The sequence below is a fragment of the Mytilus edulis genome, chromosome 2 (genome assembly GCF_963676685.1).
Source record: "Mytilus edulis chromosome 2, xbMytEdul2.2, whole genome shotgun sequence".
In the NCBI taxonomy this organism is placed as follows: domain Eukaryota; kingdom Metazoa; phylum Mollusca; class Bivalvia; order Mytilida; family Mytilidae; genus Mytilus; species Mytilus edulis.
The window spans coordinates 51,415,752-51,487,840 of NC_092345.1; the positions used below are offsets into that span (position 1 = coordinate 51,415,752).

At 31.8% G+C, this 72,089-nt stretch overlaps 4 protein-coding genes across 4 annotated transcripts; all 4 read right to left on the bottom strand.

Moving 5' to 3' along the window:
- Positions 1-18,562: 18,562 nt before the first annotated feature.
- Positions 18,563-22,134, bottom strand: LOC139512394 (neuronal acetylcholine receptor subunit beta-3-like). Its single transcript, XM_071300003.1, has 2 exons — positions 21,809-22,134; positions 18,563-19,945 (listed from the first exon to the last, which is right to left on the bottom strand). The coding sequence occupies exon 2, from the start codon at positions 19,917-19,919 to the stop codon at positions 18,711-18,713; it is 1,209 nt and encodes a 402-aa protein (XP_071156104.1). The 5' UTR covers positions 19,920-19,945; positions 21,809-22,134; the 3' UTR covers positions 18,563-18,710.
- Positions 22,135-30,671: 8,537 nt separating this feature from the next.
- Positions 30,672-34,728, bottom strand: LOC139512395 (neuronal acetylcholine receptor subunit beta-2-like). Its single transcript, XM_071300004.1, has 2 exons — positions 34,616-34,728; positions 30,672-32,054 (listed from the first exon to the last, which is right to left on the bottom strand). The coding sequence occupies exon 2, from the start codon at positions 32,026-32,028 to the stop codon at positions 30,820-30,822; it is 1,209 nt and encodes a 402-aa protein (XP_071156105.1). The 5' UTR covers positions 32,029-32,054; positions 34,616-34,728; the 3' UTR covers positions 30,672-30,819.
- Positions 34,729-39,320: 4,592 nt separating this feature from the next.
- Positions 39,321-43,951, bottom strand: LOC139512396 (uncharacterized). The gene is made up of 5 exons (XM_071300005.1): positions 43,907-43,951; positions 43,577-43,683; positions 41,363-41,509; positions 40,129-40,164; positions 39,321-39,471 (listed from the first exon to the last, which is right to left on the bottom strand). The coding sequence occupies exons 2-5, from the start codon at positions 43,668-43,670 to the stop codon at positions 39,347-39,349; spliced, it is 402 nt and encodes a 133-aa protein (XP_071156106.1). The 5' UTR covers positions 43,671-43,683; positions 43,907-43,951; the 3' UTR covers positions 39,321-39,346.
- Positions 43,952-47,717: 3,766 nt separating this feature from the next.
- Positions 47,718-49,607, bottom strand: LOC139512397 (acetylcholine receptor subunit delta-like). Its single transcript, XM_071300006.1, has one exon. The coding sequence runs from the start codon at positions 49,585-49,587 to the stop codon at positions 48,397-48,399; it is 1,191 nt and encodes a 396-aa protein (XP_071156107.1). The 5' UTR covers positions 49,588-49,607; the 3' UTR covers positions 47,718-48,396.
- Between the last annotated feature and the right edge of the window lie 22,482 nt (positions 49,608-72,089).

The following is a 72,089-nucleotide window of genomic DNA, read 5'->3' on the forward strand; positions in this document are numbered from 1 at the left end:
TCGACTTATGAGTTAGCATATCCTTTTGGTATCTTTTCGCATCTCGGTTGAATACTTTGTGCTTGCTGTAGTAACTGCAACACGGTTTTGTTTGTTATTGCTTTACTTAAACTTTTGTTTTCGCAGTTTACATCCATATCGAAGTTGCAGGTAAATAAAGGCAACAGTAGTATACCACTGTTCGAAATTCATAAATCGATTGAGAGAAAACAAATCCGGATAACAAACTTAACCTGAGGGAAACACATCAAATATGAGGGTAACTACGACACAACAGAAACACAATATTAAAATGGACCACACACAGAAACGATCTATAATATAATAATGGCCCTTTTCCTGACTTGGTATAGGACATTTTAAGAAAAAAAATGGTGTGTTGAACCTGGTTTTGTGGCATGCCAAACCTCCCGCTTTTATGGCAATATTGAATATAACATTAAAATGACAATATAACATGACGAGACTACAATACAAATAAATGGGAGAACATATAAAATTCAACCCAGCAAGATACTCATGTGCCTTTCAACAGTATAATACCCCTATATTCAGTTGTTTAAAGTCAGATCTTAGATGCAAAAGAGCCTTTGAAATTTTGATGAATCCATGTTAAAATCAGATCTGCTGTTATATAGATATATGTATAAAAAAGATGTGATATGGTAGAGTGCCAATGAGACAACTGTTCATCAAAGTCACAATTTGTAAAAGAATACCATAATAGATCAAAGTACGGTCTTCAACACGGAGCCTTGGCTCACACCGAACATTAAGCTAAAAAGGGCCTTCAAAACGGCTAGTGTAAAACCATTTAAACGGGAAAACCAACGGTCTAACCTGTATAAAAAAAAACCGAGAAACTTGATACCCTTATGAACCATATAAACAAATGACAACTTCTGAACATCAGATTCCTGTGTCTTTATTTCCAAAAATCCAGTGGTTGTTAAATTTGCTAAACACCAGCAAGCATTTTACAAATAATGTATAAAAATTGTTTATGATACAGACTGAGTATAAGTTTCTCTTTAAACCAACGTATTCGAGTGTTATGCTCCTTGGTTTTTGAATTTACAGTTGCATTAATTTTGATCCGAGATAACAGGGGAATCAAATACTTACAAATTTAAACGTACCTTCTAGAATGTCCATGTAAAACAAACTGATTTTCGTGTTCGTCTAGAGTTTTGTATTTATGATGAATTTAAATGATCTATTAACAAAACTTTGAATTTTTGAAATACTAAGGCTTTTCAACCTCGCAGTATTTGGCAAAACTTTTTATGAATTTTTAATCCTCAATGCTCTTCAAATTCGTACTTTATTTGGTCTTTTTATAATTTTTTGACTCGAGCGTCACTGATGAATCTTTTGTAGACGAAACGTGCGTCTGGCGTAAATATAAAATGTCAGTCCTGGTATCTATGAGAAGTTTATTTTGAATAGAATTAATTCGTATCTCTCCTAACCTGAATGATTGCTGCTTATCCATTATTGAAGCCTAATTGTGTCCCATAAGATGCTTCTTTATATTATTTTAGTTGCTGATAAATTTGAGTTTGATTGAATTACACATCATGTTTATTTAGAAAGACTTTGAACCTTCCAATCAACAAATACTCATTTTTAAAGCCTTTTTGTTTGTAAAACTGATAGCATCGTTTTTTAATGCCATTAGAATCAATATCAATTATTTCTAAACTTAAGTAAGATAAAATTTCCAATTCCAAAATTATAGACAAATGTTTAGTTATAGTAAATGTAAACACTGCTACACTTTGCATTGATTAAATGATTTTAATCACTTAAGGAAGCATAATGTTTTAATGTGGTAGAAAAAGGTTAATGGATCGCTTTTCAATTAACTCTAGACTTTGTAATTCATCTGCAATTATCATGTTAAATTTTCCAATCGCCCTTTTTAATCCACTTTCGTCGGGACGCAAGGTGAAAAATTGAGACTTTTATTCTGCGAAGCAACTGTCCATTTAGAAAAATATAAGACATAATCATTACTGCTAGACTTTTAGTTCTCATTGTTAGTACTATTTGTTTTCGTTTTACTTATTTTTCCTGGTCATTTTATGTCTTCGAAACAGTATGTTCGTGCTCCTAGTTTGAATCATCTTTCAAAATCTTTCTAATAAAATGTTGGTATAATGGCAATGATATTAATCGTGATACTAGAAACCTTCAGCTGCAAGTTATGTGGTGAAAGAGGCACTATGTCACACATACTTTCAGGCTGTAAGGTTGCTATGACAAGGTAAGATATTGATGTCGACAAGATCCTGAAACACCTGACAGAGATCCTTGATATTGAGAGAAGGAAGAAGAGACGATCAACAACAGAGGCAAAGCAGATCAGATTCGTCAGAGAGGGATATACTGGTCATGCAACAAAGTCATAACAGCACTTCATCTTGGACAAAGGCTTTGAATAAAACACGAGGACTGCCATTGGCAAGAAGCTTGTGTTTCCTTAATGTATTCAAACACCCCAACGGTCATACATTGTAAGTTGGTCACAGCAGTTGTCAAAGAGGATAGCAGCGATAGAACTAACCGTTCATTGGGAATAGAGATATGAAGAGGCATACTAGCGAAAGAAGGAAAGTACTCAGAGCAGATGACAACATGTAGAGATAGAGCATGAAAGCATGGCTGTTCCTAGTAGAAGAAAGCTGCAGAGGTTTTCCTGCACAGTCAGTATGAAGGATGCTACAGGCAATGGGATAGTCGAAAAGGCAAGTAGTAAGCCAGCTAGGGGATGCATCAGAACGTTCATCTTGCTGGTTATGGCATCCCCGAAATTATCTGAGCCGGAAGCCGAGTGCTGATTATGGTTTGGCCACCTCTTCTGACCCGCCAACCAGAAGATGATTGTAATGATACAGGGTCGAAACATCTGAAGACATCAAAGCACCGACAGAAAGCGAAGAAGATTCAGAGATGAAGGATGATGAGCAGTCAAGAGAATATGCCAGCAGAAAGGCAGAATACCACCCGCCATCTTTAAGTAATAAAAAAATCTGTATCACTAGTAAATACACTCAACGTCTCCTCAGCAGTTACAAAGCAATATGTCGAAATGAATTTTATTTTGATCCAGTTGTTCACAGCTTCCACATTGAAGTACATTACCTTTTGATGTTAATGTCACTGATAAATTAAAATGTTTCAACTACAATTTCACGCCAATCTTTATTATAAATGACAGTTGATTGGATAAAAGTCATGGATAGCCACGCCTTTATTAAACTGAGGTCCTATGAATTGACTAGTATTCGAATTTGATATAAAAAATCTTGATATCTCTTATTGTTTCAGTATTGGAAGAATTGAGTAACGTAATTAATTTAAGATTTAAATTGGGAAGTATTGCACATCCCTTTTTCTTAGTTAAAAAAAAAACAGCTGGTTTTGTGATTTTGTAAGAATAGCAAATATCTAACAAATTCAAATTATCATACAGATGTTTTTCTCTAATTTTCTCCCTCAACATTGTCTGCTGAAAGTCACATATGATGGCTAAAATATATCATGAAACAATTACATTATTTCATTTTACTTATATATCGACGTAAGAAATTATTAAACGTGTTCTTTTAAAAAAAAATTATATGTTCTACATTGCATTTAAGAAATCCTATGCAAGAATATTGTATGATAAGAAAGCATTGCCTGCTGTTGGAAGTTCAGTTTCTCCACTTTTCGTGTTTGTCATGAGACGGTATTAGGGGTTTCGATTGTTAAACTCATAAAATAAGATAACGAACATATTCCATCCCAACCTTAGGAAGAGTGACTCATTTTCGTCTTGCGATGTTTATCGTTTCATGCGTTTGTTAGATTTATTTTCAATGCTGTTTATTAACGCAGAGTAAAATTCTAAATGTTCGGTATTAAAAAGTTAAATTATTATACTTCTTTAACAAACTTTTCAGAAGATAATGAGAAATAACGAAGAATCATGATATAAATTTTAAGAAAAGAACAAAACCAAGCACCTTTTTTATTTACTTTGAAGAATCCAACTGTTTAAAAGTCATATTGACCTCTTAAATTCGTTACAAATTAAACAAGTTCTTAGTTTATTAAAATGTCAAAAAAGAGCCCGTTCACAAACGCGCACTGGACATAATTATTATATTTCTATTCAGACTTTTTATGCATTCTATCAGCCGTAAGTGAACTATTTGATGATTACAGGTCAGTGTCTTCATTACACGTTTAACGCAAAATAGAAAATACAGTTTTGTGTATGTAAAACAACTTGGAAGCTTTCTGAAAGTATTTGATATGGCGTACGCCAATTCATGAGGTCGTCACTAAAGTCACTTATGTCCAATCAGCTTTTCTGTTGTACAAAGTTTGAAGTGATGTTTGAACAGTGTAAATGACATTGTCATAATATTATGACATTGTCTTTTAACACGAAAGACTATTTACTATACTAGGGTGACTGTGTTATTCTGATTGAAAACTAAATTGGTTTTGAAAAAGTTCTTTGTAACCGCTGAGGAGACGTTGAGTGTAAGATAGAAATTTTTTGTTTACCACAAATTATTTAATAGTTACCAAAGGTACCAGGATTATAATTTAGTACGCCAGACACGCGTTTCATCTACATAAGACTCATCAGTGAAGTTCATATAAAAATATTTATAAAACCAAACACGTACAAAGTTGAAGAGCATTGAGGATCCAAAATTCCTAAAAGTTGTGCCAAATACGGCTAAAAGCTTCAGTAAATTCTTTCGAAGTTGCAAATATTTGGTTTAAAAACATGTGAATTACGAAAACGGGATATTGCATCTTTATTTTTGTAATATTATTCATTGAGGCCAAAGTTTAGCTAGATACATGTAAACTTGTCAATCAGTTGGCTTATTATGAAACGTTATCAACTTAACGCTGTGATATGATCTGATTTTATAGTTTTATCGGTACATACATTAATTTTGTTATCCCTAAATCGAATCATAGCTAAACATATATTGCGATACAATTATGAACATTTACGGTTCAATATCCAGTCGATGCCAATAATTTGGCATTGGATTAAGTCATCTTTTTCTCAGACTGTTCATGAGGTGTGTACACTAAATTCTTTTGACACGTACTAAATGAAATTGTAGTCAGCTGGGGAGCAGGATTTATTCATTAGCTATAATTAATTAAGCTTGAAGTAACCTTCTATAGCTTTTTGTACTCTAAGATCGACACCTTCTGTTTTAAAATGTTTGTTATTTTTGTTTGTCGATCCAGTGACTACTGTCGCAGCGCGGCGGCGTTAACTAACTTCTCAAAAACTGAATATTTCAGATGGTACATGTACCTGGATCCTTCACTTTGTAAATAGATTTTAAGAAGTTTACGTCTGTCACATGTCCATTTTCCTTGACCTTATTTTCATGGTTAAGTGACTTCTTGAAAAAAGGTTTTGATTTTAGTATAATTGTTTATTTCTCTCTTATTATGAGTAGCATATATTTACATACCTTACATGATTACCATGCCTGTCAGACAGTTTGCACTTGACCTCGACCTCATTTCGTTGATCAGTGAGTAAGGTTAAGTTTTTGTGGTCAAATCCATATCTCAGATACCTTAAGCGATAGGTCTACTTTATTTTGTGTATGGAATTATTTTTTGGTGTACACGTCCAACATGCAGGTGTCATCTGACCTTGACTTCATTATCATAGATCAGCCTTTATAAGTTTAAAAAGTTCTTGTCTTTTTTTCTGTTTTTCTAATACTATATGCAATAGGTCTACTATATTTGGTCTGTGGAAAGATTGTAAGTTGTACATGTCCAACTGGCAGTTGTTATCTGACCTCGATATCATTTTCATGGTTCAATGATAATAGTTAAGTTTTGTGTTTTAGTCTGTTTTTTAATACAGTATTCAATAGGTCAACTATATTTGGTGTATACAAATATTTTACAATGTCATTTTCGTGGTTCATTGTTCAATATTAAATTTTCCTTGTTTAATTTGTTTCTTGGATACTATATGCAAAAGGTCAATTTTATTTCAAGCATGATTGTAATGATTGTAAGGTGAACATGTCTGTCTGGAACGGTTCATCTGACCTTGGCCTCATTTTCACGGCTCGTTGATCAATGTTCAGTTTTCCTGGTTGATATAACAAAGAAGATATGGTATGATTGCCAAATTTCCACAAGAGACCAAATGACTCAGAAATTAAGAACTATAGGTAACCATGCGGCCTGTCACAATGAACAAAGCCCATACTGCATAGTCAGCTATAAAAGGCTCAGAAATGACAAATGTAAAACAATTCAAACACGAAAACTAACGTCCTAATTTATGTAGAAAAAAATGAACGAAAAACAAATATGTACCACATCAACAAACGACAACCACTGAATTACAGGCTCCTGACTTGAGCCATGCACAGAATTTGGCGGGGTTAAACATGTAAGCGGGATCCAAACACTCCTCTTAACCTGGGACAGTGATATAACAGTAAAACATGAGAACGAACTATAAAAATCAGTTGAAAAAGGGTTAACTCATCAGATGGTTACAAATAGAAATGCATCTAATAAAATCACCGAGTGGACGTATTTGTTTCTTAGATGTACTATAAATCAACTATAGCTAAAGCATAATTGGTGAAAGGAATAAACCTGTATTACCGGTTTGGTTTGTCTGACCTTTGATGAAGGCGAAACATTTCAACGTGTGCACTCTTGTTTTTTCGTGTATTGTGTCGATTTGAGTTCAACCTTTATCGACTGATTTTGTCGCTGTGTTCTCCTTGTTAGGGGGGATTGTGCACTATCAAACATGCTTAAAACAATCACATTCTGTACTGTACCCCAAGTGAAAAACGGATATTTCGGTACTTTTTGTTGGTTGCTGTTTGCCCTATTTCAATTGTTCTATTGAGAGTTCTACCCTTTTCATAATGTAAAATATATGATTTTTAATAGACGAAGAATACATTGAAAAGCTTAAAAACACATGCATACATAATCAAGGGGTTAAAGACATATTTTGAACATGTCATGGACCTTTGGATTTGTCTTCGAACAAAATGCTGCATCTTCATGGCCCAAACATTTCCCACTTTTCAAGACTTTTATATGTAAACTAGGTTAGTTCTGGGATATCTCATGACAAGTTGTAAGGTCGAAGATCATAGATTAAGTTCAACATTAAAAATTTAAACGCGTATAAGTCTTTTCAAATAGGGTGAACAACACACAATTTCCTATCCCAGACATGATTTTAACCTGATGGTCTTTGTGAAGCCCTTTGATCCTCGATGTCAATGTTAAATATCGAATTGGAGTAGAATATTTGGGTTTACCAAGAGTCATAGCTAACTTGGTATACACGCACACCATGAACGGGTCACTACTTGATGTGTTTGTTTCACTTGAATTCGAAAAACTAACTCAAAGTTGAATTCAAACGGTAACCCAAACTTTAATTTGAACACTAATTAGATGGATGGCCACACGCATTCAAGGCACATACAACATGAAAATCTATCTAAAAATAGAACAGATTTTACCGAATTGGTGACGTGGTTTTACCTCATCTAGTAATGGGGTAACCACATCAAAGAATGACAGGACCACATAAAAAAATGACAAGACTACATCAAATAATGAAACAAACACATCAAGTAGTGTAAAGTCGTCAAATTTTGAAACATTACGTAATGTTAAAACCATATAAAGAATAGACAAATCATCATTACGAAATAAGAAAACCAACATGTAACGAAAAAAACTACATGACGTTAAGTCACATACACATCAAGTTATGTTAAACCAACATTGACTAATGATACAACAATATTAGAAATGGTGAAACCACATCGACAAAACTATATCAAGTAAGATCACAAAAATATTGAACTTAGAGGAAAATCAATTCCGAAAGTCCATTATCACATGGCAAATCAAATAACAAAACGCATCAAAAACGAATGGACAAGAACTGTCAGATTCCTGACTTGGTACAGGCATTTTTAAATGTAGAAAATGGTTGATTCAACCTGGCTTTATAGCGCTAACCCTCTAACTTTGATGACAGTCTCGTCAATTTCCGTTATATTTACATTGATGCGTAACCTAAACAGACACAATAAAGAAAATAGTAAAAATATGGGTACATCAGTCATCATCGTATAACAATTTTAAAAGGGACAATTTAACAGAACACAAAAACATCTATCTTTTTTTTATATGCACATAAATTTGTCGTTCAATGTGCATGTAAATAGTTATCAAAGGTACCAGGATTATAATTAATTACGCCAGACGCGCGTTTCGTCTACATAAGACTCATCAGTGACGCTCAGATCAAATAGTTGTAAAGCCAAACAAATACAAAGTTGAAGAGCATTGAGGACCCAAAATTCCAAAAAGTTGTGCCAAATACGGCTAAGGTAATCTATTCTTAGGATTAGAAAATCCTTAGTTTTTCAAAAAATTCAAGGTTTTGTAACAGAAAATTTATAAAAATGATCACATAATTGAAATTCATGTCAACACCGAAGTGCTGACTACTGGGCTGGTGATACCCTCGGGGACGAAACGTCCACCAGCACACAAACAATTTTAAAATTTAGGCAATGTTAGTATGTAAGGTTAAGTTAATACGAAACCATATCGTGAAGTATCGAAATATCATTAAGTAATAACTATTCCATATTGAGTTATATTAAAACATCATTACGTTATGTCAAAACCATATTTAGTAAAGACAAAATGTCATTAAGTAATAATAAAACAACATAAAGTAATATCAGAGTTCCACATAAGACAGCTGTGGCGTTTCATATGTATGACGTGCTTCTTTCTCGATTGTACTGTTTTTTATTTTGGCATTTCGGGGCCTTGTATAGCTGACTATGAGGTATGCGTTTTACTTATTGTTGAAACCCTTGCGATGCCTTTAGTTTGTTAATTTCTGTGTCATTATGTCTCTTGTGCAGAGGTTCTCATTGAAAATCATACCACATCAGATTTTTATATTAACCACCGTACAGTCAGTTGATTGCGGACGTTGTTCATTTTCAAAAATAACAAAAGATGGTTTCCAAAGTATATGTTCTTCGAGAGTAATTTCGTCGATTTGATTTTCTGTGCTATCCCAAGATATAGTATCATCTACCCAGCTTATACCAAAGTATCCAGATAAACTTAGTTTTCCTTTAACTTCATTAAATTCCTGGATATATATTAAATGAAAAAAATAAACATATTTATTTTCGATTTGTGGTCAAGGACTGGCCGCAAATTTACGTTTTACCACCGGTAATATTTTTGAAGAACGCGTCAAAATTCGCATATGATACCGAGTAACTTTCTCGGAAAGACGATACCAACCGTATCGGTATAACTAAATATCCACAATTTGTCATCTTCCTGTGTCCAAGTTAGGCTTGGAGTTAATCTGTCAATTATAGACAATTCATTTTGACGGGCTTCTTTCGGTTTGTAAATAAACCCGTGCTCGAAATCAAATAAAATGTGTTTGCACATGCGTATATTAACTACTGCAGAAATTGACTTTGATCAAATTGACATGCATTTAATATATTGCAATACCTTAAAACACTTTCAAACTCTTTAATGATGCACATGTTATTATATTATGACTTCAATGTGTTTCAATTCTCAATTGACATATTGGACATAGATACGACAACGTTCATGCTGTTCAAAACCCCTCCATCTGAAAAAACACATTGTCAGCCGTCTGATTGTTTACTAGCTTAAAAGGTGGATTTATGGCAGAGCCTTCACAAACGCTCTACACTCATATACATCGGACATATAGAAAACCTTAATTGTCCTAATCAGAAACGAAATAATTGATGCAAGCTATACACATTGCAGTTTTAACATGGGTAGGTATTATATTCGTGGTATTTTATCCCTCACTATCGCTTGGGCAAAAATAATAACGAATATAATGCCTTTTTTAAAATTTGCTTCCAATATTATGTTGTAGTATATGATAATTCTTATTAAGATGGCTTTATTTTCGCAAAGTTTACAAGAATATACAGCTGCTACGTGTTCTTCCACAAAAAGCAGCGAGTAAAGGGCTCATGTCTTCAATAAATATAATTTAGCCAAGTTGAACTATTTGTTTTTTATATCTTTGGATTGTTTTATATAAATGTTATTCAAGAAATTACCTAAAATTTGATTTTATAACGTGATATGCAATTTGTAAGAAACAATAAATGTTTCTATCAATATTTAGATCCCAATTGTTTAAAAACAGGTCTAATCTGTTATATTTTGAATAGGTACATGTAGCATATAAAAAACTATTACATTTTTCGTATTATTTTTTTGTATCAGTACATTTAGCATTTTTCAACTCTGTAATACTAGTATATAAACTCATCAAAGATACCGGGATTAAAATTTAATATTCACGCCAAACTTTTTTTCGTCCACAAAAGAATCGTCAGTGACGCTCGAATAAAAAAATGTTATAAAAGGCTAAATAAAGTACGAAGTTGAAGTGCATTGAGGACCAAATTTCCTAAAAGTTTTGCCAGATACAGCTTAGGTAATCTACCCTAAGGTAGAAAAGCCTTAGTTTTTCAAATATATATATATGTCACAATCATATTGTCAATTTACCAAATCGTGAATAAAATTACCATATTTCATACTCCAAAAACAAACAACCGTTGATATACTAAATCATGGCCATGATTTTTCTCGAACACTATCTTTTTCACAAAACAAATATATCAATGATATTTTATGTCAACACTAAAAAAATCCGGACTGATACATGTACAGTGCTGACAAAATTCTCTTTGTGGTTGTGGAAATCGATGAAATCTAGTACATGTTAAGTCAGTGCCGCTCCAACCAAAACAGATGGAAGGCACATTCACTTTAAAATTGAAGAGTATTGAAAAATTAAAAACATGTATGCCAAATACGAGTTATGCTGTAATGCTATATATTTTGTGAACATATTTTCCTTCAGGAAATGAACCTATCAGTTATATTGTAAGTCAACATATGAATGTTGACTACATGGATGGTTAAACTCTATGGGGCTAAACGTTCACCAGAAATGACATCCACCTAGTGTTTGCGAAAACTCACCAAAGACACCAAGCTTTATTCCGGAAGTTGGGTCCCCCTTTTATATGATTAATCAGAATGAATGGTGACATATGCATAGATGGAACCTTATTCCCCCTTTATCCTGTGTTGAACGCTTCTTTTAAGAATATCTGGATCAGCCCCTATTTCAGGAATAGTACGTCAATTATGTTCAATCACTTGCACAAGACGATAAGCGTTATTTGTTGGGTTTCTTTTATCTTGTGGTTCATGTAATTATCAGTTGAAGTGTGGCACATATAATTATCCTTGTACTATGCAAAATCCTGCCATGCTAATTGTGTTTTTGCATAAAGAACTTTACAAAATAAAAAAAAAACATCACAAGGATATATCGACCCTACTTTTTGAAAATCAGGCCATGATACAGCAGTAAACAAACTTTGTAAGGTTCTAGTAAAATATGGTACACTCCATTATCGATGACATGTGTCAATTTACGTGAACACTTTGATTTGTATTTGAATCTTTCGGCCAATTAAATTTGACGTTACAAGTTGTTTGTTTGTGACACGCCAGAATGTTACTAATGAATTACCACACGTTAACCTTGACTACAGTTTAGTGTAGACAGAAGTTCTTCAAAATAAGTCTTTATTTCTGTACCTCTAAAGATCTAATGACGCCCAACCTTTTCTATGGTATTTCAAATTTTTATCACATGTTCTTTTGAATTACAAACGTCTGATATTTTCTCCATTCATCCTCTAATTTTGAAATTTAGTGACCTCCTTCATTTATTTCTTCTTGGTTAATAACCGGACACTGACCCGATATCACATGTCTTTCATTTCTCCATTATCTGTACAGCGTCACCCTTAAAAAAGATTTTCCTGTTTATTACTTGAAGACAAGAATAAGAACCTTTTCTTAGTATGCTACGATAACCATACCAACATAAGATTTATTTTACTTATCTTATATAAAGGTTTAATTTCCTACGTGTCTGGCCAGCTATTATTGTCCTATTTCCCAGTTAAAAACTATAATTTGTACTAAAAGTTTATGAAATACTACATACAAACTGCTTTGTCTATTATCTGAAGAAAACACATTTATTTTCATATAAAAAAAGAAGATGTGGTATGATTACCAATGAGACAACTCGATCAAAATGACACAGAAATTAACAACTATAGGTCACCGTACGGTCTCAACAATGAACATACCGCATAGTCAGCTATAAATGGCCCCAAAATGACACAGTGAAACAATTCAAATGAGAAAACTAACAGCCTAATTTATGTACAAAAAATGAACGAAAACAAATATGTTACACATAAACAAACGACAACCACCGAATAACATGCTCCTGACTTGGGACAGACACATACATACATAATGATGCTGGATTAAACATGTTAGTGGGATCCCAACCCTCCAATAACCTTGGACAGTGGTATAACAGTACAACATAAGAACGAACTATAAAAATCAGTTGAAAAAGGCTTAACTCATCTGATGGATAAAAATACATGTTTATTTACATGTCTTCTTACATCTAACAACAAGCTTTTTGTGAAATGATATCTACACGGGTTTTTGTTTTAGATTTGAACTTATTGTCGATCATTTACACATTTTCTTTATATATAGTATTCAATGTAATTATTTCATTCTATAACATTTCTATAACTAAAATGGAAAATATCTAAACTGTTACACTTACTAATAAATCATAAATGAAGTATTTTTAATGTCACAATAGAAACCCTGTAACTGGACCTGTCAACGACGCCTGTTAGAAAGAAATAGATCAAATTAAGAAAAAATTACTATAAGCAATATGTTACCTAGCTATTTGAAGATTTTATCTGTTTGCATTGAAACTAAATGTTACCATAGTTGAAACATTATGACCATACAACTATATTTGTGAATGAATACAATTGAGAATGGAAATGGGGAATGTGTCAAAGAGACAACAACCCGACCATATAACAGACAACAGCCGAAGCCTATTTAAGAGAAAGAAAAAAATGTCTTAAACATTAGAAGAAAATGTAACCAATGTCGCCAATGTAACCAATCAATTTGCAGATTTGTTTAATTCGAAGTGAAACCTTGAAAAAAGTTACTTGTAATAAAATTCAAAACAGAACGTAACAAAACACTGAGGTAGGAATGCCAAAAAAATTATCCCATACATATACCAGGGTAACCATTGTCGACTATTTGCCACTAAACCTTAAATGTAACGCAGGATTCATATTTAATATATAGATTTATAACAGCGACGAGTATTTGCCTTGATACCTTAAACATCTATACACTATATACTTATTATTAAATATTTCTGCAGTTAACAAAGCTTGACCTTAATGATGAAATGGCTGTGTTAACACTACAAAAATTAACTCTGAAACACTGTGCCAACATTTTTAAAGGAATGGCATGACATAGATATATCAAATTAAAACGTATCTCATGCTTCAGAAAATGTTAATTGCAATGTACTAGCTTTTGCAGTGCACATATTTTCGCTTTACTGATTAAGGTTTATGACCCCTTCGTGGCCTGTCAATTACGAAATTTTCAAACTGAAATAGTATCAAAACAGCAAAGATAATGAATAATAGAGATGGACCATTTTGTACTTATATCAATGGGAAACTTCGTGCAAAGCATTATTATTTATAGTTTAAATGCATTTAGTAGAAAAAGAGAATTTGGTGAAAATAAAACCAAATTGTTGTAGAAAATCCACAGACTTAAATACAGAGATTTTTGTTATAAAATTTTGAATATAGAATACTCACTTTTTTCTAGGATCAACTAGCGTTTGTTGTTTACAAAAAGTAATAAACAAGCTGTAAATTCCAAAACACCTCATGCTGAGTCATTAAAGTCGAGCACACCCTCAAAGGTGTACTTGAATTGGTCCATTTTTTATATTTGTTTTAACCAATATCTAAATTTATAAACTTGTTTTAAGTAAATCATTGCTAGCACTGAATGCAATAATCCTCTTTCAACCAAACATCGAATTGCTAAATATGAGAGTACAAGGGGAAAGGCTACAGATTTTCTATAAAATTTCCATATGTTTAGCATTGAATCAACACAAGGGTACATAATCCTCAAGATGATAAAATGAACAAACACTAGATTCCAGATGCAGATGTTAGTTTGCAATCAGAGTAAATTCAGTTGTGTTAACGCGACTATCTTATCCCGGATGTATATATGACCCTAAAAGGTATATGTATGTTAAATGAACTGCACCACTTAACACAACAATAATATTTATATATTTTTTTTACTTTTAAGAATGATTATACGTACCTTAAATGTGTTAATGCTAAGTTACCAAATGTTAACGTTAAGTTGAAAGTTCTAAGTAAACAATATTGTTCAAAAGCATTTAAACATAAACATAAAATGCTACAGAATTTAAACAATCTTATGTCCATCATATTAAAATCACATCTTATGAGTAAACACGTTTTAAATGGACGTATTGAAAATATATAAAGCGTTAACTTTATTCTCACTAAGGTATAATACACTATCTGTTGTGACAGGCGTATTACACATGAGTGCAGCCATTGTCATGTAAAAGTAAAAAACACGTTTCAAATTTCACGATTAAAATTAATGGAACAACTTTTACAATATCAATGCCATCTACATCCTGATATTTCAGGTTTATGTAAACCATTTGACTAAAATGGCTGTGTGTACACCTCAAATTTTACTTTCAACCCAGATACAACTACCTCTAGCGCAGAAAAGTCCTACCGTCGGAGCTCAGAACTGACATACTTTGCTCAAATTAGCCCTCAATGTATATATAGTGCGAATCCAGATAGGTCATGTAACATTCATATGCGAGAATTAGTATTGTAAAATAAAGGACAATGTGAACAACTGTGTTTGTAAACGTTTTAGAAATACAAAATAATTGATTTGAATGTACTATTTGACACAATTTCATTACAAGAGGGACGAAAGATACCAAAGGGACAGTCAAAACTCATAAATCTAAAACAAACTGACAACGCCATGGCTAAAAATGAAAAAGACAAACAGAAAAACAATAGTACACATGACACAACATAGAAAACTAAAGAATAAACAACACGAACCCCGCCAAAAACTAGGGGTGATCTCAGGTGCTCCGGAAGGGTAAGCAGATCCTGCTCCACATGTGGCACCCGTCGTGTTGCTTATGTGATTACAAATCCGGTAAATAGTCTAATTCGGTAGGTCACATTCATGAAAGGGAAGGGGATTGTAGTCACGACGTAAGGAATGTTGCTACTAAGAAATGGAAAGTTCACAATTGGAAAGCTGAAATCATCTCTTTTGTCGTAAAGTTTTGTTTTCAACCGACCCTCATTGTCAATTTCTAGATGTAAGTCAAGATATGAAGCCGACTTAACTGTATCTGTAGTATCCTTTATCTCCAATTCGATGGGATGGATGCGTTCCACATAGTCACCAAATTTTGAATTGTTTAGTGAAAGAACGTCATCTATATAGCGCAAAGTAGAGTTAAAGGATATTGCTAACTTCTTATCTTTCTTCCTAAGAAGTTCCTGCATGAAGTCAGCCTCATGATAATAAAGAAACAAGTCGGCAAGTAGAGGGGCACAGTTTGTTCCCATTGGTATGCCGACAGTCTGTTAAAAAACACGTCCTCCGAACGTTACAAATATGTGACTTTGCAATGTACAGGTTTATGATTAAAGTCCTAAACAATATTATTAAAGCAACATAATCTAGAATAAAGTTAGTGAAGGGCGATTCATTTGGACCTTAATTATTAATGATTTACCGATTAAAAATCTAAACCTATCGTAAATGCTATATCAGGCTGCTCGTTTTCTCGATTGCATTGGGTTTTTTTTTTGGCATTTCGGGGCCTTGTATTGCTGACTATGAGGTATGCGTTTCACTTATTGTTGAAAACCGTACGGTGACTTAAATTTGTTAATTTCTGTGTCATTATGTCTCTGGTGCAGAGTTTCTCATTGACAATCATACCACATGAGATTTTTATATTAACCACCGTACAGTCAGTTGATTGAAGATATTGTGCACTTTTAAGGCGAAAGCTGAGAGAAGCCAATATATGATATCTATAATATTTATTTATGTACGCAATATTTACACAAAAATAAATCATACACATTGATTGACAAATTCGCATTTCAATTCGCACTGAACTTACTGAATGATAAAAACACGTGTGTCGCAAACACTCGCTAAAACGCTTGACAATACAAACATAAGCCAATTTTAGATAACAACTGATATATATGCAGGTAAGTGGGAATATCTTCCTTCTGAATATATCCACGAACCTAGTTCATTGAAATTATCATAATTTTCTTCTATAAAATCATCAGTTTGTGAAATTGGTAATATTGTACCGTTCGTTGCGCGTTTTTGTTAGAGTACTGTACCATTCGTTGCTAAAAACATATCGAGAAGAACATAGATTACCATTTTTGAAACACCCATCTTATTTTTTGTGTACCGACTTAACTATTTGTCATTTCTAACAATTTTCCTGGATAATTAAAGCACCTACATTTTGTGAAATCAAGCGGAGCGCGCTCATGGGGAGAACATGATTGCAACCCAGTTTCTGAGATATTTTGAAAATATAACTCTTCCAATCAAGAATTGTTATGTTAAGATAGAGGTCACACGAAGGTTATGATGATAAGCAACACATCGTCCTGAGTTTGATATTTCTCTTTACAAGTTGTAGTTCTTGATAAAACAAAAAATAACATACCACAAATACCAACACAAAGTAAAATAAAACTTTGAAAAGTTTTCAAGTAATATTATTATGGTATACCCAGGTGGGCTTCAGCTGGCCCCTATAAAATGTGTACTAGTTCAGTTAGAATAAACGTCGTACCAAATTCCGAATAATACAACTTAAATAAAATTTAAAAAAAAAACATAAAAGAATAATAAATGTCTCAGAATCAGCACTGACCTTAATTCCATAATGTAACGAGTGAAGTCTGATGATACAATTAAAATGGAGCTCAGAAACTGACTGTAATGCGAAAAATATTTCAATAGGCAACTTTTTATTCCTCCAACAGAGAAGTAAAAACATGTTCAGGAATGAGTGTTAAAAATAAACCAATTAACAGAAGAATTTTATCAGCAATCAAAGCCGGGCTTCAAAGTTATTGTGAAACTGCCTATTTTAGAGGTGGAATGAATCAGATGTGGATACTTAAACATTCGAAAGATATTTTAGAGTATATACAATCTAAAACTCTTTCATCTTGCAATAGTATTAAAATATTTGACTTGCCTACACTTTACACAGGTATTCCCAATCCCAAACTAAAAGACAAATTGAAACAGTTGGTATTGCTTTGTAATATAAAAGAGTGGCCATCGTAGATACAGTTATCTTCTCTTAGAGAGTGATAAATCCTACTTTGTAAAGGATCACTCTGATTCAAACAAAAAAATCGGCATTAGCAAGATGCTTGATTTCTTGATTGACAACATATTTGTTATGTCATGTTTGGTTTTTTAACAGACTGTCGACACTCCAATTGGAACCAATTGTGCCCCTCTCCTTGTCGACTTGTTTCTTTATTATTATGAGTCTGAATTCATACAAGAACATCGTAGGAAAAAAAGATAAGAAGTTAGCAATATCCTTTAACTTTACTTTCCGCTATATAGATGATGTTCTCTCACTAAATAATTCAAAATTTGGTGACAATGCTGAACGCATCAATCCCATCGAACTAGAGATAAAGGGTACAACAGATACAGTTAAGTATGCCTCATATCGTGACTTACATCTAGAAATTGACAATGAGGGTCGGTTAAAAACTTTACGACAAAAGAGATGATTTCAGCTTCCAAATTGTGAACTTTCCATTTCTATGTAGCAACATTCCAGCAGCGCCTCCATACGGAGTATATATATCCAAATTGATACGATATTCCAGGCTAATATTTCCTGTTATGATTTCCTTATAGATGATTGCTGCTCACAAGGAAGCTTTTAAACCAAGAGTTCAAAATGGGGAAGTTGAAATCATCCCATCGTAAATTTTACGGACGCCATCACGAGATGGTTATGGAATAACCGTTTCACAGATGATATCGGATATGTTCCTTACGTCGCAACTACAATCCCCTTCCCCTTTCAAGAATTTGACCTACCGAATTAGACTATTAATTTGGTTTGGTAATAACATGAGCAACACGACGGTGCCACATGTGGAACAGGATCTGCTTACCCTTCCGGAGCATCTGAGACCACCCCCATTTTTTTGGTGGTTTGCCTATTGCTTAGTATTTAGTTTTCTATGTTTTGTCTTATGTACTATTGTTTGTCTGTTTGTCTATTTCATTTTTAGCCATGGTGTTATCTTTCGTCCCTCTTTTATAAGAGCATTTGAGCATCACTGTCCCTTAAAGATGTTCATTGTGTTGAAAACAATTAACACAGAACAAAGGAGTTTTATATATATCATAAAGTCCATCGAGTCTAATCCACGTCTTTTTGCAGGATATGCTTAAATCAAAATCATATAACAAACGACATCTCATTAATCCAATCCGGGAAGTCCAACTGTGACATCTATGATATACAAAGCATTGACAACTAAAATTACCACAATAATAAAGATACCACATACAATGTCAATCTCCTTTCCGACATCGGTCCATTTAATGTTCTCTTTGTTGTCCTTTCCATTACACTTTTCTTTTTTTCTCATACAACAACACACTTGACAGCGTAGTATTCTGGAAACATTTACAAATCCCCGCATAAATGTAGACACTGGATAATTATCATCTCGATGATAATATCGTAAGCTCAAGATAACCATTAGTACAATAACAGCACTAATGACAACATCGGAAAATAGAAGAAGAGATATGGAAGATATTCGTGGACTTGAAGTTGCAGGTAGATTGTCAGATGAAATAGTCAAAAAGACTGCGATTGCCAAGAGAACAGTTACAGCATATCCAACTCTTTCTCCGCTTTCTGGTGGAAGTAAAAACACAAAAATGTTCAAAATAATCATCACACAAATGGGGAGAATAAGATTCAGAACAAAAAACATGGGATTGCGTTTCAGTGTCATTGAAAATTCTAGGAGTTGAATGTCCTTATCTTTTGCAACGCTTGATTCAATAAATTGCCAGGTTTGTTGTGGATTGAACCAAAACTGTACAACAGAATCGTAAATCGGTATCACATCGATTTCCTCACTGGTATATCCCCATGGTAAAATCTGAAGCTTACAGATCTGTGTATCGAATGGATACCTCGAAACATCTGCATTACAGACAACTTCATAGTTATCTCCTGGGGTCCACGTGACAAGACCATTACTTTGTACTCTCATAACAGTATCGTCTTTATGAATAAATTTTACACCGTCATATGAATTTCCAATAATAAAAGATGGTTTCCAAATTATATGTTCTTCGAGAGTAACTATGTCAATTTCGTTTTCTGTGCTATTCCAAAATATAGTTTGATCAACCCAGCTGATGCTAAAGTATCCAGTTAAACTTAGTTTTCCTTCAACTTCATTGAATTCCTGGATATATATTAAATGAAAAAACATATATATATTCACTTTCGATTTATGGTCAAGAACTGGTCGCATATTTATATTTTTTCCACCGGTAATATTTTTGAAGAACGCGTCAAAATTCGTGTATGATACCGAGTAACTGTCTCTGAAAAACAATACCATCAGTATCATAATTGCTACATATCCACTATTTTTCATCTTCATTTTTCAAACTTCGGCTTGGAGTTAATCTGTAAATAAGAGAACATTTAGTTTTGATAAATTTCTCAGTTTAGCATACATAATGTGTTTGATTATCTTTGTTGTAACAAGCACAGCACAAAAATAATGAGTGAACAGCTAGTTGTTTCATTTGAAATCATACCACATTTACTTTTTATTTCATGTCTTTATTATAAATAATTTTGTCAACGTGAACTATTTTTGTTGTATCTTTGGCTTGTTTATTATGTATGTTATTCATGAAAATTTAAGTTTCGGTTTTATTACGAGATCTGCATTTTATATCAACATCTGGATTCTACATTTGAACGGAAAACAGTTACTATTTTTTTACTTTGAACAGGTACCTGGAGCATATACACATTTATTATCAGTAAATTTGCACAATGGAACCTTGACTCTGTAATATTTCCAAATCATGTTGTCAATTTACCAAGAAATGAATTAAATAAACCTTTAGCATACTCCAAAATAGCCATGATCTATTAAATAATGGACTTGGCGTTAGCAAATTATATTAGAAACCATAAGCTGATTATCTAGTCTTAGATGCATGATATTTTTTATTTTTTTGTAAGTGACTATGAACTATCTGTCTGTAACTGCGAGTACTCTCAGATCTGTACCTAGTGTCTTTTTTGTTGTTGAGAAGTTTAGCTAGCTATAAAACCAGGTTCTATTCACCATTTTCTACATAATAAAATGCATGAATCAAGTCAGGAATATGAGAGTTGTGATCCATTCGTTTGGTGTGTTTGAGCATTCGATTTTGCCATTTGATTAGGGACTTTCCGTTTTGAATTTCTCTTGGAGTTCAGTAATTCTGTTATTTAATTTTTTTCGTAGATAACATTTTCCAAGGCCTAATCTATGTCACTATCCAATGTCCACTCATTTTCTAACTAGTGGCGTTCCACATTTCCATCCCATAAACTTAGTTCACACCGCTGGACCTTCATTCTAATAGTATAAATATTTAGAATTAGTTTTTTTATCTGAAAATGCATAAAATGTTTATCACTGGACGTAAAGATGTACGAAGACAAAGTCTTTTTTTCAAAATCTGGAAACGCGCAGTATATTTTTTTTTCCTTTTATAAAAAGTACTAGAAACAATACATACAGAGGTCGTTGCTGCTCGAGTGTCCGATTTTTTATTCAACTAGGTTCTCATGTACAATTTCAAAATTGCCGGAAAATGTACTGAAGCAATTTCCAGACTATAATTTTAAGAGTAGAAAAGTGTTACTACAAGGTAACTAGTGAAACCCTGTAACTGAAGCCTATTAAAAAAGAAATGTCAGAAATGAAACCAAGCTTTTCTATTCATTATGAAAACAAATGTCACTATAGTGTAACCATCATAACAATGACACTGGAATTGTGAATAAATCTTTTTTTAAAGAAAGTAAAACAACTTGTCATCAATATAAAAAGAAAATTGTAACCAATGTAACAACATGAAACCAATCAATTTGCAACTTCTGTTAATTTTAAGTGAAACCCTGAAAAAATAATTGTAATAGAAGTCTGCAGATACTATAGTAATTTCTACTGACATGACATGACGTAGATATTTAAAATGGAAAACGCATTTAATGCTCAAAGTTTGTTTTTAACTTTGCTTGATTTTGCAATGCATATTTGTCGCTCTGAATTAAGATGATAAAATAAACAAACACATGTGTTGCAAATTCCAGATGCCGATGTTGCTATATATGCACTCAGAGTAATTTAGTGGTGCGACCATTTTTTACTGGATGTCCAAATACATTTTCAGGGTATATGTACACATTACTACGTGTACTACACCACTCAAAACATCACTGTCATTAATGTTATTTTTTTACTTTACGAATGATAAGACTTACCTTTAATGTATTATTGCAAAATTACCAATGTAAAAGCTATGTTGAATGTTCTAAGTAAACTTCATTGGACATAAGCTTTTAAATATTTACGTAAAATACTACCCTATTTCAACAATCATATGTCCACTATTTAAAATCCCATCCGATTAGTAAACAAGGCTTTGAAAGGAAGTATTGTAATGAATAAAAATTCAACATTGTTGTCACAAAGGTATTATACACTATATATAATGACAAGCGTCTTACAAAGGAAAGCATGGTCATTTAAAAAGTAAATAAACGATTTGTGATATAAAAGATCAAAGTCAAGGCCTCGACATCGTCTCAATGTAAACAAGCGGGATACGTTAAAAATTCAGATTTCTAGATAAGCTATGGACAAAAAACATTACCAAAATCTAATGTTATCTTTTGATTTGTTTGGTGCGATGGATTTACATTGTTGTTAATAAAATAATTGGACATGCGTCAACTGACAATATATATTTGATGAATTACTTATTGATTATTTACAATTTAAAAATCGAAACTAATTGTACTTAATCAAACCCGGTAATTTCTCATTTAAATAGCTTTACATATTATATTTCAGGGCCTTTTATAGTTGACAATGAGGTATGCGTTTAAATCATTGTTGAAGTCCGTATGTGATATAGTTGTTTATTTCTGTGTCATTTAGTGTCCATTGTAGAATAGTTTCGTTTGGAATCAAAACACACCTTCTTATTCCTAAAAATCAAACACCGACTAAATGATAGAGTTATTACATATTGACCGGCTTTGAAACAAACAGTACAAGGATTTGTCATTAACGAAATTAAACAAAACTCTATAAACTTTAAGAAAACGAAACATGAGGATACTAGGAGTTTTTAAGCATGAATAAATGAAATATAATAAGAGGTTTCATGTTCGTTTTTAGTATTTTAAACATACGTATGTATAAATTACTTATACACATCGTGAAACTAAAATTCTGTGGTACACAAAGTTGAATTAACTATAAATAAAAGCATGGTATGTTGATTCTGATCCACATATGGCACCTGTCGTGTTGTTCATGTTAGAAAAAACCGGTATTACGTCTAATTCAGTAGGTCACATTTGTGAAAAGAGAAAGATATTATGGTTACGACATTACAGTCATATCCGCTCTTATCTGAGAAATGGATATTCCATAACGATCAACTATATCATGATGGCGTCTATAAAATTTACAAAAGGAAGATTTCAACACTTGAAACTCTTTGGTCACTCTACTTTTACGGCCATAAGTCTTTGAAAAAATTTGAAAATTTTGAAAAAAGGTATATTTAAACCTTATGTCTGCAACTTCGCATCGCGACACAGCAGCGTCCGAAATCAATTGTACGGTGAAGATACCAGTGGTATAGCAACATTTTTAAAAACGTGTAACAGTTATCTGTTCTCCAAATTTCATTTTTATTTCAAAATTTATTCAATTGTTGTCTAAGAAATACGCGCTGTTGAATTTACATGAATACGTGATATATAGGTCATTAGATTTACACATCAACTAAACTGAAAACGAACGTAACCAGTCACTCTTGCGTTAAGTTAGGTCGTTGTGTGAACGTTCTTAATTATTCAAGATGCAAACATTTATGATGTTTCATTAGTATTTGATACTATACACTAAATATAGACCCAAAACTAAACCATAGTTTTAGGTGACCGCCAACATGTGCTTAACTGTGGAAGGTATATTGCTAATTGTCACTTCGATGTATACATTTAACGCGTCATGTATATCCTGATAAATAAATAAAAAAATATTCAAAGAATTGAGCATCTTTAGCACTCAGTACTCTTATGTTTACGGAACTCATTTTTGTAATTGGTTAGACTTTCACTTACAAAGTAAGCAATATTAAATACTTCAGACTTTATCTAATTTGTCAGTGAGTCGACTGAACTAATACTCTATTTGATGAAGATGATACAGATTCCTACTATAGAAATGCACTGCTTTTCAATAGAAATAATCGCCCTATCAGAGAGAATGAAAATGAAAATGAAGGTATTCTATCATTATTCGACAGTCAAAACGAATTTTACTATGCAAGCAGAAAACTGATTAACAAAACCCTGTTCAGAATCATACACCATTAATGATTATGTCAAAAAGTACATTTTCATGCAAATGAAACTATACTGCAGCTTTTAAATTGCATGCACGCTCTGGTCTTGAAATATTTATGTATTTGAGTAATAATTTCACACTATGGTTGCAGTATGTGCAATATCAACTGGACTGCATATCTTATTCATATATCATAAGTTTATAAAAACAATCATCTTGATAAATTATTTTCATTATGTCATAAATTCTACGACTGTTTATTAATCGTTTTACATTTAAAATGTATGACATATTTAGTGCAAATGGTTTTTCTGTATCTTTACCTTATATACACTGGCTCTAATTCCACAATGAAAGAGTGAGGATGGACGAATCAGTTAAGATTAAGCCAAGAAACTGACTGTAAAATGTGTCCATTGGACACTTTTCGACCCTTGAACGAGGAACTTCAAAAATATTTTAAGATGATTCTAGACCACTCCAGGTTGATGTTAGAAATATACCAAATAAACAGAAATAAAGTTTCTGCAAACAATACAGGTTTTTCGTTAATTAGAAATTAAAAATATGTTTGTAAATTGCAAACAGATCTCGGTGTGAGTGTGTGAACACACTTTATAGTACAAAAGAACATGATTTTGAGAGTAAAGTATTTAAAATGTAGTGTAAAATTTATTCAACAATAAAATATTTGAAGGCCAAATCAAACATTGTCACCCAGTCTTAAATACACAATCTAAACGAATAACAATTACATTTTTTCGCTTGTACAATGCCGTATGCAGGGTTATTTATTTTCACTTATTTGAGTTAAAGGTCCTATCCATTAAGTTACGTAAGTTCACATGCATGATAAAGGGACTAATGATAAGATTGATCCATCACTTTTATGAAAATCAGATCATATATAATTATTTAGTCGTTGCTATTTTAACTAGTTCTGAAAGACTATTGTGAATGTACTTTTATTCGTAGGATACCAATCGTGGTTTCTGGGATTGCATTATCCACACATTTAAGGGGGCTCCTGGGTATAAATAATTTTTTTTTTCTAATATAGGATTTCGCTATATTTTTTCATGAATGAACTTTATCATATACTTAAAAGAAAAATGAAATAAAAAAATGGGGTCACCGTTAAAAAAGATATTTCAAATTTAAGGCCAAAAAATGGCATTTTTGCACCAAAGGGAGATAATTTGGAGCTTTTTCAATTTTTAAAGTCATCTGGGGCCAAACCAAATCATTTTGTTGGGTTGTTTTTTGTACCATATCATAAAGAAACAACTAATAGTGTAATAAATAAAATTTGTAATGAAAAAATAGAGGTTTAATTTTTTGCTAAAATTTTTGTACCCACGAGCCACCTTAAGTGTTGAATGAAATATAACAAATGTTGTCTAAATCAAGACATAGATGGAAAGATTCGCATATAGGTTTGAATAAATTATTCCGACATTGTTTTTTTAATCTTTGAAAATACATCAAAATATAAACAAAATTACTATGACCTTCATTTAAAATATCAGAGAGGGTTTTACCCATTTAATCATTAAAGAAACCTAAACTGACCGATTTTGAATCATAAAGTTTGAGCAAAAGTTAAGTTTTTGACGATAGTCAGATTTCCGAAGATGATATGCCAGATAATATCTCTAAGTGCTCAAAACTCTCATACTAAAAAGAAATTATATTGGGTTTGCATTTTTATATTCATTAGAATTAAATTCTAAAATTCAAAATACATTTGTAGGAATATTTTATGTAACCATTTTCTTTAAGTGTTATGTTTATGATCCAATTAATAATTTCCATCTTTAATGATCAATTATCTGTGGATCTCAGGTTAATAAGGGTCATCACTTCTGATTTCACGTATGCGACATTTAACATGTTTACTTAACAATATCTTGCAATCGAGACCATTTATAAGCAAAGCTCATACCAGAAACCAATCATTTTATTCTGCTCACCCTTCCGGAGCACATGAGATCACAACCAGGTTTTGGTGGGGTTCGTGTTGCTCAGTCTTTAGTTTTCTATGTTTTGTGTTCTATACTAATTTTTGTCTGTTTGTCTTTTTATTTTTACCCATGGCGTATCAGTTTGTTTTTCAATCTATGAGTTTGACTGTCTCTCTTGTATATTTCGTCCCTCTCCTTTTAAATATTTAATGCATGCTGTCATTACGAAAATAATAGAAAATAATAACCTTATTTTACAATGTCACATAAATGAATATAAAACAACAGGTGTTTTTTTCCAGAACACGTTTTCTTTTAGTGACAAGCTGATGGCCCAATTAACACCTTTGATTATAGTACATCTGTTGATCACAGGTTAATAAGTGCCATCACCCTGATTCCACGTATGCAACATTTACATGCTTTAAAATGTTTACTTTGCAATATCCTTCAATATAGACAATTTGTTAGCAAAGATACTATCAGAAAGCAAAATTTATTAAATCTTTAAATCAATGTTGTCATTAATAAAGTAATAAAGTAAGTGATAATAAACACAATATTTGCAATGTCCCACAAATCAATATAAATCAACAGCTTACTTTTAGACACATTATTTTTAAAGGCTTCAAAAGCTTCGCTCGATTTGTTTTGGACAACTAGATTCCACGAGTTGAAGAACCAACGAACATAAAGTTTTTTTTTCTAAAATCATGAAAATGGGTACCCACGAATAACAACATTTTCAAATTATCTTCTTATATCGACGTACCTACTGATGAGCCTTACTTTTGAACTTGTGTAAATAATACTCAGATTAATGTGTTAGAGTCCGCGGATGACCTTAGTCAGGATGTCCCGTGTGGGTTCTTTCTTCTTTGGGTGATTTGAGGGAGGAACATGAAGTTATTACGTTAAAAGGTCATACTTCAATCCATATCTCGTCTTAAATAGCTTTAACTGGTAATTTTGTGTTTTCTGTGTGGTACCTTTCGGCCGAGCTTTTCAAATAAAGCACACACTCGTATCACTTACACTTAACACAAATGATGAAAATGAGGTCAAGGGCATATGAACTCTGGTAGACATAACTATGCACATTGCAATGGTTAATTTATATGTATCGGGCGTCCCACTGTCTATATTACTCTGCTAAGTTCTTATTATTTAATAGCACGGCTTTGTGACGTCAAATACCTTGACCCGGTCTTAAAATAACTTTAACCCGGACATATATTCGACGTCATAACGTTTGAATCGACGTTGATAAATTTGACCCGAAGTTATCAAGTCATTTTCCTGTTGCCGATGAAACTAAGAAAACACTTCCAAAAGACGCAAATAAATATATAGTTCGATAAATCGATTATCAGTTATCTGTATATTGATATTGTAAAATATCAGCTCCTCGACACAATATGAAGGCTTTTTGATCTCGTTCGGTACACATCATATGTATTATTGAGTTAAGCCCTCCAATTGATATTTTATAGTGTGTATTTCTATGTTGTGATATTATACTTTTGTTTCAGAAAAGGAAAAATGTTTGGTACAATTCAAACATTTAATCCCGCTGCAATTGTTTGCACCTGTCTTAAGTCAGGAAACAGATGTTCAGTAGTTGTTGTCTGTTTATGTGGTTCATACGTGTTTATTGTTTTTATATAGATTAGACCGGCAGTATTTCCGTTTGAATGTTGATAAAGGTCGTACCTTGACCTTTAATTGTTTACTTTTATAATTTGTTACTTAGATGGAGAGTTGTCTCATTGCCACGCATACCACATCTTCCTATATCTAAGTCTATTGATTGTTGTATCTTCTAAGAAACAGATTTAACCATACAAAATATAACGTCTGACTGTTGAACCATGAAAATGATGTCAAGGTCAGAAGAAACTGCGGGACATATACATCGTATAATTATTTGAAATATCAAACATAGTTGACCTAGTGAAGTCTGAGAACAAAACATACCATGAAACATAAATATTGTCCAATGAACCATAAACATAAAGTTAAGGTCAGAAGAACCCTGTAATATAGCCGTGCACACCTTCAATCATTCCATACACATATGTATTTAACCTTTTGATTATATTATCTGAGAATGAGATCTTTTGTTGATCAATATGAACCATAGAAATAAGGTCAATGGTGAAACCTGCCGGCAGACATGTACACCTCACAACAATTACATACTCTCAAAATAGTTGACCAACTATTAATAGTAATTATGCCTTGACTAGGAATGCTTAATCTTGAATCATGATCTACATGTATGGAATATGTGCAATGATGTCAAGGTTTGGTTATCACTGTCTGATGGACATGCAGTAATTCCAAAGAACCCATATACCAAATGAAGTTATCGTATTACTCATATATGGGGGGAAAAGTTAAAAAATTCAAATGAAAAAAAAATCATATAGTATTTTTTAGAAGATAGTGATTCGTGAAATTGAGGCCAAGAACTATTATCACGACAGACAGAAAATTCGTAACAAAACACCCAAAAACAATTCAACGACTTTCACATCGATTTCGACATTCAAGATTGGACCAATCAAATATCTTGATTATTTTCATTTTAATTTGATTATGAATGGGAATATTGAATCAAATGTTTGAAAAAGGAAATAGTAAAGTAGGCTTATTGTATGTACATAACATGTCAATTGCAGGCAGTGAGGTCAAATTCAGTATTTAAATACCCGACAAGCTCCGAGATTTATGAAGCGGCCGTTACCAAGCAATTTTCGACTTGAACCTTATACCATATTTTTCAAATCTCGCAAACAAGAAACTTTTTTTTTGTTTATTGGCCTACACTATTTATGTTGGGCTTATATTTAAAAATATAGACCTTTCAAACAGTGTTAAGTATGCACCGTTGACAAAAATTATTACTCAAACTATCCCAGGTAATTTTATGAGGGATAACGTTGTGGTTGTTAAGTCACATTTTTAATCAAAATCTGAGTTGATAGGTTATCCTTATTGTTCCTGTTGTATTGATACCTATGCTATAGTTATTGAACCAAAAAAACAGTATACATCTTTTAATATGCACGGCTCGGTTCTTATTCCTGACCCAAACGACGTAGGTGTTTAGTTTTAAGGGTTATCTTGATAGTGCATATTGAATAAGATATACCGATTTGATTGGTTCATAAACAATCAAATCGGTGTATATTATGCAATCTGCACTGTGATGGCGCCATCAATTTATATGATCGTTATGGAAATTTGCAAATGATTTTTATTCCACGGCTAATGGGATGGTCCTCTTGTATGGTAAAGAAGGGGAAATGCGCTTTCTAGGTAATGTTTGTAATTCTTAAATTGTTTTTCTTAATGTTCAGGTTTTCTCATAAATTGGTACATTATTTGAAAAAATAGGTTATTGTAGATCTTTGATGGTTCTTTTAAATTTATCAACAATTTTATTAAGAAAATGTTTATATAAAGATTATACAAAGTGTATATTGCAAAGTAAACAGGAGAAAAGCGATGATGTAAATTTCTCTAGATTTCCTTACGTCGTAACTACAATACCCTCCCCTCTCATCTCAATCTTTAATCAATCCTAATTCTATCTTACTTTTGAGATATAGTTTTTCAAATGTGACGTAATTTTTAATGCCTTTTCACCATCGTATGTGACGTCATTTTCATAATTTACTGCGTTGAGGCCTGGACTGAGTCGGTTGTGTCTATTCTATGTTATGTATTCGTGTTTGTTTTATGTAATGAGTTAATACTTCAGTTTCATTATGTATATCTGTTATATTCATTTGCTAAAATTTACTGTTTGCAATAGCATTAATTGTTCTAAATAATAAGGATGTTCTTATCCCAAGCATAGAAACATAGCCGTATTTGACACAACCTTTTTCAACTTTTGATCTTCAGTGCTGTACAACTTTGTACTTTTTTTCGCTTTCGATCTTTTACATCTGGGCGTCACTGGTGAGTCTTGTGTGGACGAGGCGCGTTTTTGGCGTATTGAATTTTAAACCTGATGCTTTTTGTTATTCATTAATCATGTGTTTTTTTGTCTAATACGTTCTCCTATTTATTTGTATTGTAGTCCTGTAATATTATGTTGTCATTTCAATGTTATATTCAACATTGCCATTAAAGTGCGAGGTTTGGCATGCCACAAAACCAGGTTCAACCCACCATTTTTTCCTTTAAAAATGTCCTGTACTAAGTCAGGAATATGGCCATTGTTATATTTAAGTTCGTTTCTATGTGTGTTACAATTTAACGTTGCGTCGTTTGTTTTGTCTTATTTTAGAGTGTAAATTGACATTGCGATAAGACGTGTCACGGTACTTGTTTATCCCGAATTCATGTATTTGGTTTTGATGTTATATTTGTTATTCTCGTGGGATTTTGTCTGATGCTTGGTCCGTTTCTGTGTGTGTTACATTGTAGTGTTGTGTCGTTGTTCTCCTCCTCTTATATTTATGCGTTTCCCTCAGTTTTAGTTTGTTACCCCGATTTTGTTTTTTGTCCATGGATTTATGAGTTTGAACAGCGGTATACTACTGTTGCCTTTATTTAGCCATGGCGTTGTCAGTTTTTTTTTCGATTTATGAGTTTGACTGTCCCTCTTGTATCTTTCGTCCCTCTCTTTTACAGAAAGCACAAAGAGATTTTCCAAATAGCATGTGTAAATAATGCATTTTAAAACTTAATTAAAAAAGATGAGTTTGTTCTGGTGCAATTATTTAACAAATCATATTAAAGATGACAAAATAATCACATAAAAAAGACGTCTAAAACATTTGAATATCACAATCTTTAAAGATATTTATTTGTTTTTAAAACGGACCACATAGATTTAAAAATTGTTTAAATGTAGTTCAGTCCATCTAGTCTTGGTTCACGTCTAATCTGAAGATATGATTAAATTCAAATGATTTACTTTTAGGCTAATCAAATACGGGCAATCCAACGATGACATCTATGATATACAAAGCATTGACAATACAAATTACCACAATAATAGATATACCGCATACAAGGTCTATCTCCTTTCCGACATCGGTCCATTTAATTTCCTCTTCGTTTTCCTTTTCATTATACTTTTCCCCTTTTCTCATACAACAACACACTTGACATCGTAGTCGTCTTGATACATTTACAAATCCCCTCATGAATGTAGACACCGGATATCTATCCTCCTGGTGATACAACTTTAAGCTTACAATGACCATCACTACAATTATACCACTAATGCAAACATCGGCAAATAGAAGAAGAGAGATCGATGATATTCGTGGACTTGAAGTTGCAGGCAGATTGTCAAAAGAAATAGTCAAAAAGACTGCGATTGCCAAGAGAACAGTTACAGCATATCCAACTCTTTCTCCACTTTCTGGTGGTAGTAAAAACACAAAAATGTTCAAAATAATCATCACACAAATGGGGAGAATCAGATTTAGAACGAAAAACATGGGATTGCGTTTGAGTGACATTGTAAATGTTAGGAGTTGAAGGTCTTCTCGTTTTGTAACACTTGAACCAATAAGGTCCCATGTTTTTTGTGGATTGTACCACTCCTGCACAACAAAGTCGAAAATCGGTACAACAACTATTTCGTCATTTGTATATCCCCATGGTAATATCTCAAGTTTGCAGATCTGAGTATCAAATGGATACCTTGAAACGTCTGCATTACAGAATACCTCATAATTATCTCCAGTGGTCCATGTAACAACACCATTACTCTGTACTCTTATTACATTTTCGTCTTTATAGATTAACTTTACACCGTCATAGGGATTTCCAAGAACAAAAGATGGTTTCCATATTATATGCTCTTGGAGAGTAAATTGTTCGATTCCGTTTTCTGTGCTATTCCAAGATAGAGTCTGATCAACCCAACTTACATTAAAGTATCCTGTAAAAGTTAGTTTTCCTTTAACTTCATTAAATTCCTGGATATATATTAAATGAAAAAACATATAAATATACACTTTCGATTTATGGTCAAGGACTGGTCGCAAATTTATGTTTTGACCTCCGGTTATATTTTTCAAGAAGGTGTCAAGATTCCTATATGATACCGAAAAACATTCTCTGAAACGGCATAACAGCAGAATCATAAATAATATATATCCACTATTTTTTATCTTCATTTTTCCAACTCAGTCTTGTAGTTTATCTGTCAATTAAAGAATATCTAATTTTGATCAATAACTGAGTTTACAAAACATATTGTGTTTGTTGTGTTGCAACAAGCACAACAGTATATGCATTCTATGCAATATTGTGTTGAAGTATATGATTGTTAGTAATTGATTATACTAGAATATACAGCTGCTACGTAAACATCTAAAAAAGCAATCTGTTATTAAAGGCTTCTGCTTTTAATAAAGAAAAGTGTGTCAATCGATGTCATTTGTCATTGGATTGATATGTTTGATACATTATTGTTTTCCTATTATAGTTTTTTCAAACAATTGTGCCGGATTTATCTTTATTTCAAATAAAGAAATGAATGGCATCAGTAGGTTTTATCCTGTCTAGTATTACAGACACAAATGTTCACTTAGCTTCTCATTGCATATAAGATAAGATAATAACCATCACTGGGAGTTAACTAATTAAAAAGAAAAAGTAAAATCACCAAAATACTGAACTCCGGGGAAAATTAAAAACGGAAAGTCCATAATCAAATGGCAAAATCAAATAATAAAACACATTAAAAGAATGGACAACAACTGTCATATTCCTGACTTGGTACAGGCATCTCAAATCTAATTTCAGTAAACTCTGCGTTGAATAACGATTTCCTTGATAGAACATTCACTATAATTTATATGCCAATTTGGAAGTCGTATCTCAATTTACTTACAAGTGAATAGAATTGCCTGTTTCCATTCTTTGACAAATCCTTAATCTATGAAATATATGGACAGTATTTTTCGCATATACTTTAAAAACCAAGAAAGTGACTACAATATGAGATTAAATGGTAGTCAATATCGGTATAAAACGATACAATTTCAATGTATTTTGATACCTAAAGTTTTGCAAAGTTGACAAGTTTAATTCAGAACTTTCCTTGTTACATATTATATTCCTATCGTCAATTTCCCATTCTCGAGCAATGACCCACTTGTGCAAATATATGGTATTAACGTACCTCAGTTAATAAAACAAATATTAAAGATACAAATTTCACTTCTCACTTTTATCAAACTTGTTTTGGTACGCTTGACGCGCATTTAATCTATATATCTATATAAGACTCGTCAATGGCACTAAAATTAAAACAGTTGGATGGCTAAATCGATACAAACTTAGAAAAGAATTTAAAACCGAATTCCCCCAAAGTTGTACAAAATACGACTGATGCAATCTTACATGGCAACATATAATCAAATTGAGAATGGAAATAGGGATTGTGTCAAAGAGACAGCAACCCGACCAAAGAGCAGACAACTGCCGACGGCTACCAATGAATCTTAAATGCAGCGGGATAGTACAGCACCTGAAAGTGGTCCTCAGCTGGCCCATTAACAAAAATGTATACTAGATCAGTGTTCATGAACGTCATACTTAACTCCGAAGAAACTAAAATTTAAAATCATACCAGACTAACAAAGGCCAGAGGCTCCTGATTTGGGACAGGCGCAAACATGTTGCAGGTTAAATATGTTTTATGAGATCGAAGCATTTTAAATTGATAACTAGTTAATATAAACAAAAAGAACATACTATGATATCTCACGTCAACGCAGGAATGACGACTAATACAGTAGTGATAGCACTCGAGGACGAAATTTTTTATTTGGGTTGACATGGACAGAGTGGATTTGATAACCAATCAAGACTTCATAAATAAACAAAAACTGTAAGAAGGCAATTCATTACAAAGTGGTATTAAAAAGAATAAAAAAAACAGTTTTGCAAAATACGAATAAGGCTCAATATGCTTAGGTAATAGAAAACAAGTATAATTTCGAATTTTTCATATATATATTTCGATATATTCATTACAGTGATATTCAATTAATCAACACAGGAATGCTGACCACTTTGCTCGTGATACCATTGGGGCCTAAACGACAACTAAGCAATTAACAGTTTCTATATATTAATAGTGAGACCATGAAAATTATTTTAATACATCTCAAAATATAATGAAATAAAACTATGTACCCCAACTTATTAATGCAAAAAACAATATAGCATACATATATCGAGGAAACTATTGTCATGTAGTGGTATGTGGAGTTTTGACATATTTCTGAGCGTAAGTGGTATTGAAAATGCATCAGCTATTTGCAAATTAACGTTTATCAAACAACAATCGATTATTAAATCCTAAACACCTCAATTGTAACGAAGGGTTTATATTCAATATGTGGTTATCAAACAACGATGAGTACTCGCAACGGAACCTTATAACATTTGCATAATGGCCGTTTATACACCAATAATGTACTTTTAGTGCAGACAGTGGTGAATCTTTGTCTCACTAGCTTTCATACAACATTTCTTTACTTTTATATAAGATAATAAAACAAAAAACATTTGAGTTCTAGATTCCAGATGCAATGATTGGTCTGCGCTATGATTAAATGTAGTGATGTATACAAATTATAGAACCAGATGAACCTTAAGATTTATACGCATGTACTACACAACTAAATCAACAGTGTCATAACTTTTTTTTAAATATTTCTTATTCTTACTTTTAAGTATGAATAGACTTACCTCTATTGGGTAACTGCTATTTTTCAAATGTATTCGTTATGTTGAAATAGGGAAATTATAACATTATTACACATAAGCTTTTAAATAATTACATAATATGCTATACTATTTCAACAATCATATGTCCACAATATTTAGATCCCATCTTATTAGTGAACAGGTTTTAAATGGAAGTATTGCAAATGAGTAAAGAGTTAACATTATTTGCACTATGATATAATAGAAATATTCAATACAAATGGCATTACGTAAACTACCGTCCCTATCTCAAGGTATATATTCCGATTATATTGATGCATTACAGAGGGATGCATTGACTGCACATAATTGATGGAATCAAATTTATTCTAAAATCAACCTAATCTACTTTTCAAATCTATATATTTAATTATTGAATGCATGATATTTGCATTGACAACAACCTTTAAAGAGAATATTTGTTAATCTAATGCATTTATTATTTGAATTATTAACTACTTAGTCAAAGTTTTGTCTGTAAAAATAAAAAATAATCAATTGTAAAGCGACGAGATGATAATATTCTCATTTTTTATTTAAAAGTTAAAGGTTAAACCTGAAGTAAACCACACTCGAAAGTAAAAGGTATGCTCGATTCAATTCTTTGTTATATCATTATGATATAATCAATTTCAATAAAATATGTCAAAGGCATGCATTTAGATCTCATTGATGTAACTATATCAACAGCTCATACAGTTCATTAAAATATACCAGTAAATCAATTAAATCGATATAAAAGGGATGGAATACGCGAACTTATGAGACTGTGGATTCAATATTATTCGTTGGATACCAATTTTTGTGGATTTCTTGGGTAAAGTTGAACCACGAAATTTAATATTAAACGAATGATAAGTTTCCTTTAGGCTTGTATGCAAACTTTAACTAAACCACGAAGTTAAGTATCCACGAACATATACATTTTCCTTAATCCACGAAAATTGGTACTCACGAAAATAAGCGAATTCACAGTAATGCAAATTGTAAAAAAGGGACGACAGATACTAGAGGAACAGTCAAACTCATAAATCGAAATTAAAGTGACAACGTCATGGCTTAAAATGAAAAAGACAAACAAACAAACAATAACACACACGACACAACATAGAAAACTAAGAAATAAGCGTGTTGCTTATGTGATAACAAATCCGGTAAATAGTCTAATTCGGTAGGTCACATTCGTGAAAGGGAAGGGGGTTGTAGTTTCGACGAAAGGAACATATCCGTTATCATTTGTTAAACGGTTATTCCATAACGGTCAACCAACTCGTGATGGCGTCCGTAAAATTTACGAAGAAAAGGTTTCAATCTAACCATTTGGAACTCTTGGTTTAATAGCTTCCTTGTGAGCAGCAACCCTCTATCAAGAAAATCATTGTAGGAAATGCAAGCACGGGAATATCGTATCAATTGGGATATATATACCCCGTATGCAGGTGCTGCTGGAATGTTGCTACTAAGAAATAGAAATCTCGTAATTGGAAAGCTAAAATCATTTCTTTTGTTGTAAAGTTTTGTTTTCAACCGACCCTCATTGTCAATTTCTAGATGATTAAAAAACGTGATTTCATCTATATTCATCCCCTAAAAATTATATGACGCTGACGAACAAGCCAGTATTTGTTTTATGTTGTCTTCAAATACTGCTAAAACTAGTCAGTTAGTGAATTTCGTATTATATCAAAACAATTTGAATCTTTGAGTGCCTATTACAAATTGTTCTCTAGAAATTTCCATGTATAACCCTTGATAACAGATTGATTGGTATAAGTTGGTGATTAAACGGAATCGAGCGCTCCAATACAATAATAAAATAAACAGATAAGTGTCCATATTTATAGATTTTCCGAAACGCACAACTGTACATAGTCATTTTCCTCCATGTACTAAGTATATGACGAGTCATTCATTCAAAATATAACTTTAAGACTTTTGCAACTGTTACGAACTTGTCATAAACAGCTTTAATGATGTTATCGTTTTCAGCATTACTATCACTATCAATTTTGAACAGTTCTTGTTCCCATTTAAGTTTGAATATTATATTTTGTCTATAAATTAATTGGGGTTTATTTATTCGGAGGCATACCCTGAACACATAATGTGTACAGCCTGGCCCAAGACAGGAGCCTGTACTAAGGTGGTTCATGTCTGTCATATTTGTTTTTCGCAAACTAATTTGTCATAAATTAGGCAGATCATTTTCTCAGTTGAAATAGATTCATATTTTTCATTAAGGAGCCATTTATAGCCAACAATACGGTATGGTTCTTCTCATTGTTGAAGGATTTATCATTTTTTTTAGGATTTGTCTGCACTTAATTTAGTAAAAGGTGTGTAGTTAGCTTGAAGATGAACCCTAAGGATCATAGCACGTACTACAGGTGTACTTATTCCATATCATAATACGTCACATCCAGTTGCATACGAAAAAGGGTCGAAAACATTAGTCCCTTGAATTTGACAGTTGTAGGATATTTATCCTACATTTCATTGCAGTAAAAAGTCGTATATCTTGGGTGTTTCAACACACCACCTATTTTTTATTTGGTGTTTCTATAGAATATTTTGGAAACTTGAGGTTACATAGTTACTAAAGCTTGTACACAGAAAGAAAAAGGATAAAAATTTGATTGGTTATCTTCTAGTGATGGTATTTTTTTTAAAAAGGCAATGAAACATTAAGGGAATTTGTTTTCTATGGTAATGCACAGAATAAAACGTTACTCATGCCAAAAACATATTTCTTTATTTGAAACAAAGAACAATTCCTGTCATTTTTTAAATATACAGTTAAAAACTATTTTGGGAAATAAATGGTGGTAATTCACTCACACAACAAAATCGTTAAGATTTTTTTTTTAATTTAAGACTGCACTTATCTTTAATGCGTTAATGTTAATTTCAAATTGTTATCTTTATTTTGAAAGTGGTAAATAAACATTATTTCAAATAAGCTTTTACATATCTACATAAAATGCTACACTCTTTCAACAATCATATGTCCACCATATTGAAATCCCATCTGATAAGAGAACAAGTTTTAAATGCAAGTATTGAAAAATGAATAAGGGTTAACATTATTTTCACAATGGTATTATAAAGATATTCAATGAAATTTCATTACTTGACATAACAAACCTATATGCATGTTTATCTTCCTATTGTATTATTCCATTACGGAGGATATTGTTTTTAAATTGAATAGAGTCGAATTTATTCTAAAATTAACCGAATCTGCTTTTTAAATTTTAACATAATAATATTATTTCATTTTTAAATGTATGGTGATTGTCATGACAGGAAACTTTAAACGGAATAATTACTTGTAATCAAATGCACTCATTATTTCTGTGCCATTTCTCTCGAGTTCTTCTCAAATGTCGAATTATTAACCTTTTAGTCAAAGTAAGGGCTGAAAAAAAAATGATGACTTCTGATTTCTGAAATGGTTCCTTTGGAGAGGTGTTACAAATCGTTTATATGAAATGGTTGACGTTTAATTTAGAGTATTGCATTGTAGTGTTGTTGCGAAGAATTGGTTTAGTGTTATGTCCAACCTTTGCTGGAAGGAGAATTCTATATTGTCTGTTCTGTGCATGCAATCGTTTGTCCGTCTCATATTTTTTTTTAGCAATAAGATGTATTCACCAAATAAGGGTTTGTCTTGGATTAAGTTGTTTAATGAACAATAATATTTCATACTATGAGGGTTGCACGATATGTAAGCTTATATAACATGTTTACCTGTCATTCCAATTTAAGGAAAAAAAACGACGTTGTACAATCCCTAATCGAACACACCTTCTACCATTAAAAAAATGTGCATTCATTCTAGCAGTAATTTTGCTCGCATATTAGTTTTTACTCGTCTTATTATACTAGTTCCGCGAAAGTGACATAGTCTAGTGGATTATATGCACAGATGAGACGGATACGTATATAAATAAGATTCATGTTCAAAACGAACTCCATAGTATGTGCATGCGATAAACTCGGACCTATACGAAGACACCTTTATTTGTTAATTTGTAATCAACTTTGTCGCAATGACACATAAAACAATTTATACATTACGTTTCACCCATTATCTGATTTTTTAATTATGGGTTCTCTATTTTTTATTATTTATAGAAGTGCAGAATAATGTAGTTCTCAGAATATATCTGTCTCACTAAAAAGGAAATAAAAACGTGCGAAAAATACTAAATGGACAGTCAAAGTCATCAATCGAAAATAAACTGACAACGCCATGACTGAAAAAAAAGACAAACAAACAAATAGAAGTACACAAGATACAACATAGAAAACTAAAGATTAAGCATCACGAACCCCACTAAAACAGGGGTGATCTCAGGTGATCCGAAAGGGTAAGAAGATCCTGTTCCACACCAGGCACCCGTCGTGTAGATCATGTTATTACAAATCCGGTAGATAGTCTCATTCGGTTGGTCGTGTAAAGGAAAGGGGATTGTAGTTACGACACAACGGTCCATCAACTCGTGATGTCGTCCGTAAATCTTACAAAAAGATGATTTCAATTTCACTATTTGGAACTCTTGGTTTAAAAGCTTCTTTGTATTAAAATGTTATATTTTCATACATGTGACAGAGTTCTTTAAAAAAAAAAATCTGTAATCTATATGTTAATCAAATAATAAAATGAAAAGATTATAAATTTATATACATGAAATTATTTTTTATTCAAAATCATCTGCTTCCTGTCAGCCTTTTTGTTTTTAACATATTCCTGAAGTCATCGTTTGCTTTTCTTTCAACACTCTTTACGATCCTTCCTTTTGTATCTTTACCACGTTTTCTGCGATTGGCGTAATCTGTACGATGAAAGGACTGAATTATTTTTTATTCCTGATCATTCTTATGCTAAAATATCATTATGTTCATAAACGAGATTGGTACAATGTTACAAATGTTGTAACCCCCCTCCCCGCAGCAAATTAAGAAAGGACGTATCAATGTATGACACAATATCGTTACACGCACTTACAAAATGTAAGCACTTTCGACCTCCTTCATCTTTGAGTATTCTTGTCATCTTCTAGAATTTAGAATATATTATAATTGAACGTCATACTATTGAAGCTTGCTACTGTGACATCTTCGGATAGTTTCAACACATTATGTATATGCATACACCAGTTAATTTGATGTTCTAATGCTTGTGGGTTCATGATAGAGAGTTACTGGTTTCCGTCAGGGTTCAATAAAAATAAAATTCATCTCTTCAACTTAATTACGAGTTTATATAGTATTCATGGTTTGGTTGTCTTTAACATTTGAATTCCTTTTTTTAGTTTTGTATGTTTAAGTCGACTTCTGTGTCTCTGTGAGATTTTTAACTATGTACTAAATTAAATGCACTGTGAAGTAAGTGCATAATAGCTAATCAATCTGCAATTTTATATTGTAACACTGTTGTTTAAACCCATGTTATTTGAAACTTTTTGTTTATATATAAAGATAAAACGTACCTGAAAGATCCCTAGACGAAAATTGTCTTGGTGGTTCTAAAAATTGAAATATGATAATTTATAAAGACTTACAGTATTCTAAGTAAGATTAAATATTGGCATTGACATGGACTGGCTTCACAATCTGCAAAACAATCGTGTTTTCTATGCTTCTATATCAGGCACGGCTGCTTTTTTTACGTGACGCCACAATACCGAAATCAGAGTAAACCATGACTTCAGCATGCTATCTTTTCATTATTATACATACTTCTTTTAAAGTTATCATATATAAAAAGGAAGGGGATAAGATATGATGCCAATGAGACAACGCTCCAGAAAAGACCAAATGCCTCAGAAATCCACAGCTAACGATCAACACTATGACCTCAACAATGAACAAAGCCAATATAGCATAGTCAACTATAACAGGCCCCGAAATTACAAATGAGATACAATTTAAACGAGAAAACTAGAGGTCTTGTTATTGTACAAAAAATGAACGGAAAACAAATATGTAGCACAGGAACAAACAACACCACTGAATTACAGGCTCTTCACTTTAGGCACATACATACATAACGTGGCAGGTTTTAAACATGTCAGCGGGAGCCTAATCCTCCCCAACCTGGGACAGTGGTGTAACAGTACAACTTTAGAACAAAGTATAACAATCAGTCAAAAAAAGCTTATAATGGTTTACTTTTAAAAATTGAGACTAGGACTCATACCACATCTTCTTATATCTATAAACTCATCAGAAAGATACAAATAGAAATACATCTACCAACATCACAAACAGTGAACGCAGCAGCATTTCTAGGAAAAGTTAAGCGCAGTACTTAAAAGTAAATATAGCTAGTGTTATGAGTTTTAAAAAGTGTAATTATAATAAATATGTTTATACGTGCACTTGGACTCACTCAATTTCATAGCTGATTTTATTCCTACTTTTTCCACTCATGTTCTCATGTTACTTAGACTGGCTATATTAAATCCTATTGTAATTTGAACATTTCAGATGTTTACTTTGGGCATATGATAAATAAACAGCCGAACGACAACGATGAGCAAATGAGAGAATCATTTTTAACTAGATTGCTACTATTAAATCTTAACAGTTGCACTCATAGTTATCTTCACTCAAACTTGTTATTTTGCAAGCCATCGTTAATTTGATGTTGAAACAACACTATCCAACGATATAAGTAAACACTCTTTTGTTTTGTTATGTTTACACCTGAACAAAACTTACCAATCACCTCACGAACTTCCTCATAAGAACAACCCTCTCTACATTCCTCCCATAAGCCGAGCGTATTGGTTCTCTTTAGGAAAACATTTGCATGTTTCTTTTCAATTGTTATCGAACGAAGTTTTTCTTCCAGCTGATTGTCGTGTTCTGAAAACATGTATAAATATACGTGAAAATAATATGTAAATTTTATAACTATTTTTTATTTGTTTGGAAAATTCTTTAAAATCAAAATCTAAAAAATACTTCATTATTTATGTGCACTTACATGAATGCAAATTTAAAATTAATGTCCCTGTAGCAAAAAATGTATACGTTAACATGTTTATGTCCGTCCAATATTTAAAATAGTTTGATATCATTTGCTTATTGGTTTAATTGCAAATCATTAATAAAATGCAGGATAAGACTTATGTTGAGGTTCTGCTTTACGGAATGACAGAGATAAGATATGCACTACCATTGCTAAAAGGAAGCCAATTTGAAAGTGTCGGAGTCGGAAATTATATCTTCCAATATGTCACCTACGCATTTCCAGAAAAGTTATTGCAATGGTGTTTTCCCCACATACATGGACATTTTTCCATCTTCGGTCAAACATTGAAATAAAATCCTTATTTTAACAGGACATCAATATTTAAAACAGAACAAAAAGAAGACCTTTTTCATTTTGCGTTTTCAACTATATGTTGGACTCGTCACTAAAATAACCAATAGGAATAGATTGTAGTGTTCATTAGCATAAACAAGACGAAGAAGGGACGAAACATCAGAGGGACAGTCAAACTCATAAATCGAAAACAAACTGACAACGCCATGACTAAAAATGAAAAAGACAAACAGACAAACAATAGTAAACAGGACACAACATAGAAAACTAAAGAATAAACAACACGAACCCCACCAAAAACAAGGGGTGATCACAGGTGCTCCAGAATGGTTAGCAGATCCTGCTCCACATGTGGCACCCATTGTGTTGCTTATGTGATAACAAATCCGGTAAATAGTCTAATTCGGTAGGTCATATTGATGAAAAGGAAGAGGATTGTAGTTACGACGTAAGCAACATATTCGATATCATTTGTGAAACGGTTAGTCCATGACGGTCAACCAACTTTTGATGGCGTCTGTAAAATTTATGAAGGAACGATTTCAACTTCACTAATTGGAACTCTTGGATTAATAGCTTCCTTGTGAGCAGCAACCTTCTATCAAGAAAGTCATGATAGGAAATGCAAGCACGGGAATACAAGTATGTTCGTTGTCGAATAAATTCAAAGTTCTGAATCTTTTATATAATTGTTGCTGTTTTCCCTAAGATTCGTCTCTTGAGAAATTCGTGTTGTATTTTGAACTTTTGTCGTTCCTACTTAATTTTATTTTTTGAAAAACTTTCTTCTTGTATGATCAGGGCCAAACCTTGGCTATGTATACATCTACAATATTTAGTGAAAAAAAGGTTTTCACAAAATAGCGAGGCATGCTTTGCTTGAATGAGGGGAGACTTTATTTCTGTCGAATTATATAATTAATAGATATAAGACGAAGATGTATTATCTATATCATGCGTTATTGGAAGAAAATATCTACCTAGCTGCTGCTCTTTTTTTATTTATAGTGTCTTCGGTTATTTAAGCCTAGCAGCAGCAATACAATTCAGATATATGGTATTATTTCGGCCCTACACAGGCAAAAGAGGGGAGAACATCTCCCTCTGAAAAACATAACGTACATGTTCACACTATACGGACTTCATATACAGGAGCATTTACATGTGACGTCACTTTTGTGCCGTTGATACATTCGTGTGACACACTGTTCGTAATTAAAAAAAATCTAATGTATATTAATATTTACACCTTTCAAACAATATGTGATTCCTCAACTCGTCGTTTTTATCAAACTGACAAAAATTATCTAATAAAGATGCAATTAATATGTATACAGGCAATCAAAATAAATTTTCGATAAATAAAAAAAAAGATAAAATGGAAGAAGTTTAAGAAACTGGATAATCTTCGACGAAAATAACCAGTAGCAGTACATTTTAAAACCAACAATTACTACAGTTTCTTATAATTTTTAACGGAAGTATAGATAAATTCATATAGTGCAACGAATGTAAAGTCTCCAAAGTGTGATTCTGTCACAGTTTGTTATTAAGTTTTCTTGCTTTTGTATTTTTTCTAAAAAAAAAATTTTGGTAAGTCTTACCGTCTTCTTTCTCTAATATCTTCATGTGTATGTCCTTCTTTGGGAGACAAAGTACAATTGTAACCAAAGCCCCACAAAGTATGGCAGTTTTCATTATTACTCAGAATCTTAAAAAAAAGAAAATATTGATCACGATTAGTATGAATAATATATTAAGAATGTAGTTTATTCATTTTTTATTTAAATTATCGTTTCATATTCTTTTCTATTCCAACGATTAATCATATTGAACAACAATGATTGAATAATTTTTTTTCAAAACATTCTTTGAAGGTTTTAACGATATCAAGATAGTTGCCTAAAGTGTGGTTATATTCTTAATGTTGTTACCTTGTGTTTGAAGTGCAGCAGAATAAATGCGTTTATGTTTGCAACGTAAACATATTTAACGGATGGACACGCTATGATTTTGATTGACCTTTGTCAATTGACTTTGTGGATTGATATAATTGGATAGTCATCTTTTGCTGGTTAAAGGGATATTAGTTACGATTTAGATAAAAAAAATAAAAATACTATTCATTCGTTTCAACTTTCGAGTTTTAATAAAGAAGTTAAAATGGACCAACTTAGTCCAAGTAAGCTCAAAAACATTGCTGAGATAATTCGACCTCATATGAATCAGCATTCATGTAAGCGTAGGTTTATTTTTTTAACCAATGACATGAAATATAACAGACATATAAAAATAATCGAAATACACGTGTTCTTTATCTTTGTATTATGTTTATAAAGTTTATCTGACCGTAAGCTGTCTTCGGAGGTCATCTCGATGGTTAATAAAATGACATCCAGACTAAAATACACACGAAACGCTGATATACATTATCGAGTCAATGCATTGTTAATTGTTAGTTTAGACTTTTTTATAATTTGTTTACTACTGATTTGAATACATTTATTTATAAATACTATCTACTTTTACTCCTTTGATCGTTCAATCAATTTTGATTTAAGCACTCTAAATTAAGTTTTCCTCATCCAAATTAAACTCACACACAATGCTAAAAACAAACAAAAACAGAGTTCGAAGTAGAGCTGTGAGTCACCTACCTTTTATAATTATAGAGTTGTGGCCAGTTATTACTTGGAATATTACAATTGTTTGCTTTCCGTAATCTATCGTATGTTTTCCTCATGCACAAAGTTTTAAATCAAAAACTCGAATCAAAATTTCGAATTTTGGCATTGAGTCACTAACTGTTCTATAGTTTTTGTCCTTTATAACTTTAAAAAATTGTATATTTTTCGTTTCCGCACTAAAAGAAGTCTTTAAAAGTAGCAGTGACATCTCAATGCGCTCGAAAAGTATTTTTACGTATTATAAGCAAGTTAAGTAGGCACTTTCACCTTTTATTTGATCATTTCATTGAATAGTCCCTGTTAGGGTCTGTCGTTTAGAAGCCGCAATTTTGTGCATTATACGCAGTATTGGCGTTTATTTGTCAGATGGACTTCACTTTTTTCATACTGGATACTTGTATATTCTGTTTAAAGCTTCGGTCTTCTTCACTTGTTGGAAGATTTCGTAGAAATTGAGATGAGCATTATGAAGTCCTTTCGTTATCTTGTTGTGCCAACTTCCAGGTAGTCGGTAGTACCGGATCCTTCGGTCTAAAAGTGGTTCCATAAACAGTGGTATTATCCAACCCTATCATATGTCATGTAGTCGATAAAAGAGGGACGAATGATACCGTAAGGACATTAAAAAAAGTAGAAAATTAACTGGCAACATAATAGCATCACAAAAAGATTTTTAAAAAAATACATTATATAAACCACAACATAGTAAACTAAAGCCTGAGCAAAGCGTTGTTCTTGTACAGGGTACGTTGTCAGCTTCTGAGTATTTTTACAATAATGGAAACTACAAGTATTATTTCTGATTACAGGACAAATCACTGCCATTATATCTGATTTCAAAATCTTTAGCTTACCATCCATCTCCTACTGCATTGGAAATAAAGGAAAGAAAAGGTGTTTTTTTTCCAAAAACTGAATTTAAAAAATAAAACCATATAACTCTGAAAATAAACTTAACAGATATACCAGGATTCAAATTTTCAAAAGTTCAAAGTTGAAGAGCATTACGGACCAAAACTTCCTAAAATGTTTGCCAAATACAGCTAAGCTAATCTTTTCCTGTGGTAGAAAAACCTCATAAGTTCCAAAATTCAAAGTTTTGCAAACAGTTGATTTATAATAATAACCAAATCAATGATAATGCTTGTCACCACAGAATTGCTGACTACTGGGCATGGGCTTGTGATACCCTCGGATAATAAAAACGCCAACAGCAGTGGTTGAAAATAAATTGATCATAGATACCAGGGTGTAAATTTAACTCTAAAATTTATAAAAATCAAAAGGGAGAAGGTTAATCCGTACAAAGTGCTATCGAGTTAACACTTTTTATACGATTTGAAATGAGATAACTTTATATATATATAAAAGATAAAGCATATCTACTTCCGGATGGCTAATGAGAAGCAGATAACTTTTTCCATGATGTTGTTTAAGTTTAGAATGTATAATTATGTCAGAAATAAGTCATCTGGACAGGTCATCACATGATACTAAAATATCATTTTGTGAAATTAGATACCAATACAACGTTACTTACATTCATTTCATAAACAACTGTATTGACTCTGGTCGAAAGTTGAATCCAGGCAGTAATATGTGATATATTGCCATCACTTGACATCCGTCAACGTCTGTCGTTTTCCGTCTTTTTACAGCTGCTTCCCGTTTCCATAACATTTATCTAAAGAATATACTCACCTGAAACTACTAAGCAAAACTTACCTAAATTAAACATTAGGTTAAGAAACACTGTAAAAGTTAAATTGTAAACTGCTAAAATGTTCATCACAATAAATTCACAAATAAGTTAACATGGCCGAATTAGTCAATCGGTTGCTGATCTTCCTCTTGAAATAATATTTAAATGTATTTTTGCATCTTTGCAGAAACTATGACTATTAGAGAGTAACTTTTGAAAGCAAAAATGTCGCTATAATAGAATCCAAACCCAAAATATTCAACAAACCCCAGATCTCAAGTTGTCGTCCTTGATTTTTTTTCAATGTGTTTTGTAACATCGAATTTTAATCACACAAAATATGTATGTTCATGACAGTCCTGAAGCACAGCAGGCCACTGGGCTATTAATACTATCGAAAACTTACAGTTAACCAGCTGATTTTTAAGGAGTTATTTGCCATGTATGATAATTTTTCCATTTCTTAATTTTTTCAAAGAATCCAACATGACCGATGTGTCAATTGATTCCTTTTAGGACTTGTTGTCCTTGAAATGTTAATTTAGATTTACTATGTTTAGCTTTTTTTACGGAAATAATAACAGAAGAGGGATGAAAAAGAAGCGGATAGCATCGAATATAGGTAATATATATTCAAAGTATAACACCTAAAACAGATGCCGAGTTGTTTTTCGATTATACAATGGAATATAAATACAGATTATAAGACTAGTTTTAATCACTTAGGTTTATAGTTTTAACGTAGATTTTGAAATGATCACTTCATCGGACGGCGTCTAGGTGATGAAGAAAGCTCGTATTTTCTTTTTGGTGAAAAATGTCTCTTTTATAACCCATCAACTTTTTAAATTACAGCTGTGGTATTGAACATAACTGTAAGGTAAATTCCGATATTAACGAGTGTCTTGTGGTTTTCTTTGGAAAAAGTAAGAAATTTTTACTTGTCTTTGATAGAACATAATTTTGTATGGAACTGTGTAGATCTGAATCAGATGCTTGAGGACAGATCTGTATATAGCCAAAAGCATAATATTCCAGGTGCTATTTATTATGTGGCATTCAATGTTAATAAACTACATGCAGCTTGGAGTTTGTTTGATTGAAACTCGTGAGAATTATACTTGCTAATCATTCTCATAAATGTTAATTGTAAATATAATGAAAAATATATCATGTTGTATTTTGATTTAATTATTTAATATAAAAACATAGACATAATATGATATTTCATTTGAAAATGTTCGTATTTCATTTAAGTTTAATAAAAGATCATGACAAGCGATGCAAAATATTTTATTCAGATTTGAAAGAGAAGAAAACATATACATAAACTAATGTTTAAAAATCTTATTATAGAATTAAGATACACAATGCACCATTTTATGGTGTAAATCAAATCAACTGTAAATAAAATGGTTACGTTTTAGTAAGCGAATATTCGTGTGTTCAAAATTCCAATGACACTGAAACAAATGTTTGAATATCGTGTTTTGAATTGTGTTTTACCTATATTGTCATTTGTTGTTAATAAAAATTATTTTGAAAATAAGCCAATTACTTGTGACACAATTTAGGACCATATGAGTACTTGGACTATCGACAAGTCTGTGAAGATATTCAAAACCGTCAATCTGTAATCTAATGGGAAAAAAGGGGATTGGTATAAAAGTAACTGTTTTTATTATACCACAACCTGTTTTCACAAGTCATCATCAAATTGTGTCCCGCTCTAGTAATATTTATATATAAAGTTTAACATAATTTCACAGATCTCTAATAAGGTGAGTGTGTTCTAATCACGAGCGTCAAATTATAGAACACATCATATGTATGATAGAAGAATAATCATATAAAATAAACGATAAAATCAATTGAATATCAGTGTCCATTAGAGATTTTTCTTTATGCTAAAAACAAATTACACGATAAAATAAATCATTTATTTAATATCAGCCCTTGTAGTTCATGTTCTTGTTTGGTGATATCTTGAATTCAAACTATGAAACAAATTATATCATTAATGTAAACTCAGCAATCACACTGCAACATCTATGATATACATAGCATTGACGATTAAAATTACAACAGTAATGAATATACCGCTTACGATGTCAATCTCCTTTCCGACATCGGTCCATTTAATTTCCTCACCGTTTTCCTTTTCACTATATTTTCCCTTTTTTATACTACAACAACACATCTTACAGCGTACTATTCTTGAAACATTTACAAATCCCCGCATACACTGAGTGACTGGGTATTCACCCTCCCGATGATAATATCGTGAGCTTAAAATAACCATCATAACAATGAAAGCACTAATGCTAACATCGGCAAATAGAAGAATAGATAATGAAGACAATCGGGGAATTGAAGTTGCGGGAAGATTTTCAGATGAAATAGTCAAGAAAACTGCGATTGCCAAAAGAACAGTTACAGCATATCCAACTCTTTCTCCGCTTTCTGGTGGAAGTAAAAACACAAAAATGTTTAAAATAATCATCACACTAATTGGGAGAATCAGATTAAGAACGAAAAACATGGGATGGCGTTTAAGTAACATTGAAAATGTTATGAGTTGAAGGTCTTCTCGTTTTGTAACACTTGATTCAATAAATTCCCATGTTTTTTGTGGATTTAACAAATCGTGCACAACATAGTCGAAAATTGGTACAACGGATATTTCCTCATTTGTATATCCCCATGGTAATATCTCAAGATTGCAAATCTGTGCATCGAATGGATACCTCGAAACGTCGGCATTACAGAATACCTCATAATTATCTCCAGTGGTCCATGTAACAACACCGTTACTCTGTACTCTTATCACATTTTCGTCTCTATAGATTAACTTTACACCATCATATGAATTTCCAATAATAAAAGATGGTTTCCAAATTATATGCTCTTGGAGAGTAAATTGTTCGATTCCGTTTTCTGTGCTATTCCAAGGTATAGTCTGATCAACCCAACTTATATTAAAGTATCCGGTTAAACTTAATTTTCCCTCAACTTCATTAAATTCCTTGATATATATTAAATGAAAAAACAAATAAATATCCACTTTCGATTTATGGTCAAGGACTGGTCGCAAATTTATGTTTTTACCACCGGTTATATTTTTGAAGAACTCGTCAAAATTCCTATAAGATATCGAATAACTTTCTCTCAAAAATGATACTAGTATTATCAAAATTACTACACATCCACCATTTTGGATCTTCATTTTTCCAACTTATACTTGGAGTTTATCTGTCAATTAAAGAACATTAACATTTGATCAAGAATTCTACTTAACGAATATATTGTGTATTTTGGATTTGTTACATTATATATTTATTCACAAAATCTGTTTGTTTCATTTCACTTCAAGAGGCCAAGCTTTTCATATTGTGTTCGTTTTTTGTTACAACAAGCACAGCACAACAAACGGCATCCTATTTAATTAGATGTTGCAGTATATGGTAATTCTTATTCTAATTCCTCTGTGTTAAGCATTGTTTACAAAAACATTACAGCAGCCACGTGTGTATTTAAAAAAGCAATGAGCGAAAGACTATTGTCTTTATTGAAGATGATTTATTCAATCTGAGCTATTTGTTTTAATTTTTGGATCGTTTCAATAGATGTATACGTTATTCACGAAAACTAAGGTTTTGGTTTTATAAAACAATCTGCAGTTTTAATGAAACATGTTAGTGTGTATCAACCATTATACGGCCCTTATCTCTTATATTTTGAAAAAGATACACCCTGCATATGAAAATCTATTTTCAGTGAATTTAATATTTTCATGAAGAATCGTTGACTAATTTTTATGTCTAAATCATATCGTCAATCAACCAACAAGTAAGACTGATGCAATCTTTATATTGCAAAAGCAAGCATTTAGAATAGTTCAATATTTTGTCCAGTTATTGATTTAAACAAAAAGAACCTATTTATGATATTTTACATCAATACAGAAATGCTGACTAACATAGCCGTGTCATCATCCTGGAACGAAATTTCCACTGGTTAGAAATGGACCTAGTTGTTGTAAAATTTATTCAAGTCTACATAATATCAACCAAAACTGTTGGACGGAGAAGTCAATATGAAGTTGAAAAGTATTGAAACGCTTAACTTTTAAAAAGTTCTGCAAAATACGAATAATACTTTTGAAGTAGGAAAACATCAAAATTTCGAATATTTTCATATATTTAAATAGTGATTTTTAGGAAATTAACCTATCAATTATATTCCATATCAACACAGGAACAGCAGGCTACGTTGCTAGTGATACCATGGGAGGCTAATCATAAACCAAGTAATTTGCAGCTTCTATGTATATGTAAATGAAAAGGTAGACCTTGAAATAATAGAAATGCATATCAAAAGATATTGTAACAAAAATCAGACCTTTACGAAGAAATGCATAAAAAATAGTATCGCATACATATATCAGGGTAATTATTGTAATGCACTGGACACGAAATTTGACATGTTGAGTTTAGACACAGGGCACAAAAAGTATTGAATATGCATCAACTATTTGCCACTACACATTAAGTACTGGCATCGGTACCTGTTATATCTATACATTTACTCATTATAAAATGTGTCTGGAGAACTCATATGGACATGGATAAATGCTAAACTGCCGTTTTTACACCGCAAATTGTACTCTGCATGCAAACAAAGCACTGCATCTGAACATTTTAAAAGCAAGGCATAAGAGTTCAAATGCATGTTATGCTACAGAAGATACCGCTGAGCACTATTTTTTTTTTACAGCATCAGACATTTTTAATAGATTTTTATCAAATTGAGAAAGGAAATGGGGAATGTTTCAAAGCGACAACAACCCGACCATAGAGCAGACAACATATAGTTTGTTCTTATGTTGGATTGTTACGCAACTGTCATAAACTATTTTGTCATAAACAAGAACGATCGTTCTCTATATTGAAATAGATTGATATGTTTTCATAGCAAAACAAACGATATGTTTTTTCTCATTGTTGAAGGTCGTATGGTTATTTATAATTTTTAACATGCACTTCATTTATACGTTGGTGGATCGTTGTGTCATTAGCAACTCATATAACATCTCTTCATTTGTATATAAGAAAGAGTTAGCGTGGAGAACCGGATGATCCTTGGGGATTATATGCACGTCTTAAACAATGAAATCTACAAGTTCGTTAATAATTAATGATCAACAAAAAAACTAATTATTAATTATTAAAAAAAAATATTTTAAGAATGAATAGACTTACCTTTAATGCGTTTCTGGGTGGGTTTTTAAGAACGTTGTCGTTATGTTCAAAGAGGTAAATACACTTTATCATTTATAAACTGCTAAATAGTTACATAAAATGCTACACTATTTCAACAATCATATATCCACCATATTGAAATCCCTTTTGTTTAGTGATCAGTTTAAATGGATTGAAAAAGAATAAAGCGTTAACATCATTTGAGCTTTGGTATTATAGATACTTTCAATAAAATGTCATTACATTTTTTTAACTTATTTGAACGGTTATCTACCTATTGTTTTAATGCATTGCGGAGGAACCATTGACTTGAATCGAATTTATTTTAAAATCAACCCAATCTGTTTTTTAAATCTTCACATATGTCATTATGAAATGGATGCTAATTGTATAGACAACAACCTTTTAAGAGAATAATTGATCCAGTTACGTGTTATCAAATGCATCCATCATGTTGTAAAAGGTGAATTCTTAATTACTTAGTCGTAGTTTGGTCTTTATTTTTTTTTTTAAATTATGAAACGAGAATTGTTCATTTATAATTTAAAGGTTAAACATGGAGTTTCAACCTCACTCCAAAGTAAATGATAGATTCGATTATTTGTAATATGCTATAATTAATTTCAAGATACTAGTTCAATAGCATAAATTCAGATCATTGATGTATTTAGTAGGAACAACTATGTAAACAGTACGTAAAAGTCCGTCCCGTACCAAATCTTAAGCTTTAGGATTTGTCTACCAAATTATGGTTGGTCCCGGACTTACTTAAATGAACTATACGATTCTATTCTCTGAACGGTGCACGATGTCTTAGCTAACATAACATTTTACCTGTAATTCCCATTTAAAAAATCCAAAACGACACAGTACCATACCTAATTGATATCACCTTCTCGAGTTCATTCTAAATGTGTTGGTAAAATGTAAAATTTTGTCCCAAAGGTAAAAAATTAAGTCTAACAAAAAAAAACGTGTATCAATCAAAACAGAAATTTTATATGTTGTGTACCCAAATACTAGTTTAACTCGGGTTATTATACTATTTCAGTGAAATGGACGCAACACTAAACTCTGAAACATAACAATGTACTAAATTTTTATTTTAAATACACATGCTAACAAAGATAACCAATTTTATTTGTTAATTGAAAATTAGGCGGAATAAAATAATTTAAGACAGCAGAGAAGATAATTCTGTTTTAATTGGTTGTTATTAACCGACTTAAATAAAAGAGTGAGCTATTAATACTGTAAATGTATGATGTCTCTAGTCTGGTCAAAGGGTCAGACTGTCCTACTTAATTAAACGATATATTGTTGAAATTAGATAACATGTTTTCACGTGCAGAGAAATTTCACTTGTGACCAATGCATGATTGGATTTCATCTTTCTAATTGGTCAATGATCTTGCGGGTCAGCACGAGTTCACGTGTAAGTGCATTGTACCCACTTCCTTTTATCATCAGCATTTGATGTGTTAACTTGTGATTCTTATCAAACAATTTGTTCAAAATTCCCACCAACATACCTCCCTTAATGTTATCTTTTGAAGTAGATATGTAACAATTCAAACGAGAAAACTGACGGCCTTATTTATATATAAAAAAAGAAGGAAAAACAAATAGGTAGCACATAAACAAACGGCAACCACTATTTTTTTATATTTATTTTATTTTATCAAAACACAATACATAATCATGATAATATACAAAGGTATATAAAGTGTTCTTTACAATGCAGGTAATACCATTACAGATAATCATAATTAAGTGAATTTTAATACTTCTTATAATTACTTATTCTTAAGAACAGTTTGAGTTTTCTGTTGCAAACTAATTTGTCTATGTTTTGTTTTATTTCTATAGTAAAATTTTGAAGAAGAAAAAACAATTGATAGAGAAAAATAAAAGAAAAAAATCAAAAAATTGTCAAAAGAATAACAAAAACAAATCAAACAAAAAAACAAATACAAGTTTGAATTTTTTGGGAAAAAAAGAAGAATTGGTAATCTGTGGTTTGCTCTTTATATTACTGCCATTATATGATTTCTGATTCAAGAAAGATGGAAAGTAAAGAGCCAGATTTATAAGTTTTATTAGCAAATTTAAAAACAAAAGTCTCATGTATTTGTGTGATTGTTCTCAGTATAAACACAGAAAGTGCCAGCTATTCCATTCTCTCTCAAACTGTTCTTGGCTATATTTTTTTCAGTACAGTACAGATCATTTAACTTATGTTTGAGTGCCTGAAGTGATAGAACTTTTTTTCAAACATCGACTTGAATAAATATAATATTTAATACAGAGCAATATCTTATTTTGTACAATACAGTTTCTAACATCAAAAATACCGAATACAAAAGTCTTACAATTATAGTTAAGTGTTACATGTGCTGTAGATGAAGTCCATGTATCAAAATTTTCTAACAAAATTTGTACTTCTTCACATTTCCACAATAAGTGTATAATGGTTTCTGGTTATATATTACAAAAAGTACTAAGAGGGCTATGTACAAGTTTTATCTTTTCCAGGAAATGATTAGTAGTCAAAACTAAGTGGTTTATCCTGTATCGGAACCACTGTGCTCTACTATTTGTAGTAGTTTTAAATGGAAGTGCATAAATGAGTTTCATTTCATCATTAGTGACACCAAACTTTTCCATAATTTTCATTTTATTTGATGGTTCCGTAAGATTTTTTCTCAATATGAGGTACATATCTTGAGAACCTTTTTTATGTTTAAAAAAAATCTTGATATTATTAGGAATGCTTGGGTAACAATTCTTAATTGGAGATGTAGCATTTTTAACAAAATGTTGTGAATACTGTTCAACACAACTGATTAAGCCATAATATTTCAGAAAATCTGTACGTATTTGATACACCTTCTGGAATTCAGCTAGAGAAAAAAATTCTCCGGCTTCATCTAATAAATCATTTACAATGTGTACACCTTTGTCATACCAGTCTTTGTAGAAAACAACATCATTTTCTATTTCAATTTTCTCATTAAACCATAAAGGCATATTGAAAAAATATTCCCATGTATATTCAATATTTAATGCAACAATTTCTTTCCAGGTACTCAAAACATCTTTCCAAAATGGATTTGTGCATACATTCATACTTTTTTCTATGTTTTTGACACCTGTATTTTCTAATAAGTCAGAATCAATCCCATAGAAAGCAAGAGTTTCCTGTAATTTTTTATTAATGATCAACCTTCTAACCGATGTACATTTCTGTGATTTTATGAAAGGTTTTAAACAAATCATTTTAGACCTCCTTCAAAATAATCTTTCACTAAAGTTTCTCTCTTAATTTTACCAACTGGTTTTTGCCAAACAAAACTATAAAACAAGTTATCAAGTTTTTTAATAAATCTGGAGTCTGGATTTGGCAATGATGAAAACAGATGGATAAGCTTTGGTAATGCCAATGTTTTAACCACTGTAATACGCCCAATTGGAGTTAAGTTTCTCTTGCTCCATTGCTTTAAAAGAGATTCAATCTCCAATATTTTTTTATCATAATTTAATCGTATCATCTTTGATAAATCTACATCAAAGTCTATTCCAAGGTACGAAAAATTATGTTTACCCCATGATATTTTTAAGCTGGTACAAAGTTCATTCTTACTGTATTTCATACTGCCAATCCATACAACCTGGGTTTTACTGTAGTTAATTTTTAAACCTGAAATTTCCCCAAAAAAATTAAGGTATTTCATGCTTTCCATTAGAGATTCTTCAGATCCATCTAAAATAATAGCAGTATCATCAGCAAATTGAGACAATTTATTTTCAATACTAACAGATTTTAACCCTTTTATTTTCTTATTGTTGCAAAGCTTAATAGCTAGTATTTCAGCACACAATATAAACAAATAAGGAGAAAGCAGATCGCCTTGTCTACAACCCCGTTCAATGTTAAAAAAATCTGATAAATTACCCCCTTGGTTTACAGCTGAATTAATATTAGAGTAGAAAATTCTCACCCAATTACGAATAGATTGTCCAAAATTGAAAAATTTTAATACTTCGTGTAGAAAATCCCATGATAATGAGGCTTTTTCGAAGTCGACAAATTTGCAATTTGCATCAAGTCATATAACAATCTTGTGTTTTCTCCTATTAATCGACCTAGAACAAAGCCAGTTTGATCAGGATCAATCAAATTTCCCAATACTTTTTTAAATCGATTACCAATAACCCCTGATGAAATTTTGTAAGAAGTATTAAGGAGAGTAATTGGTCTCCAGTTTTAAAGAAACTGTCGTGGTTTGTCTCCTTTAGGTATACATGTAATTATACCTTACCTCTGTGTAACAGAGAGTTGACCTTTTTCAAAACCATAATTTATAGATCTTACTACAAATGGACCTATGTTTCCCCAAAAAACTTTGAAAAATTCAGCTGTAAAACCTGATGATCCTGGACTTTTATCATTTTTCATTGCTTTTAAAACATTTGATGCCTCATGTAGACAGATTGGACCCTCTAGATCATCTGACTGCTCATTTGTTTATTTGTTAACATTGTATTTTTCAAAAACAGTATCAAAATTCTTAATCTTATCTGTAACAATATTTTTTTTTGAGTACAACTCTTGATAAAAAAAATTTACATCTTTGTGAATATCTTTTTGGTTATTAATCATTTCTCCATCATCTTTTTGTACTTTAGGGATAATTTTATTCGTAAAATTTCTAGATTCCAAATTACAAAAATATTTACTAGGTTTTTCAGCTTCTGAGATCCATATTGCCTTTGATCTTAGTACACTCCCTCTTAATTTTTTCCCTCTAATGTCTTTAAGCTCTTGTTTTTTTTCCTCAAGACTTTGAAAGTCAGTATTGCTGTTAATATTTTCTTCTGCCCTTTGAATCTCTTTTGTAAGATTTTCTACTTTGTCCCTCTCTTTTCTTTTCTTGTAGCTACTAAATGCTATAGTTTTACCTTTTATTTCCATTAACAAGGTTTCCAAAAATAAGTGATCATCGATACTTAACAAAAAATCTGAATTCATAATGTTCTGCTTTTCTGAAAGTGGTATTGCAGAATACTGATTTTTTTATATCTTCAATTTTTACATTTATTGTGTCTAGATATTCTTGGTCAGATAGCAATGAATTATTAAACTTCCAGAGTCCTTTTCCCCTTTTGAAATCATTAAATACTAAATGCAAAACTATGATGGAGTGATCTGATCGATAGCTTGATTCTATATATGAATCTTTTAAAGAAGGTAATAACACATCAGATATGAGAAAGAAGTCCAGCCTTGACTGTTTCAGTGGTGACTTTTTTCTCCAAGTATAATGTCTTTTTTCTGGATATAGTTCTCTGTATGGGTTAACCATACTTTGATTATCTATAATTTCCAATACTTTTAACCTGGCTTTTGGATTGTTTACATGTAAGTAATTGTAATAATCTATTTAAGGATTAAGCACAAGATTAAAATCACCACAGATTACAAAATATTGATTCTCAAAAATCTTCAATGATATCTGATATTTTTTCATAAAAACCTGGATCGTCCATATTTGGACCATAAATAGCAATTGAGGTTATCTTATGATTTTCAATTGTCATGTCTAATGCAAGATAATTTCCTTATAAATCTCTTCTTTCTGTATGAACTTGAAACTCAAAATTATTTTTGAAAAAAATTGCTACTCCTCTGGAGTTTGATGAAAATGAGCTAAAATAGCATTTGTATCCCCATAGGTTTTCAACATCATTTTCTTGTGATGGAGTAAAATGAGTATCTTCTTAACAATATATATTACAATTTTTATCTCGCAAGTAATAAAAAATATCTTCTTTTACCAATATCGCCTAAACCCTGGCAATTTACTGACAAAATTTTAATACCTTCCATAATTCTTATACAGTGTCAAATATATGATATAGAGCAAACATAGAGACCAAATATATATTAATATAAAAATTAAGACTAAAGGCTGAAAAGTAAGACAAGATACTGTGTAATTAAAAAAAAAAATGTCCAACATGGTCACCACTGTATTGTTACACATTTGGTGTTTTGAACCTTTTACACTAATTATATACAAAGATTTGAAGGCTGTGTAATAAGTCTTTGTTTTAAATTGTGTAGTACACAGTTTTGTTATAAAATAATTGCCATGACTTTCTTTTTACCATATATTAAACAGTCTTTCCCTTTGGTTACCGAAGATAACCACAATATTTTTATATACACATATTGCATATTTTATGTGAAAAAAGTCTATTTTAAATCAATCTAGCGTTTTAGATAAAATATTGGTTTCAAATTAAACACAAAATATCTTTTAAGTATATAGACATGATATAATAGAAAAAAACTACCAAAAGACCCATATAATAATGATATGACATATTTAAGACAAAAATGTACTATTGAAATGTTTATATCAATAGTTTCACTGTTAAAGTTGAAGATATTTAACTTTCACCATTTTTGTTGTTCACATCTTTGGTTCTTTCATATTCAATTCTGTAGCTTAAATCATCAAAAATGTAAAAAATTATTTGGAGACCATCTTTTGTCTTCCCAAATACAGATCCATTGTAATAGTATGCTACATCAATGTCTTTATGGTGTCGTAGTCCCTTCAGTAGATCTCTATTTTTGATGGTAATGTCATCATACAATTTCACATGGTTCTTCATTTGTTTCTTTTTTCTCATAATTGCTGTTTTTACCTCACTATTCACCACTTTAACAATCACTGGTGGTACTCCAGACCTCAGCCTGTGTATTGCCACTATATCTCTCTTTTCCAGCTTTAAATCTAGATCATCTTTCACTGTTTTCAAAAAAGACTCTTACCATCTTGATGTTCAATTTTCGAGAATATTGCTCGTTGTAAGTAGCCATTGACAATGCTGAATATGATTTGTTCATAGTATCCTCCATTTCTATTGTTATACTATTTAATCTAATATTTTGTTCCTCTAACTGATTACTTAAAGTACTATTTTGGGATTTCAATAGCTGAATTTCTGTGTTTTGTTTATTAGTTATTTCTGTTACTTTGTCATTGACTTCTTTTTTAATTTCATTCTTTAGAGTTCCTAAAAGTTTTTCTACAATATTTGTAACAATCTGTTCAATGTCTGATTGTTTAACAAGATTTTCCAAGGCTTTTGTTAAATCATCTTTCTTTATGTTATCTTTCAAAGCACTTTTTATTTCCCCAAGGTCTTTACTAATACCACTAGAATCTGAGCTGAGATTCATACTATTGTAACTTTCTTCACTCTTCTCAACATCAGACAATGTTCTTTAAGCTTGTTTTGAGGCCTTCTCACCAGATTTTACCTTTCCTTCTTTGTGGTCTTTATTCTCTTTATTCTCTTTGTTGGTTAAATCCCTCCTTGGGGAAATAAGTGTTTGTACTGTCTTATTTAAGTTTTTACTTAAATTGTCTCTAGGCATATTGACTCTATGAACAGTTTTTACAATCCTTTAATTTCATATAGAAAAACACTAAAAATGCACATATAAATCCAAATGCAGAATTCTAAAGAATAATACAGCTAAATCTTGAATCCTTATATATAGAGGATCATAAATATGTAATTTTCCAATAGCAACAATGTATAGAATCACTTCAAAAACACCAAAATTGAGGAGCTGTAATTAATGTGTCACACTCTTGGAAGCCATGTTTTTCTCGGCAACCACTATTTACAGGCTCCTGATTTGGGACAGGCACATACATAAATAACGTAGCGGGGTTTAACATGTTAGCTGGATCCCAATCCTCCCCAAACCTTGGACAGTTGTTTAACAGTAAAACATAAGAACGAACTATAAAAATCAGTTGAAAAAGACTGATCTCATCAGATGGACAAAATGTTATTAATTTTTCTTGCTTATGTATTTCTTCTAAACACACATTTTTGTACCATCTTTTTTCTACAATATCTTCATGTATATGTCCTTCTTTGGGAGACAAAGTACAATGTGGACCAAAGATTATCACAGTTTTTCTTATTACAAATACTGAAAAGAAGAAAATATCAGTCAAGATTAGAATGAATTATATCAATGTATGTAAAGTGCGGATCCTAAAATATCATTTTTACTGTATATGCCATAAATGTCTAATGTAGAATGATAAATAAACAGACGAACTTTTTTTTACTTTCGAAGAAAATGAAGAAAATTAGTTAAAATGTATATGTTCAGAAATACATAATACTAATAAAACAAAGTAAGAGATGCGAGCGGGGTTTTATCGCGCCTAAAGCCATCCAGCTTTGAAATATATACCAAAATAGGTGAATATTTATGACATTTCACGAACAGATCGTGCAGGTGCTTTATAACTAACAGGTAAGATGTTGTTGCAGTACAAAATATTCATTTTAATACAATTAATAAAGTTGTATAACGTAGAATATGTTTTGTCATTCAGTTTCTTCATATTTAACTAAATTCCACTATGATGATTTCGTAATGCTAGTCATGTTTACTGTCGAATAATGATACTATTCTTTCATTTTTACTGTGGAGCGAATCATTAGTACTGTATATGCGGTGCATTTTCACTGTACAATTTTTTATTTATTTTTTTATCTATTACAGCTCATTTCTTTAAGCATGTAGAGCAAGACTTTAGTTGACTTGCTTGTTTTTCTTTTATTGGATAATCGTTATGATAACACCCAATTTAATTCAAATATTAAAAATACAGTTTAAACTATCATATGCCTAATCATATTGTTTAAAAATGTCAATCTTATTTACAAAGTTTGTATAAACAATTAAACAAACAAAGCAAGCAAGCCAACCAAAGTTTTGCTTTGCATGCATTATGAAATTAGCTGTAAGGTCTTAATTTAGCCGACTTGCTCAAACAATAGATAAAGTAAGAGAAAGATTTGATAAAATTTAACTTACGGAGGAAAGTTTGGTTTTAAAACACTCTAATTAATTCAATAGAAATAACATTTATTTCAAATGTATTCCATTTAGTTTCTTATAAAGCGTATAGGGATCTTTATCCTTATTTTTTTTTTATCCATTTCCATGACACTTCACCACTAATTACGTACATCTTGATATAGATTGAATCTTTGTTTTCCCGTTTAAAAGGTTTTACACTGGAGCCATTTATAACTTGCTGTTCGGTGTGAGCCAAGACTCCATGTTGAAGACCGTATGTTTACGTATAATGGTCTACTTTTATAAACTGTGACTCGGATGGAGAGTTGTCTCATTGTCACATACGACATCTATATATGGCTCAAAAACGAAACGAGACGGAATAAAAAGGTATAAAAAAATCCACACTACTTTTTTAGTATATGTATAATGGGCTTAATATGATTCAGAATAGAGTAAAATAGTGGGTCGCATTTGGGTATAAGCGTGACGCCGGATTGCCGATTTTTTGCAAGCGTGACAGGTGAAAGTCAAATGATTGTGTCGTGAAAAACGAGAAATGAAATCTAGCGGGACACAGGAATCTTCCAAAACAATAAGCGGAATACGGGAATCTGCCAAAACAGTAAGCGGGATCCGGGGTCAGAACCCCCCCAATGAGACCCCCAGAATAAGATATTAGTGTATATCAATCCTATTGTTACAGTCATGCCTTCAATAACAAATGTCTCCGATGCATGCATTTTTTTATATTTTTGGTCCCTTTTTCAATTTTGAGGGGTCCAAATTTAAAGACAAAAGTCCTTTAATATAGATATTTGGGATTCGTTGACATGCTGAATCTAACCGTGTATCTAGTTTGGGGATTTTTTGTCTAGTTGCTGAAACAGCCCACATAGAGTTCCAAAGGGTCTAAAATCAACAAAAATGAATTGTAGCAATCATTTCGTGTACAATAACCCAAATGTGTATGGTTTTACCTCTGCGGTAGTATCCATTCGCGGATCTAGAATTTTTCATTTTGAGAATCGCTTTTGTTACAAGTTTGAAAAGCTATATATTTGATGAAGAATGAATGAGGAGTTTGTATTTCAATTTGAAAATACATGTATCATAAATCCTAAAGTCATCAACTAAGTTTTTTCGTTTGTTGCAAGTGCATTTATCACATAATTCTACAATAAAAATTCCTCGCATCTTTGAAAATTCTACATTAATAATGACTGCACTAACAGTGATAATTCATCGCATCTATAGCTAAAATGGATCGCTTTCAATAATCGATATGCTATATTATGATGCTTTTATAACACTTATTTGAACTTTAATGCTATGTTTGTATATTATAAAGACATATCACAATGAAAATATGTTAAAACTTATCTTCAAATCACTTAACTTGATATTTTCAAAACATAAACAAATACAGTTTTCCCATGATCCTTTATTCTACAATAGACATACCCGCATATAACAGTAAAAATGAACTAGCTGGATTCGCACTTTATATACACTGTTATATTATGTAATGTAGTAAAGCGGACATTTGCTCCGTCTTTTTTTCAAATGGTCTGGATATTTTCTTTACTATTCTGTCAACTTATAAGTGTTGTATTTAAGCATGGTATATATCTTAGTAGTACTGCATAAAAAGGTGACAGGCTACTTGTTGAAAGTGATTTGCCATACTCAGATGAATGTTCATTTGAATAACGTATAAATTAATAATTTAATAAATATTTCTCTGTAGATCTAAATATGCTTGAGGACAGATCTATGTATAAGACAAACACATAACATTACAGGTAATATTGTGTTGCGTTAAATGTCGATAAACTAGTTAATAATCTTGGTACCTTTGATAACTAATTACACCACTGGGTCGATGCCACTGCTGGTGGACGTTTCGTCCCCGAGGGTATCACCAGCCCAGTAGTCAGCACTTCGGTGTTGACATGAATATCAATTTTATCCTGCAAGTAGCCAATTAAAGTACAAATAACAGGTATACAAATATTTTTTTGCTTTATTTGTACTTGTTGTACAAATAAAGTATCCTGTTATCCAACTTCCACGTTGAGCAAGCGCTAATATGAATTTTTCTGTTTCCTAACCATTCAATTTTAGGGTCCTCTTCGAGGTCCGCGTTTCAACTATGTCGATTTTTTGAGAAATTAGAGACAATGATTTCGACGTTACAAGTGTTTGGGGTAATTTCAGGATAAAACAATATATGTACATTGTCGGAAAATTAAAATTTATTTGTACTCGCTAAAAAACAGGAGAAAAGCTCGACAGAGCCTCGCTTTTTGTCCTGTTTCTAAAGCTCATACAAATAAATTTTATATTGTATATATATGGTCATTTTCATAAATTTCCTGTGACAAAACTTTGAATTTTTGAAAAACTAAGTATTTTCTTATCCCAGGAAAAGATTACCTTAGCCGTAATTGGCACAACTTTTTTGCATTTTGGGTCCTCAATGCTCTTCAACTTTATACTTGTTTGGCTTTATAACTATTTTGATCTGAGCGTCACTGATGAGTCTTATGTAGACGATACGCGCGTCTGACGTATAAAATTATAATCCTGTTAGGGGTCATCCAAAATTGTCAACCATTTTCCAAAGTGTACAAAACATACACTTTTTCAGACCCCCCACCCTCCCTCAAAAAGTGTACATCAACCATTTTCAAATTTCAAGACAAGAAGCAATCATTTTAATAATAAAAAAAAAATCCTGTCTATCATAGTTTAGTTTAATATAGAAATTTGCATTGAAAAAAAAACTGAAACATATCTGACTGTTTTATATAGTGATAAAAAAAAGTGTATGGTAAAACTGTTGATTTTTTAACCCCCTCCCCCCAAGTGTACGTTTTGTACACTTTGGAAAATGGTTGACAATTATGGATGACCCCTTACCTTTGATAACTATTTATACCACTGGGTCAATGCCATTACTGGTGGACGTTTTGTCCCCGAGGGTATCACCAGCCAAGTAGTCAGCACTTCGGTGTTGACATGAATATCAATTATATGGTAATTTTTATAAATTTCCTGTGAAAAAACTCTGATTTTTTTCGAAAAACTAAGGATTTTCTTATCCGTATTTGCCACAACTTTTTGGCATTTTGGGTCCTCAATGCTCTTAAACTTTGTACTTGTTTGGCTTTATAACTATGTTGATCTGAGCGTCACTGATAAGTTGTATGTAGACGAAACGCGCGTCTGGCGTATACAATTATAATACTAGTACCTTTGATAACTATTGGAGTTTGCTTGATTGAAACTCATGAGAATGACACTTACTCAAAAAGCTCATAAATGTTTGTTATAAATATTATGAAAAATGATACTCTGATGTATTTTAATTAAATTGTTAAAATTATATATTTCATTTGAAAAATTAATGCAGGTAGGTCATTTATGTAAAAAGATTATGACAATTGATGCTATTATATAATTTATTCAGATTTAAAAAAAGAAAAGAAGAACAAATTACATTATTAACTATTGTTTAATAATGTTATTACAGAATTGAGACACTTAATTTATCATTTTACAGTATAAATCAAATCAAATGTAAATAAAAGGGTTATGTTTTAGTAAGCAGATATTCGTGTGTCTAAAATCCAATGGCAATAAAACAAATATTAAGATATTGGATTTGAATTGTGTTTTACATATATTGTCATTTGTTGTTAATAAAAAATAATTTGAACATTGACCAGTTAGGCCACACCAATTTAATTCCTTGTTCGACGGACCCGCCCGCACCTATTTTTTTCAAAACAGATTTTTTTATTTTTATTATATTCCCGCTTCCCGCATCCGTTTTTTTTGTAAATATTTTAAAAAGATCTCAACATTTGTCTTTAAAATCACAGTCTAACCTTATACAGAGACATGTGTGTATATATGTCTCTGCCTTATATAACGATTTTAAACCTATAAGCACCCCACAACACTGTAAATATCTGTGAGAATATTTGTTTCAGCATGAGTGGAGTGGGAGTGCTCCGATAAAAATATATAACAGCGGGAATACCTGTACAGAACAAAACATTGGTTTCTTTCCCCCTGACTTATATATTCCATATCAAAAAATGTTCGTTGTTAAAATAAAGTACTGCAAAGAACTTCTGAAGGATTTGCCTTCAACTGCAATATATTGTATGCTGAAGGTCATAACTGCTGCAGATTTGTGCCTGTCCTGATTGATTCAGGGACCTGTTGTTCAGCAGTTATCGTTTGTTGTTGGGTACTTTCCCGTTTGGAAATATAAATTAGATCGTTGGTTTTCTTGTTCGAATTGTGTACAATACTAAGTTGTGGTCCCTTATAGCTTGTTGTTTGGCCTGGATCAAAGCTCTGTGTAAAAGGACGTACTTTGACCTATGTTTGTTATTATCAGGTTATCCCTCAGACAAGGGCCTTGAAGGGGCATTTTATCATGTTTACTGTTGTAGAAAAGAAAATAGAAATACTAAGGATTTGTATAGTGCTACTATACAAAACCTTTGAAAACTTCGAATTTTTTACTCAAAAAGAGGAGAAATACATTATATTATTAAACAACTTTTGTAAAAGAGGTGTCCAATTATTTTGAATAATATTAAACTGTTAAAGTACATGTAAATGTGTTAACATGGTTAAAGTCCAGTAAAATTCTTGGACATGTTTTGACCATTTAATACCATATAGACATTATAGTTCTTTAAGGAAATATTAGCCCTTTTGTACTAAAAGTGTTTTTACAAAAAAATAAATTATAACTTATATTGACCCCTCATAAAAGGGATATTCATAACATAAAGGGGTTGTTCTGAACCTGATTATGACTTGGATGGAGAATTGTCTCATTGTCAGTCACACATACATACTAGACCAAATTTAATTATGCAATTATCTGATTATTTCTTGTTGAACAGGGAACAATGCTTCATAAATTAAAGAAATGTCAAGGTACAAGTGATAAATCAAGTTTTAATATAGTGAAAACCTACTATTTTATGTTTACAAAAAAAAATTATAATCGCTCGCCTGAACTTTTTAAGCTTCGCCTCAAAAATTTCGGGGCCTTTTATAGCTGACTATGAAGGTATGGGCTTTGCTCATTGTTGTAGGCTGTACGGTGACCTATAGTTGTTTTAAATTCTGTGTCATGTTGGTCTCTTGTGGAGAGTTGTCTCATTGGCTTTTTGGTTTTGTAACTGGTATTGTAATGGTACACTTTCTTTTCAAGTTTTGCTTTTTGGTTGGTACTTTTTTGTTGTTGTGGTCATAAATCATTTTTTATTGGTAAAAGTGGTAAAGCCATAGTGTGCTGATTTCTTAAGAGGGTTGGAATGTTTACCTGATAAAAGTATATCCACATCCGGTAGAGTGAAAATGTTTTGATCAAATAAATGATGCATAAAATATACAGGCGACTGCTGGAGCCAAACAATTATATTGCATCCACATAATCTGGCAGCAGATTTATTTTCACTGGGTGTAGTCCACAAACTTCCAAGTAATATGCCCTGTATATACCTATCAAACGTCGTGGTATTATATCATGCCTTGGGTTAGCATAACTCTAGATTCCCATCAAATCCAATTTTTGACAATATGAGACCATACAAAATACATATATGTATCATTCAGACTCAAGTCTCCAGTTATGATTAAACTGAAAGAAAAAAACAGATTCCATCTCCTCGAACTGTATAAGATAAATATGTGTCATTATCTATGACAAGATATGATGAAGGCAGTGAATCTAACTTTTCCTCAAAAAAAGTACAGAATAACCAGATTGTGAATTTGAATTTATTTTTTATTTGTTTTGTGGTGTTAACTTTGAAAACTTCTGTGAAGTTACCTCCAGAACCGTAGCTTGTATGGTCCGGAAATAGTCAAAACATATCACAAGGACCTAAGATCTACGTACGATTTCGCAGCTACCGTCTAGTTTGAGAGTGCTGCTGAATAGAAATTTTATTGTGAATTTCACCTGCATTTTGTCTGTGAACAGCAGGAATAACCGTGATCACCTACCACAGTATAATCAACACCATTATCACAGTTATATGCTATGGGGAATTCTGTATCAGATGAATACTGTAAAAGGTCAACCTGATCAACTGATTTTATTACCTATGCATATGACCTACGTTTCTCCCATAAATTATTGCTTGTATATAGGGATTTTCTGTGTTCCCATGGCTGGACGGAACTTTTACACAATAAATGTGATCGTTTAGTATAATTTTAGGACTTTTAAAATGATATACCTATTATTAATTTTAAAATATGATTCACTGTCAGTGACAATGGAAAGATGAAGAAGACGATAAACATCCCTTCATATAGGTTAAAGGTTAATTATTCGTCCAGACTTCGGTTATTCCCGGGGTACAATAAAATTTAGATAAACTATAAAAGTTACCAAAATTTGTTTATTATTGTTTTTTGTAAATAAATAAAAAAAAATCATGTCGTATTTAACATCGAATTTGTTCCGTTCTGTCCCGTTTGTTTTTTCAAGTGTGCGATTAAAATAAAAGTATCGTGACATGGAGTGAATTTCTCCAACATCGGAGATAAATAACAGTTTTCAATCCAAAACGATTTATATGCTCGTTTCAGATGACAGAGGGTCCATACTGCACTGGTATTAAAGAGATAATAGTAACTGCAATTACGATTATCCCAATATGGCGACGGTAGATATAGGTAAAATCTTTACACTCATTTTTCTTAAATGTAGCATGCTTTTGTCAATAGTTACTCAGCTGCAAGGTTTATCTATACCATTACATCATATTTGAATCGTAAAGGTGCACTGGATTTAAGCGCTTTGAAAATTGCCGTCGAAAAATTCGGGATGATAATCGTAACTTGGAAAAAAAGATAATCGTAATTATGGTATTTAAAAATGGAAAGATAATCGTAACTGGAAAGTGTTTTATTGATATTGACACTAAAAACATATATCTGATAGCATATAATGAAGTTATGTCGATGAATTATTTACGAAACGTTCCAACATCTTATGACATTTCTTTTTATGCATATATTATTAACAGTTCTTAGGAAAACAGCTACATATGTGTATTAATTTATGTTTTTTGATTGAGTTAAGTCTGCCAATAGATATTTTAACGTGTGTTTTTCTATGTTGTGATGTTATGCTATTGTTTTTTACACTAGTAATTTTGGGGCCCTTTATACCTTGTTGTTCGGTGTGAACCAAGGCTCAGTGTTGAAGACCGTACATTGACCTACAATGGTTTACCTTTTTATAAATTGTTATTTGGATGGAGAGTTGCATGTCTCATTGGCACTCACACCACATCTTCCTATATCTACATACTAGTATATCATAAAATTTAGTTTTTTAATAAATAATGCCGTTAGTTTTCTCGTCTAAAGTGTTTTACATTGTCATTTCGGAGCCTTTTATAGCTGTCAATGCGGTATGGGCTTTGCTCATTGTTGAAGGCCGTACGGTGACCTATTTTTGTTAATATCTGAGTCATGTTGGTCTCGTGTGGAAAGTTGTCTCTTTGTTAATCATACCATATTTTTTGGCATTTTAGCTACTTCATGACTGTCACTGAAATTTCGATATCTCAGAAAATAACTATAAACAACACAAATTTAATTTTGAATTATAACAATATGACATCCTTTAAACATTTAATGCTATATAAGAATATAGAAAGGTTGGGATTTTTTGTGTATTATGAAATTAAGTAACGTGGAGTTCTTTTACAAACATGGATTTGTGTTCTCTTACAGTTTGGCCAAAAGCCCGAAAATTAAGAAATGAAGTTGATGTGGCTTTAAATTGTCTTACAAGAAATACTTATTCAAAGAATGACTGCAAAGTGGAGAATAAAATAACGCATATTCCGCAATATTAGAAACAAACTAATTCAAAAATTCATAAATACTCGGTATATAAAACGTATGATGCATACATATGCATGGAAGATATTGTAGAGACAAATATTGAAGGTACTAAACAAGGAACATTTTTGTATTTGCATACTTGCCATATAATAAGTTATTTTCTATTAAATGAAAACAAAAATTAGCCTAACCTAATTGTCCTGAATTTTTCTGAAGCACAAAATGTTTGTTGTAAAATCTATAAAAATCTTTGTAATTAAACAAGTTCCGACTGTGATGATGTAAATGTTATGCCTTCTGATGTAATTTATCAATATACATATTTGTGTGTGTTTTTTTCAGTCCGTCAAGTGCTTCGTATTAAGACTATAGAGGTAAGGCTAAAAAAACAAAAAACAAAAGTAACTATAAACAAAAGTAACAATAAACAAAAGTAACAATAAACAATAGTAACAATAAATTGTAACTATTTTAGATCCTTTACCATCCACACTGTTTAAAAAAACGTCCTAAAATACATGGGTATTTGATCAAAACATTTGAATTAAATTTTTAAAATCATATATTATATCAGTATAAAATAGAAAAAAGGGAATCAAAGGGAAAAAATGGACGGCTATATTTATTGAATTATAAGGAAAAGGGAAATATGAACACTCATATCTACCGATAAAAGTATCAACTGTTAAATCCGATAATGCAGTTATAAAGTTATTGACGGAAACTTTTGTTCATTTCGCGCAGAATTTTAATATAAACGTGATATTGGAGGCAAAACATATATATGACATATGAAAATGTGGTATACGTGACTTTCATTTTAAGCAATGAATTGAAAGGATTGCACTTTTGAGATATGGGATATAGCTAATCCATCCTCCCCCCTCCCCCCTAAAAAATACCAAACAAAAACGGACTTAAACGCGCACACAACATTGAAACTTTGAAAAAAATCAAAATATCTACTTACCACAATAGCTCACTCGACAGCTGCTTCATTTTCCGTATCTTTAACAGGTACATGTATATATCAAAAGGTTCACCAGCTAATAGAAATTTATTATAGGATATGCATGTCACTTGATGATCGCTGTATAACATCTCTTATATTATGTGATCCCTCGAAAGCTGTTGATAGGGTATGGCATAGTGGCCTCTTAATAAAACTAAAAGCGTATGGTATTGATGGAAATCTGTTTAAATGGTTTGAAAGTTATATTTCAAATAGAAAAACAAAGCGTTTTTGGTTCAAATGCCTATTCGCCTTTTGATAATACTAATGCAGGAGTTCCGCAAGGCTCTGTATTAGGTCCCCTACTATTTCTTATTTATGTAAATGACATAGCTGATAATTTGACAAGTCTAACTCGATTGTTTGCTGATGATACATCTCTTTCTTATTCCAGCAATAACCCTTACACTATAGAGAATGTTTTAAACAGCGATTTAGAACAAATTTCAGTATGGTCTAAAGATTGGCGTATTAACTTTAACCCTAATAAGACAAAGGCTATGATATTCTCCTGCCATACTTCCCCAGATGATATTGAAATAGAATTTCAAAACCAATTAGTAGAATTTGTCTCCTGCCATAAACACTTAGGGATTACATTTGATTCCAATGGTAAATTCCATACACATATAGAAAATATTTTAAAGTGTGCAAGCACGAGATTAAATGTTCTTAAAAAATTGAAATATGTATTGAATAGAAATTATCTTGCTCGTATATAATAAACTTTTATAAGATTCGTTATGGAATATGCATGTGAGTTACTGGATGGTTGTACTCAACAAAAAGCCGACAATTTAGAACATGTTCAGTTAGAAGCAGGGAGGTTAGTAACTGGGTTGCCCGTGTTTGCTAGTCGGGAAGTTATATATTTTGAAACTGGCTGGCTTGTGGACAGAAGAAAATCCAGAAAGCTCAATATGTTCTATTCTTTTCATAATGGGACTGCCCCTGATTATCTCTGTGATTTAATGCCCCCGCTTGTTGGTCAAGTATCTAACTACGATTTGCGAAACAGTAATAATTATGTAGTACCCGGTTATAGACTAGACATAACTAGAAAATCTTTTTTCCCATCCACTACTATTGAATGGAATAGCCTTCCTCCCGACATATGTACGTCCAAAAACATAAATATTTTTAAACGAAAGATGAAGTCCAAATTGATACAGCCACCTTTCTATTTTAGTTATGGGGATAGAAAACTTAATATCATTCATACACGTTTGAGAAATATGTGCAGTTCTTTAAATTCAGATTTACATAGTGTTAATATTAAACCCAGTCCCGCATGCAGCTGTGGCCACCCTGTTGAGGATAGTATACACTATTTTTTAGAGTGCGCTTTTCACAACGAAGCCAGAGAAATACTGTTTTCAAAATTAGAAAGTTATGCTATATCCATTGAGCTTCTATTAGCTGGTGACGATGACCTTTCTTTTCAGCAAAACAAAGACATTTTTGAGTCCGTACAATCTTATATCAGAATAACACAAAGATTTAAAACAATCAATTAACATTCTAAATTTCTACTTTACAACCTTTCACTTCAGTCTAGTTGTTTCATTATTATTCCTTATTATATTGGTGTTTTTTTCTTTTTTCTTTTTATTTCTAATTTTTTTTTTGAAGTATGTATTACATACATTACTACTATATATATATATGTTGTGTTTTTTTTTCGCCATTATCTAATGTACTTTGTGTTTCTATTTATATTGGGAGAGGACGTCTCTAATGTTGTTATAACTTGTGTCCAATCCCTTTTGCTACTTTTGCAAATAAAATATGTTTAAACTTAAAGGGTATGCATATTGTTGTCAGTTATAAATAGATATACAAGTTGAAATGATAGGACTTTTTTTTACTGGGAACTCACTTTTGTCCCATGACTGTATATATATATATATATATAGGTAAATTTGTCTTTGATATTAACCTGTAAATTTCTTCATTTATTTTTATATGCGTTTATGTCATCGTTAAACTTGACATTTGCATTTTTAACACACAAAATACCATTGACATGCTGAAAGACACATTTATTATGTTTCAGTTACTATTATCTGATAAAGAAAATTACGATTATCAAAGAAGAAAAATACCATAGAGTTACGATTATCATACCGAATTTTTCAACGGCAATTTTCAAAGCGCTCAGACGATTCCAGTGCACCGTTACGATTCAAATATGATGTAATGGTATAGATAAACCTTGCAGCTGAGTAACTATTGACAAAAGCATGCTACATTTAAGAAAAATGAGTGTAAAGACTTTACCTATATCTACCGTCGCCATATTGGGATAATCGTAATTGCAGTTACTATTATCTCTTTAATACCAGTGATACTGGAAAGTTGTAGTAAATCAATACACGAGACTGAATACATGAACTTCACATACTTTATTTTTTCATCCAACATATAATATTCAATCACATTTCATAAAGCATATTTACAAAACAGCAATCATGGCAACATATATTAACCCGTCGCTGCTCGTATATCGAGAGCGAGGCGAACCGGTGAGTCACGTTGTTCTCTTTTTTTTCCTCCCTAACCTTTTCGTTTCAAAATTAACCTTTATAAAATATGATAAAAAAAACACATTTTGACCAATGAAAATAGAAAAGGGAACTTGT

What these genes read in the sequence shown, in the direction of transcription:
- LOC139512394 (XM_071300003.1), bottom strand. Translation starts at nt 19,919, where the DNA reads ATGAAGATGAAAAATAGTGGATATGTAGCAATTATGATACTGATGGTA.
- LOC139512397 (XM_071300006.1), bottom strand. Translation starts at nt 49,587, where the DNA reads ATGAAGATCCAAAATGGTGGATGTGTAGTAATTTTGATAATACTAGTA.
- LOC139512396 (XM_071300005.1), bottom strand. Translation starts at nt 43,670, where the DNA reads ATGAAAACTGCCATACTTTGTGGGGCTTTGGTTACAATTGTACTTTGT. An exon ending in GATATTAGAGAAAGAAGACG is followed by an intron (nt 41,510 to 43,576) that starts GTAAGACTTACC and finishes ACATGTTTTCAG; the next exon opens with AACACGACAATCAGCTGGAA. An exon ending in GGAAGTTCGTGAGGTGATTG is followed by an intron (nt 40,165 to 41,362) that starts GTAAGTTTTGTT and finishes TTCAATTTTTAG; the next exon opens with AACCACCAAGACAATTTTCG.
- LOC139512395 (XM_071300004.1), bottom strand. Translation starts at nt 32,028, where the DNA reads ATGAAGATAAAAAATAGTGGATATATATTATTTATGATTCTGCTGTTA.